The following is a 72,089-nucleotide window of genomic DNA, read 5'->3' as shown; positions in this document are numbered from 1 at the left end:
GTGATAAATTGCAGGCTATCTTCCAATCTTCCACAAAAGCTATTGCTGCTACTTTTATTTTGTCTGTTTAAACGCCCACAATTTTATATCATCTTTGTAGATTATTTTTTTAATCTACTTTTTTTTATTATATTATCATGTTATTACTCATGTGACATATATATGTACATATGATGCGCTAGACTGGTGTTTCATTATTCTAATAAAATAAAAAAACAAGCGTATGTGTTTTATTCACAAATATTAATTAACTAAGAACCAACTAATAAAAACGTTGTTATGTTCGGCCGAGACGAACTTAACTGCAATCTTCAATACTGGCGGGTATCTGGAGAAATTTGTGTGAGTCCCTGACATTTGGCCTACCTCACAGTGGCTGAGCCACAGGCGGAATAACGCCCACCAGCGCACCTGCACCGAAATGCTGTACCAATTGGAGAGCACGCAAAAGGCACACTCTCCCCCTTGATGAGGGGCGAAACTGGCGGATAGGAAGATCTGACACACAATGAGAACTCCGATAATTTTTGGTATGGAGATTTGTTACTAATCGAATTTTATTCCGATCGTGAATATATTCTTTATGGGATATGCGGTGAATATTTCGAGGTATTGCAAACGGAAATCTTGAAAATTATGTGGAGCTTTAGAAAAATAGTTTTCTTTAATTTGTCAATCGCCATGTGTAACATTTTATGGAATTTATTTTTAATTTTATCTGAAATTGATATATGAATTCCAAGGTGTATTTAATAAGGTGTAAGTGACAATTATAAACTTCAAACTTTTTCTTTATTGTTTGTAATGTAAATTGTCAAAAACATTTTCAATATTACATTTCGATTTCAAAAATGGTCTTTAAATTTAGGCTTTTTTTCATTCCTCAAAGAATAGTTCTTGACAAAAATAAATTAATAATTGTTTTTGTTTATTTTTGTCAAAAACTTATTGTCGGCATGACAGTTTAATTTCTATAACAACAATGTTGTTTTTGTAAAATATTTGTTGTTGTATCTGATGCATACACCTTATTAAATACACCTTGATGAATTCCATATTAAGAAGGGTTGCCATTATCGATTTCTCAAATGAGAATACCTTGCATAGTTATGCCATGCTTCTGTATCATAGATATGCGTCGAGCATATAAATACTACTCAAAAAGAGGGTAACCTGTAAACACAACTGTCATTTTTTGAGAGTCCTCTTCATGTATCGAAATATATACCTAAATCAAATTAAGAAAAAATCAACATTTTACGACATTCTTCAATGGGATCCACTGAAAAATGCATGCAACTTCCTTTCTAAATTATACATGTGTACGTACTCATATGTGTATACATACTCTCGCTTTTTGAAACATGGTCAAGGTTGACTGTGAAAAGAACCGGCTTTTTTGTCACATTTTTTGCAAACGATACACAGCCAAGCACTGCAATTCAATGATACATAACGAGACTACACGAAAGATAACTAAAGCGAAGACCACTTGATTTTTATATCGAATGAAAAGTAAGCCATTCGCGTCTGTGAAGGCGCCGGGTACACGCCTCCAAACATGTTTATATCTATATGTTCTGTTTTACGTCATTTATGCTATTCTCATTAGAAGATTTATCAGAGTTGCCACATTGAACAAATTGAAAATATTAAAAAATACTTTTAGATACATATTTTATTGGTTATTAATTTTGTGTGGTTTGAAAATCCATTTGTGTTTTATGGGTTTATTTACATATTATTTATATTAAACTACCAGCCACATACAAAATATTTGCGGTGTCACAGATTATTCTTGATGGGATTATTTGACAGACGACGTGTTAATACATTTTTCGTGGCAACCCTAACTAATACGATTCGCTTCAGACATAAAAATTGTGCTATGACTTCATCAGTATCCAAAATGATCAACATATTTGTGACGGTAATGAACATGAAAAAATGTAGACACAGCTACTTGCATGCTCAGAATTAAGACACAATACAAACATCCCAAAAATTTTATTAAATAAATGGCAAAAAAAAAATCTTGATATTATGTTCGCGGTTTGGCAAGAATCGACTTTCATACATCACTGGATACCCTACGCAAATAAAATTTGTGAAACTGGCTAAACCGAATTTCGATGTCAAAAATACAAAAGTACTTATTTTATAAAAAAAACATCTTCTAGGTTTTAAATTCCTTTAAGATGTGTCAATATTCTTATCAAATGATATTGTATATTGTCTGGTTACATCAAAGTCCAGTAAAAATGGCTAGGGAATAGGATAAACATAGAGAATAGGTGAACATGAAAAGTAAAAAATCAAACTATTGTACAAATTTTCAATTTTGTTGAAAAATACTTGAGTTCACATTCATATTCATTGTTTTTTGCTTGTACACAACATTACTGAGTACATTTTCCAGTACTGAGTACATACTCAGTAATAAGAAATTCAAAATGACTCCCAATAGCTCAAGTCATACTCTTTTACTAGAGTTTTGTGTGAAAAGTCAACATTTAGTAATATTTTGTACAAATTAAAACTTACTGGAACGAAATTTCGATTTCCATACTGGCTACTAACCACAACATTAACGACCATTACTTATCACAGTGTGTACGACACTCCCAATAATGATGACGCTTATTTTGGATATGGCATGTTCGTTGGTAGTATGGATATATGTTTGTATGTTTGCAGCAGAACGAGTGGAATGTTAATAGAATTAAATAAAAAGAAACAATGACCAAAAAGGGATACATATTATGAAATCCGCTGTATAACAGATGTACATACGTACATACTTCAAAAATTCAACTGATATATGACAAACATACGTACGTATGTATGGGCGTGCTACTGTCCAGGGGAAGTGCGTGTTCTTGAGAAGTTTACTTGTAATTGGGTTTTAAACTTTTTATTGCTATCATTCAAATGTGTTGGTTAAGTAACTAACTAAATACATGTGTGCTAGTTAGAAGTTTTATACGTGTTTGAACAAAATAATGGTGTACTTCACGCATTTCTGGTTGGTTTAATGAACACAATTGTACGACTGGAACTGCCGTCACCTTCCTCTATGGCTAAACAAAAACCCCACTCAGAATTATATACATTGTTGCTGTTTGTCAAATTAAGAAGGCTTCCGACTCGTAGCCCACCGTTTTGTCTTCACTGGTGTTACTGAAACAAACTGTCGCATTTAATTATTCCTTCGTTGTTTTAACGGCTATTCGAGTTTAACGTATTTACTTCCGGAATAAGGTATGTTTTATAGGTACATAATTATCTGACGAAGGTGTAGGAATGTTATCGCTATATAATGCAGGCACATTTTTAATTATATTAGCTATGAATAATTATTGCCTTTTTCCTTCGATATAAATAATGCCTCAATGTTATTCAGAGATATACGATGTTAACAATCCGATTATAAGTCAAGAGTTTTGAAAACAAATATCACTATAAAAATTGTGACATATTGTGGTTGCAATTTTTTTATTGAAATATTTTCAATTTAAATCATATGTTACTGAGTATCGAGGCAATCTGGTTTCACGCCACAAAGAATTGAATGTTATATTATTTCTTTGTGCACTCACATGTTCAAAAATTTGTCATTGCTGTACCATTATTGTCAAAAATTATAATTGTATTTCCTCCTTAGCTAGATACGTACTGGTGATGGCAGAATAAAAAACTTCTCATACTTTGAAAATTTTCAAATAATCGAAAACCCGAAAATTAATTTTGGGCTTTGCACATAGACCTAAGCCAAATTAGTCTTGGAAGCATGTATGAATAAATCAGGAGGGACAGCCGACCATGACTAAATCGTAGTTGTGGTTTATGCTAATATTAAATAAATGTTGGACATAAAAACGGAATGGCACGATTTACATATCTGAAAATATATTGCTGGCTTAACACGAAAAAGCAATAAGTCCACGTTTTGAGATTTTGATACAGAATATATTCAATAAGTAAAAAATACATCGATTTAATAACAAATGTACAATTATCTCATTTGATGCTGTTGTTTTGTAGCGATGACTAAAGGCGCTAAGTGGAATTTATCAGGTGTCGCTGGCTTTTTTCTTTGTCTCTCACGTAAAATTGTAAAATATGGACTTATTGCCTTTTCATGTTAAGCCAGCGATATAGGTTCATACCCAAAATTATTGCTTTATACAACAACAGATGCCTGCCTTGAGATTTACTCATTCAAAACTTCAAAAAGTACCAACATTAAACGAATATAAAGAAACGGACTATATAGAATAAGATTTTGAATATGTTTTGAAATAAATTATTATATATTACAATTTATAGCTATATTTTCAAATGGCGAATGACATTGTCGTTACGGTTTCAAGTACAATTTTTTTATTTTATTTATTATTATTATTATTTTTTTTTATGGAAATGTACCACGGTTATTGATCTATGTTGGTAATAAATTTAATAATTCGTAATGAATTCAAGCTTTGGCAGATTATTATAGATTATTGAAATTCTATCTCACATTCGAACATCGGCCTACTGTTAACACGTCTGCAAACAGATTGATTTACTATTCGCAAGGTCGTTGAATAATATAAACGTCAAGTCTGGGCGCAAAACCCCAATTTCATTCTTGAAATTCAATCTAGTTGTTACATTGTTTTCGTTGCCTCTCGCCAAGAACAACAACCACACCGACAACAATATTTACCGTTGTAATTTTACTGTATTACATCATCACGTCTTAATGGCAAGCCAATCAAACACTACCCTAGTCACCTAGATATTCGACGGAGGATGATGCCCACATTTCCTTGAAATAATGAAAACAAACAGTAAACAGGACGTCAAATGGATGTTCCAGTGTGTGTGTGTGTATGTGTTTTGTGAATCCATGAGGATGTCGTGTTTTTGTTAGGAATTCCCTAGCACAAACCAACCAACCTCAAAGTAAACCGTGTTATCTAGTCGTTATATTTATCGAGAGTTGGCGTAAAGATGTATATATTTGAGAGTATATGTGTGTGCGTCTATGTAGGTAAACTACATTCTATCGACGGTAAACGAAGCTGCAACAAGTCTCTGTATCAACACATTGTACAAACATACAGATAGAATATAGATATCTATGTACGTATGTACATATTGTGTGTACAATGTATGTACATGCCCACAGTGGTGGGTTTTGAATGTTCCGTTTCAGTAATCTTTTGCGGAGAGAATTCGTATGTGCCTGGACAGACACACGTATGTATGTATGTTATTATGTACATATCCAATATAGATACACAAAATCATGCAGAAATAAAATGGCCAAAAAGTATTCAACGTAAACACATGATGTGCCAGGTTTGAGCGTACAAATATGTAGGTGCGTCGCTGTGTGAGTGTGCACTAATGTTTATGTTCACTCGTCTTTTTACGATTATGGAGGCAGATCTGTTGTTTTCAATGCCTCCGTTTTTTGTTCGTTCTTCGTTCCAAAATATGAATATTCTGTTGGGAATAACAAACAACAACCATATATGTCATATGGCCGAAGTAACCAAACAACCAAAAGAACAATTCGCTACTATTTTGAGATGAAGATAATATGTGCGGGTTTTTCTTGTTTTTTCATGCCGTTTGCGAAAAGACTTTTTATGAAAATACTCTCACGGTTTATGTCTGCATACGTCACTTGTGGAGTTAAAAACGTGTCTATGACGAATCGTTTCCTCGCACGTAAAGGCATTCACAACTATTCACCAATTCACGACGTTCATTGTTCACTAAATATTAATAATTTGTAATTGTATTACAGCGAGAATTTCAGAGGAAACGCTTCATTAAGGGCGTAACAAGTAAAAGAAAACAACGAAATAGATGACACACAAATTAGTTTAATTCACTTTTTTCTTCAAGAAAAAAAAAAACCAAAATAATCACATCACTCACTTTTTTCGTAGACAATTTTATTGGCTATACTTGAAAAGACCAGATTCGAGCTGTGTGCACTTTTACGATTTTACTATTTTTTTTTTTCATTCACCCGCACTCTGAAATAATGAATTATTTAGAATTTTATGTTCTCTCTCTTTTGTATTTTCGGATAAAACGACCGGCATATGCCTCCAACATCTGGGATGTGTTTGAGACTACTGAAGTTTAACGATATGAAAACAAACTTAGATGAATACAAAACACTAACGCCTTTCGTTGGAACGTTCCACACCAACTACACTACACATTCACCACTACCGCGAAAAATGTTTCAATGCCAATCAACCATCCGTACATTATACACAGATACTCTCTCACTCACACACACACACACTCAAGTACAGTGGGTCAATTTAAACATTCTTAGTAAGTGTATTGTGCGTAACATGCCTCAAAAAGTCGAAGGCTATATTTTATTGTTTTTGTTGGACAATGTAGAATTACTTACCTGTCGGCAATATGTAGGCATAATTATACAAGGCATAATTATACATGGCATAATTATACAAGTTAGTGTCATGCAGTCATATTTTTTTCAAATTTTTTCATATATTTACTTTTGACAAAGTTCAGTTTTCAAAATTTAATGAATTTATCTTCCTTCAAAATGTACGCACAGCATATCTTGAAGTTTCATGCCTCTAAAACATTTACATTTATTTGAAGTTGATGTATGGGTTACAGAATAAAAAGGGTTTTAAAAATGTGCAATCAATTAAATGTGTGATATTCCACATTACCAAATTTGACGCCGCCGACCCTATGAAATAAAACCAAAAACTATGAAATCATCACAAATCATTGTTATGACCCACTGTGCGTATAGATTTATTCACCGGTAACAAAGAGAAAATAAATTAACTAAACCATCTACCCAACTACCGGCTTCAAAAGAATCGGAAACTGGTTGTTGTAGTTGTGAGATAGATGTATCCATATGTTAACGGGAGAAACACACAGCCTGAATTAAATCATAATATTTTGTCTCTGTGAGAAATAAAACACAGCGGATACATTGCGTGCACAAACATTTGTTCGAAGAAAAATGCCGGTATGTGACGATTGGAAATGAAACATGGACCACTTGAATTAAAACGATTTGAAATAAGAACGGCCATTAATTCCACCTGTTCCGTTTTAAATAATTGGCAGTTGTCATTGAAATGATTGGCAACGTGAATGGACAAATAATTCTCGGTTTTACCGTTAAATTTAAAATATGGTCAATCTTCAAATGCGGTGATATGTTATGAAACATAAGTCCCTGAGTTGGTGTATTTGGGAAAAAGTACACACCAATTTTTGTACTTTTAAAGTCTTATTAATAACATATTTAAGTTTTAATGTTAAATATTATATATTGAAGAAAAATGCTGGACAATTCTAAACACAAATATTAAGTAAATGCACATATATAATTTCTGGATATTGATAGTAATTTCAAGTTATATTTCAAATTTATTTCTTTGATTGGAATCAGTAGTGGAATTCTGTGATTTTTTTCGATGTTGCCGACAAATATCAGTAAACTTAAAACCAATATTTTTCATATAAAAACAAAAATTTAGGTAATCTTTTCATATAAGTCGGATTGCCTAAGTACTACTTTATTTTTGCCGAAAGTTTTCGTTAATTAACTAAATTATAAACAAATGAAAATTTACAGTTATTTACAGACAATCGTCGGTAAATCTGTTACAGAGTAACACTACAGGAGACCATTTCCTTGGATCAAGAGTTCAAGAAATTCAAATAGAGATTCTCTATATGGTGATTTAGATACAGAACCTATTTTAAAGGTAAACACAAATGTTAGTGAAAACAAACTTTAATTCAGTACACTCTGCAAGATCAGACAAACCTTGTGTGTGTTCGTGCACCATTTACGTAATATCGAATGAATATATTTATGGATGCTATATCTAAATCTGAACCGATTTCATTAAAGCTTAACATACTTCTATTTGTATTTAATTCAGTATGATCTGCAAAATTTTGCCTCAATAGGATAGACGAAACAACAAAACTTAATCTGTATTTAATTCAGTATGCAAAATGTTGTCTCAATAGGACAATGTTTGAGTCTTTGTTGCATCATTTTCATCAAATCGGATGAAAATATGTATGGTGGACAGGGACGCAGGGGGACAGGGGCGTTCTCTAAATAAATTTAGTTTTGCAACAGAAATTTGTTAATTTCTCTAGAGTTCTCCAAATTTCTACATACACAATAGGAATGTAACAAACTCCCAGATGAAATCATAAAAAATTGGTGGAGAATATGCCAAATCACATTAAAAGTGTAAAGAAGATCATATATTGCGGATAAAATATTAAAAATTGCCTTTGTAAAGTCGGCATATTATTTTAAAATAAACTTAGAAAATGTTTGGAGTGCACAATCATAAAGAATGAATCCAGAAGGCTATTGTTGGGGATGTGAAAAGAGTTGTATTTTTGACAAGGTATCCAAAAAAGTCAAAGAATGTTTCCTTTGCTACGTGGAATTAGAAGGAATACCAGGAAAAGAATATTCGACCGTCATAATAAACACAGTAATAAGGTTGGGTATGGATCCAACATTTTTGAGAGGTCAAGGATATGACGGCGCGTCTAACATGTCAGGCAATTATAATGGGGTGCAGACCATTATTAAATCAGAACTCATTTCTGCGATATATTCATTGTTCTTTTCACATTTTAAAATTAAGTTTAAATGCTGATTCGAAGATTCGAGAAATTCGAAGTATATTTTCTACAATTTGGACATTTGCTCATTCTTTAGAAAATACAAAAAGGTCTGCTACTTTATGTTGAATATATCGAGAAGCAAATAAATCTTTCAAACGACTACATTCATATTGTGAAACACGATGAAAGAAATAGTGTAATCGTTGGAAATGGAGGAAATAGTACGATTTAATTTGGATTTATTTCTAAGAAGTAGCAGTTTCAGTGTCAAGAAGGGTTGGTACGCAAAGGTAGAGGACAAATTAAATGAGTACGAACTCCGAGTATTTTTATAGAACTACATTATTTGTCCCATGTTTGGACGAATTAATTGTACATATGACAACAAAATTTGTGGAAGATTGAAAAAGAATTTTAAAATTTCAATGTAAAGATTTTAAAGAAATCATACAATTTTATGAAAAATAAATGAAATATCTGTGGATCAGTATGTCGAAAGTGAAATCCACTTGATGCGATTGTAGTATGTGGCGAAAATATATTTCCAAATATGTTACAAACTTTATAACGTCAGCTGGAAGAAATTTTTCTACCTTACGTCAAGCAAAAAAGTAGCTGAAATACCAAATGCAAAGTCCATGCTCTTATGTCTATGCATAAATCTGAAGTAAATACTGATGACATAAAAAATTTTCCAATATTTCGACTGTCTTCGACAGTCATCTTCAGGGAAATACTAAAAGATACAATTATTTAATAAGGTTTTCACAGAATAATATAACACAAATATTACGTTTTGAGAGAAGCTACAGTTTTGTTACACCGTCTATGCTAAACTAAACTCTAATTCGTCTGTGCTTATGAACTAAATTTCTATACATATGTGCACAGTGGTCCGTGTCAGTCTTGTAATTCATTCTCTTCTCTTGTGGTACATGTATTATATTAAGCATTTCTAAAGTAAATCGTCGTTTGTAATTGTTTTCTTGTGTCAAAATATCAACGTCTTTGAAATTTGGCGTATGCCCCGTGATTGTGCAATGTGCTGCAAGAGCCGTCTTTTGTTCTAATGGCTTGTCTGAATTTTGATCTGACTTATGACCAGAAAGTCTTGTCTTTAGTTTGGTTTTTGTTGTACCAACATATACCTTTTGGCATAAGTTGGTTTTGTCCCCGTTACATTTTATCTTATATACTACATTGGACTTGTCTTCTTTTTTTATTTTCGATTTTGTCTTGCTAAATAGGCTATTGATATTATTTTTAGATTTTAGGGCTAGTTGATAATTGGTTTTGTCATAGATATTTGAATTGCTCAATCTCTCGGAAAGTCCTGGTATATATGTCATTGGCTTGTACGATTTTTCTTCTTTTTCAATTTTAGCTTTATTTTTCGACTTGCAGGATTGTAGTAGTTCGTCAATTGTTTTTAATGGGAAATCATTTTTCATTAATATGTATCGTATCTTTTCTTCATTTGCTTGGTGAAATTGTCCGTCGCTTATGTTTAATACCCTGTTTATAAAGTTTGTGGCCGTATTTATTTTTATGCGTCTGGGGTGTTTAGAATAGAAATTTATTAATCGTCCAGATGCAGTGGGTTTATATGGTACCAATCTATTGTTAATTTTTGGCCTTGTCGAATTATCATTGCGTCAAGATAAGGTAATTTTTTGTTTTCTTCTATTTCGTGTGTAAATTGTACATGTTTATCAAATGAGTTGAGGATGTTTAAAGTGTTGTCTATTTCCGTTCTTTTTACAATGCAGAAAATATCGTCCACGTATTTCGTAAGAACTTTTGGTTTGTGTGTCAATTTCTTCATTGTAGCGTCCAATAACTCCTCCATTACTATGTCTGCAATAATCGGTGACGCTGGAGATCCCATCGGTAGTCCTTTTCTCTGTTCATACACCTTGTCATCATAAACGAAATATCTTGAATCTTTTATACAAAGAGTTAGTATTTCTATGAAGACGTCCTTTTGTATATTTGTATATTCTTTTATTAAGTCCCATTTTTCGGTAATAGTCTTCAATGCTAAATTTATGGGTATGCTGGGGAATAGTGAAATAACGTCAAATGATAGTAAAATCTCGTCTTCTTCTATTGATATATCCTTAATTCTTCTTTTCATCTCCATGGCGTCTTTGATGTTGTAACATGAATTCTTGGTCAAGTTCTTTAAGATGTGTACAATGTATTTGGAAAGTTCATACGTTGGGGAATTAACAGATGAACATATGGGCCTGAGGGGCATTCATTCTTTATGTATTTTTGGTAAGCCGTATATTCTTGGCGCAATTGATGTGTAAGTCGTCATTTTATACTTTTCTTGCAAATTTATGATGTTCATATTGTACAATTTTTCGGCAAATTTGTTGTTTTTGTTTTGTAGGTTAGATGTTGGGTCCCATTTTAATCTTCTATATATGCACATATCCCGTAAAATATTTTTCATTTTTGTTTCGTAGTCATTTTTGTACATAGCAACCGTCTTTCCCCCTTTATCCGCGTTTAATATTAAAATGTCTTTATTTTGATTCAAAAATTGTTTTGTTTTACCCACTGTGTCAATAATAATTTTATCTCTTATACTTAGTTTTGTCTGTTGTAAGTGGTCGTCAATGAGAGAGACTAGTTTTATTCTCGCGTTTTCTTGTTCATCTGTTAATTCCCCAACGTATGAACTTTCCAAATACATTGTACACATCTTAAAGAACTTGACCAAGAATTCATGTTACAACATCAAAGACGCCATGGAGATAAAAGAAAAATTAAGGATATATCAATAGAAGAAGACGAGATTTTACTATCATTTGACGTTATTTCTACTATTCCCCAGCATACCCATAAATTTAGCATTGAACACTATTACCGAAAAATGGGACTTAATAAAAGAATATACAAAAGGACGTCTTCATAGAAATACTAACTCTTTGTATAAAAGATTCAAGATATTTCGTTTATGATGACAAGGTGTATGAACAGAGAAAAGGACTACCGATGGGATCTCCAGCGTCACCGATTATTGCAGACATAGTAATGGAGGAGTTATTGGACGCTACAATGAAGAAATTGACACACAAACCAAAAGTTCTTACGAAATACGTGGACGATATTTTCTGCATTGTAAAATAATGTAAATAGACAACACTTTAAACATCCTCAACTCATTTGATAAACATGTACAATTTACACACGAAATAGAAGAAAACAAAAAATTACCTTATCTTGACGCAATGATAATTCGACAAGGCCAAAAATTAACAATAGATTGGTACCATAAAAACCCACTGCATCTGGACGATTAATAAATTTCTATTCTAAACACCCCAGACGCATAAAAATAAATACGGCCACAAACTTTATAAACAGGGTATTAAACATAAGCGACGGACAATTTCACCAAGCAAATGAAGAAAAGATACGATACATATTAATGAAAAATGATTTCCCATTAAAAACAATTGACGAACTACTACAATCCTGCAAGTCGAAAAATAAAGCTAAAATTGAAAAAGAAGAAAAATCGTACAAGCCAATGACATATATACCAGGACTTTCCGAGAGATTGAGCAATTCAAATATCTATGACAAAACCAATTATCAACTAGCCCTAAAACCTAAAAATAATATCAATAGCCTATTTAGCAAGACAAAATCGAAAATAAAAAAAGAAGACAAGTGCAATGTAGTATATAAGATAAAATGTTGGTACAACAAAAACCAAACTAAAGACAAGACTTTCTGGTCATAAGTCAGATCAAAATACAGACAAGCCATTAGAACAAAAGTCGGCTCTTGCAGCACATTGCACAATCACGGGGGATACGCCAAATTTCAAAGACGTTGATATTTTGACACAAGAAAACAATTACAAACGACGATTTACTTTAGAAATGCTTAATATAATACATGTACCACAAGAGAAGAGAATGAATTACAAGACTGACACGGACCACTGTGCACATATGTATAGAAATTTAGTTCATAAGCACAGACGAATTAGAGTTTAGTTTAGCATAGACGGTGTAACAAACCTGTAGCTTCTCTCAAAACGTAATATTTGTGTTATATTATTCTGTGAAAACCTTATTAAATAATTGTATCTTTTAGTATTTCCCTGAAGATGACTGTCGAAGACAGTCGAAATATTGGAAAATAAAAATAAAAAATCAGAAATCATAATACAGAATTTTATTTAACCTTGAGCCGAACCAAATCCAAACAAGAAAAATAATACATCACAGGTTAACAAAAACAACAAAACAATATATTTTTTTTCTAAAAATAGAAAAATTCGTACTAAAAGTACAAAAAAGTTTTAGAAACTGTATTACGCGGACGAACGAAGTTGAATGTGTTAAAACAATTTTGAAATTTAGTACTATGTACTAAAAAGTACTAAATATAATAAGGTACTAAAAAGTACTAAATACCTGAAATTTTATATGTAGCATAAGCTATCTTAATATATAAAAGAGACCATCGCCCAGACGAAACGGGTAAAGCTAGAAACTTGAAATTCTGAGTGTGGGTTGTTGTTGATGTGTAGGCGTGTGATAAGACTGGGTTTTCGGAAATTCGAACTAGAAGGGTACGAAAAGTACTAAAATGTACCAAATACGGGAAGAACTAGAATTCTGAAATTTGGAATGTGGATCGCTGATGGAAAATTCGACCTATAAGTGTACTAAAATTTACTAAATTTAGTTCTAATTGTATATACTGAACATGTAAAACTAGAATCTTGAAATTTTATAAGGAATACAAGTTGGGAAGTGGTGTTGATGGTACAATTTTCAGAGAGCTGGAAATCTAAAATTTGGAATAATGGTTGCTGTTGGAATACAGAATTGAAATTTGGAAGCATAGTACTTATGTGTACTAAACGGTACTATATTTGGTACAACTTGATTATGTGTGAACGTATAGAGCTGGACTCCAGAATTTTGGAATTAAAATTACTGTTGTAGTGTAGGAAATTCTTAAATATAGAAACAAAAAATAATAAATTTGTGACCAGTTTACAAATTGCTTTTGTGTGAACGGATAGGGCTGAGATTCTGAAATTTTGAATTAATATTACAGTTGGAATGCAGGATTGAGATATATCGGTAGTTTTGAAAATTCGTCATTATGTGTACTAAATGGTACAATTTAGATTTTTGTTAACGTATAGAGATGGAAAACTTGAATTTGGAATGAAAATTACAGAATTAAGGTAGTATTTTCACTCGCACCAAATGGTACTAAATATGGTATGGTTCATTTTGTGTGAGTTAAAATTAAGGTTGGAGTGTGGGATGAAACATGGAGGTAGTTTTAAAAATGCGTAATTATGTGCACTAATTGATACTAAGTTTAGTACAATTTATATTTGAATAAAATGATAGAGATGGAAAATTTATATTTCAAAATAAAATTACTGTTATAGCACATGATTGAGATAGTGTTGGAAATTCAAACTCATAAGTACGAAAAGTACTAGATGGTACTAAATATGATACAATTTGGATCTATGTGAACGGATAGGGCTGGAATTCTGCAATTTATGATTAAAATTACTGTTGGAGTGTGGAATTGAGGAAGTTTTAGAAACTCGTGCTTACATCTACGAAAAGTAATAAACGGTACTAAATTTGGTACAATTTGGATGTTGGTGAACGAATAGGACTGGAATCTTTAAATGTGGACTTAAGATTATTATTGGAGTGCATGACTGAAGTAGTTTTGGAAATTCGTACTTATGGGTAAGAAAAGCACAAAATTTGGTCCAATTTGGACTTTGATGAACGGGTAGAACTCGAATCCTGAAAGTTGTAACTTAGGTTACCGTGGGAGTGTAGGAAAAGTGGAGAATGGTACCACATCTGGTACATTGAATTGGTGAATAGGCAGAGCTGGAATAGTTCAAGTAGGTATGGACTATTGAGATAGGTTTGGAATATGGGTACAAAAAGTACAGGATGGTATCAAATCTAATATAATTTTGGTACAAAAAGTACTAAAATTGGTACAAGTTGGACTTTGGTGGAAATAAGATTACTGTTAGAGTGTAGAATTGATGTAGTTTTAGAAATTCTTACTTATGAGTATGAAAAGTTCTAATTGATACTAAATTTGGAACAATTTGCATTTCGTTGAATCCTTAGATTTGGCATTTAGATTATTTTTGAAGTGTAGTATTGAGCTATGGAAACAACTTAGTAAACTCGAATTTGGAACAATTTGGATTTTGATAACGGAAAGCTGGAAACCTAAAATTTAACCTGACCTATTTCTTTGTAATGGAAATAAGAAAGATATTTCGAAAAATAGTGTTTATGTGTATGAAGAGTACTAAATAGTAATAAACTTTTTATTAGATGTAGGAATAGAGGAGGGATTCAGAACTATAGTGCAACAAATTATAAAGTATTCACGATTTCCACATAAAATATTATTTTTTGTATTCCCTTTCCGCATACGAAGTACCGGGCACTTTGCTATTTACAAATAATACTAAAAACTGTATTATGCCGGAACGGTTGGAAGTACAACTCTGAAATTTGGTATGCAGCTTTGTCAATGATAATTAAAAAATTTAAAAATTAGTACCAAAGGTACTAAAATGTACTAAATATTATATTATGATGGATCAGGTAGGGACAGATTTTTGAAATTTGGTTTGGTGGATAATTCTTTTGAAATTGGTACCTAATACTGTAGTATAATGGAACCGGGAGAAATAGAAATCTGAAAAGAGGTACATAGATTTTACTATTACAAATACTACTAAAATGGTACAGAATATTAAATTAAAATGGTAAAGTTAGAGATTGAAATTTAGTATGTAGCTTAACTATTACAAATAGATCGATATTTTGAGTACAAAAATGTCCAACTCCTAGTATAAATACTAAATGGCACCAAAAATATAAAATATTGCACTGTGTGGGAAAACGTATAATTCTGAAATTCGATATGTAGTTTTGTATATTATAAACAAATAGAATACGAATGGAATAGAAGTACTAAATATTGTGAATACGGTGGTACTGGCGGATATAGAATTTGGGTACAAGACTTTTTCAATGAAAAACAATGATTTTCGGATTTTGTTTGACATTATATTGTACTAAATTTGTATACGACAGAACGAGTAGAGGTAGAATCTTGAAACTTTGTATGTATATTTGCTATAAGAAAATTAAAAGGTTTTTTTTAATTTGTAGCAAAAAGTACTAAACAGGAAAGGTTAGAGACATATATCAGCATTTTAGTATTTATCTTTGGCTATGGCAAATAAAATATGTTTCGAACATTTTTACTAAAAATTACTGACAGTTATATGAAATATAGTTTCCAGTCCCACAAGTATCTATACTACAGCCAATGATTATGTGAATTTTAGTTGAAACTTTTTGCTATTTTATTGGAAATCTTCCCTATAAAGGCAGGTCTCTGCATAATAAATGATGCGTTGTTCAAAATATTAGGTTGGGAAAAAAATCAATTTTCATGTTTTTGTTTTTGTGATTTTCAGCTCCTGGGCGATGCACAGTGGGTTAGAATAGCCTGTTTTCTTGGATTAATTAAAAAATAAAATTTTAAGTATCGTAAAAATTTTTGCACACGGTTAAAGTATATAAAATTATACATCACTTGTCGTTAAAATAAATGTCAAAAGTGGACTGGTGTTTTTGTAGTGAAACTTCAAAGTCAAACTTCATAGAAATTTTTGTGCCAAAAAAGGCCGAAAAAAGTGAAAACGTTCCCGTTGAAAATTATATTTATTTTAAAAAGTATTGTAAAAGTTAAACATTTTTCAATGGAACCATGAAGTTTAGGTTATTTTGCAAATACTTCGTTAACATTTGAGTATCAAATTGTGTTTGGAAGTGATTTAGATGTAGTTATTTATATCGAAAATGCTAAAAAATTAATATTTTATATTTTAAATGGATAAATAGTTATTATTCGTCCACATTCGTGCCATAATTTTTGGTTTATATTAAAGAGAACATAAATCTGTGTTATATTGCAAAATTTTACGCCGCCCTTTTGTGCCTTTTAGAAGCTATGCATTGTTTAATACAAGTGTTGTAGCAGTCAAATTAGCTAAAAGTCACATTGATCGCGTGACTGGTGCTGTTGTTGATTGTTGTGCGACAAGATGACATTTTTAGCTAAAGAAATAAAAAATAAGAAAAAAAACGAATCAAAACGCTAAAAAAATCTGCAGAAATAACAAAAATAGATTTTAATTTAATAAAAAATACACGTGTCGGTTATAGCTGTATCCAGTGGCCATGAGCTTAATAATGAAAAATTTCAAATATATGCACACAATACAGGACGACTTTTTGTTGAAACGTATCCTTGGTATAATATGCCTATCACTTTGCACAAGTTTTTTATTCACGGACCCGAAATTGCGTCAAATGCCCTTTTACATATTGAGCAGTTATCAGAAGTTGGTGATGCTGCGGACAGAGATGGCCTGTCAGAAACAGTGACGTAAATGACATACATTTCCGACGTATAGTATTAGGTTTTTGATAAAATAGCTATTTACATTATCGATTTGGAAATAACGTATGTTTTACTCAAATCCATATCGAATTTCAAAATTTTTTTCTCAAAAAAAAAAAAAGTTCAGAATTTTTTATAAGTTCTAGTAAAGAATAGCCAGAAATACAGTAAAAATAATATATGTTCTTGAAAATTACTGTATATGGTGATCATATTGAAATAAATGACGTTTACTACATTTTATACAGGTATATGACGTTTTCGACGTTTACACCTTTTTGACAGTCGAAAACCTGAAAATTCGTCATACGGACCATCCCTGGCTGCGGATGATGATAAACTTTAAGATGTATAAAATTCAATGTTTAAGTTATCATATTGTACTCCTTGCACTATATACCTACACTGATATTTCGCATTACTTAATAAAATTATACTCAAATATACTTAGAAAAAAATTTTTAACTTATTTTAATGGTATTAACTGAAAAATAAAGAAAAAATATTCTAACATAGCTTCCCTGATTTGATCCAAGAAAACATGGTACTCTAACCCACTGTGTGATGTTACGATTGCTAACATGCCGGTCAACTTCGATCATTTATCCGATTTTATAGACATTTTCGAACATAAACAAAATTGAACATAATTGGCTGTTATAGTATCGGAACCATAAACACCATTCACAATTTTAGCCGCTTGGCTTGCATTTTCGCCTTTGTCAAAGAAAAACTGTAAAATATACAGAATTTTCTCTTTGTTCATTATGGTACTATTTGCGTTGGTCCATCGAGAGCATCGAGTAAATAGTACACTTTCAGAAAATATAAAGATTTTCTTAAAAAATTGAACTATAATTAAAATGTTTCAAATTTATATTTAATTCAAAAGTATATTGTGTAGCTAACTTAAGGTTTATTTATTTTAAATAAACAAGGGGAAAATCGTTAATTTCGGCTGGGCCGAATTTTGGATATCCTCCACCATAGATAGGGAACATACCAAAAAGTGCACCTATACCGACATTTCTACAACCCGATTATGGTTCTAAATATTGGACCAAATTTATTTCACAAAATCTTATTAATTCTTCCAAAATTAGTTCAAGTTCGAACATTCGTATCTTCCGCAGATGAAATTATTACAACAGAGTCTTAGAACCAAACCCAAACAAACGGAAAAAAATCATACAACTATTTTAATATAAAAAAAGGGGTCCTATGGGGTCGACCCCAAAAATGGGTAATTTTTGGTGGGGAAATTTGTTACCATATACGACTACAAAATACCAAATTTCAGCGAATTCGGTTGAAAAACGCGCTCAAGAACTCCAAAATACCGAAATTGGGTTTAACCTTATATGGGGGCTATCCCAAAAAATGGATCTATATTTATTTATTATTAATTTTTTGTGGAGAGATTTGGTACCTATTAAGAACTCAAAATACTAAATTACAGCCAATTCGATATAAAAATACGACCAAACCCCTAAAAATACTGAAAATTAGGAGGTACCGTTATATGGGGCTACCAGAAAAAGTGGACCTATATTTATAATTTTTTGTTGATACTTTTAGTACACAATAAGAACCCAATGTGCCAAATTTCAGCGTATTCGGTTGAAAAACGCGCTCAAGAACCCCAAAATACCGAAAATTGGGGGGTACTGTTATATTGGAGCTATTCCTAAACGTGGACCTATATATCCCATCTTCGAACTTGACCTGCTTGTCGACAAAAGAAAAACCTTTGCAAAATGTCAGCACCTTATCTCAATTCCTTCAGAAGATAGCGTGATTACAACAGACAGACGGACATGGCTAGATCGTCTTAGAATTTTACCCTGATCAAGAATATATATACTTTATAGTCGTAAATATCTGGGCGGTCTTAATTGCTAAAATATAAAATGTATCCTGCAAATATTTTTGATAAAGGTATTCCTGTTAAAAGTGCATTTTCTATATTGTTTGATAGTAAATATTTGCCCACAAACACCTGTCCAAAAGATCAAATCAATCTGAACCGGTTTAAAACAAATTTTAAAAGCACCATTCCGGTACACTTCGCAAAATTTCGTCGTCAATCGAACAAACTTTGGATATTAGGTCCATAATTTCATCTGCAGGCTTAAACCGACAACAACAATCGACTGTCCCAGTGTTGCTCTACCTAAAAAGACCCCTTAGATTTATCTCTGCTAATTTCTGTCAGCATAGGAAATGTTAGGGTCATCATCCAATATTTCATGCAGAAAAACACATTGAACAACTCTGGACCAAAGAATATGTTTTTATATCGATTTTTCATAAGAACATATGTCAAGGTTTGTTTCCAGGGCAATAGAATGAAATTGTCTCCAATAGGAAGTAATGGGACTTAAATCGAACAGAAAACTTCTGCGGGCACCTACAACAGCGTATTCGTAAAGAATAATTCAAAAATAAAGGCAAAATATGGTATTAAATTACTTTTGAAAATCACAGGAAAATTCTGAGAAATATGCCAAAAGGTCATTTAAGGGGACCCCCCATTCTCGGGGTCAAAAATTTTGTTGATATAATTCGAATCTACACTAATTAAAGAATGTCCCTACAAATTTTCAAATGAAAATCTCAAGAACTTTTGAAGATATAGCCGATTTATTGTGTCAGCATCAAGTGACGGCTAAAGGGCTTCTCAAATTTAAAGGTATATCCTTATTCGTATATTATTTAGTAACCCATTATCAATCTAGAAAGCGGAATTAAACGCGTTTTTCTCTAAACATTTTTTTGCGAATGGCGGGCACGATAACTCAAAAACTAATAACCCAATCGAATTCAAAATTTTACACATTTCTCTGTGAGTGTATAGCTATCGTATGAACTAGGATAAAGCCAATCGGTGAAGATCTTCCTTATTTTGTAACTTTGGTTTTGGTAAAAAATTGGCGATTTTCCAAAAATATTTTTTCAAAGGTCCGCCATTTTGTTAATTTTAGAGCGAAGTCAATAATCCTAGTTTATACGAGAGCCAGACATGTACTCTTTCCAACACCTTTGGAATTTTCGGATTCCGATGTTCCAGTGAGGAGTTATTATGCCCGCCAACAAAAATAAGGACTTTTCTTTAATTACAAAAAACAACAACAAAATTTTTTTGTAAATTATTTTTCTTCTATTTTGAATCTTCAATTATATATGTGTAAAGTTACAAACCTTAACAAGCATTGATATTGATTTACCAGCCCATTGAAAATCTTGAAAAATTAAAATCGCGAATGTTAAAATAAAGGTGCAAACGAATAATACTAATATTATAAACATCTTAGATTACAATCTATGCTAAAACAATTGAATTTACTAATGCACATTTCCAAAATGGGTAATGCAACTAGATCAATTCTACACAGTGATCTACGAACAGTCCAATCACTAACGTGTTTAGGTGTCATAGTGTCTAGCGTTAGTTACCAATCTTGAGCGACCAGATGTATATATATTTAGTATTTTACAAACGATTTGGACAATACTATGACCTATTATTAACAATTTAATTATTTGTCTGCATGATTGTCCAATTTCCCTCAGAATTATTTTTCTACTTTTGGTCATAGTGCACCATTTAGATGAAATCGAACGAAAATATATATGGCAGCTGTATACAAATCTGAAACTATGAGAAATTTCGTATAATTAAAAAAATACAAAGGGTATTTGATGCACCATTTGCATAAAATCTTCCAAAAATATATATGGGAGATATATCTGCCCCCAGGAGGCCAGCAATGCCGATCAAAAATGACAAGCCTTGTTCAAAGGCTTGTCATTTTTGAACGGCATTGCTTTTTACAGTGATTATACTTAAGTATTTATAGATAAATATATATAACAGAAATGCATTTATTTATTAAAATCATTAACAAAAATTTTTGAAAATTACAAAATTCAGATCAAAATTTATATTTTATGTCAAAAAGGAATAAAAATAAAAATCAATATAGTGAAAATTACAGTTAATTTCGTAGTCTATTAACTCATTTGAAATTTACAGAAATCGAAGCCAAAATTTAACAAATCCATTTTTTACTGTTGCTTTTTACGGAAATTTATAATATATAGGAAATATATATGAAAGGAAATACATTAGTTGAGTTTGAAATGATTGTCGGAATGCAAAAAAAATTGTTTAACGAAAGAACACGATCACTGAATTCATTCTGCGCCCTTACTAAAAAATGTTCACTCATCTACATTTTGTCGACTAAAAAATAAGATTACCATATAAAAATATGTTGCGGGTCGGAAAAATTTTAAACAGACATTTTATAAGCTCTGTTCAAAGGTGCCTATATATATCTGAACCGATTTCCTAAATATTCAAATGGGTTCGTCCTTCGGCCAAATAAATGAGTTGTACAAAATAGCATCCAAAATGCAACCTGTACTTTCTTTACAACAATGAATTGAGAGACAGACGGACATAACGGTTAGTGTAGTAAAAATGTACCTGAAATCTCAACACAAAAAGTTTTAAAATACCATAATTTTCTTAATAAGTTCGAAATTCAAGATCTATTGATTTATGTTATAACCGCTTAAATCGTTTAATGTTTTGTATTAACCAAGATTTTTCTAAATTTTATGCCTCTTGGTTCAATCAATTTTGTAGCAAGTTACAAGATTTCGAATGTACTAGCATTCGTAACATTTATAATATTTCGTACACTTTAAGTACGAATTTCCGAAAGCGCTTTCTTAAACCAACTCTCATAAGATTATAGCAATATTAATTCACTCCATGCCAAACGTATTTAGTAGTATCTGATAATATTTGTACATTTAATAGGAATTTCCGAAATTATCGAAATCCATAGTTTTAGGATTCTACTCGTATTCATTCAACCACTATATGTTGCAAAAAAATTAGTACAACTTAGTAGTTTTCGTACACTTATTTAAATCACACATAACAAATTTCTACTATATTTGCACCAATCAAATTCGGAACATTTTAGTTTTAATCGAAATGATTTTAAAAGTAACACGTCAATACATTTTTGATTTAATTACATTTTTCATATGGTACGACTTGTAAGGTAGGTACATAAGCAATATATAACAACAAATAAACTGTTGCTGAATGTTGTTATTTAAATCAAATGTCCCCGTTTATTAAATGTTTACACAATTTAATTAATAGTATAACTACTTTGCATTTTAAGTACCTTTCACATTTTGCTTTTAATCTGTTTCAAAACCTTCCAAAATGTTCAAATTTTGTCTTTAACAAAAATATTAAAAAATTGTAGATTCTTGCAGTTGTGGAATCGAAAAGTTGCACAATCCATAAATTGTCTTTAATTTTATTAAAAAGTTCATTTTCAATTTCCATTAAACATTACTAAAAAAATTAAGAAAGAGATTGACAGATACCATTGATGTGTAATTGGCTACTAAAATTAGCAATTGTTTTTCGTTCTAGTCGCACATGTACAACTAACGCTGAGTAAAGCTTCAATAATTATTTAACACATATGAATTAGTACATCATTCGTAAAGATGTAATGAATTGGTTTAAACATTTTATTTTTTTTTAAATATTGAAATAAATCATATATTTAAAGAAATTAAAATTAAATTAATAAGTTTGTACCCACCTAAGGGCAGAGAAAGTCTATTTTCTATTAATAACTGAAATAATTCGATGTATCTAAAATTTATTATTAATAAAAAATGCATTGCTTCTGCGGTTTTCCATCGTTATGAATTTATTTATTCGTTATTAGTTCAATTATCGTGTTTATTTTGAATACATATTTTTAATTATACATATGAAAATTTTATTTACTCAAATTTAAAAATATATAATTCATTTATAAACAAAATGTGTTATTGCATAAAATGCAGTGTGAAAAAGCACATACAAACTACCATATAATGTATGGTTTAGAATTTTTAATTGCAAACATATATATATAAAAAAGAACTGTATACAAAATTGTTATTAGCTGACATACAGGACAAACGACTCAGACTAACTTTCGCAAAATTGGCACAAAAATGGAATTGAGAAGCTGAGACGAAAACTTAACCTTATATAAACAAAAATAGTTATTTTAAAAGATATACATAAAACATATAGAAAAAACAGATACACATAGAGAATATAAATAAAAAAAAAATAATTATTGTCGCAGAAGTAAAAATTTACCAAAAATAGGATATTCTAATGTAGTTGCTATTGACATATCGATAGCAGCACACATACGCACAACATTATTCCGACAAACGTTCAAAAGAAATTGCACATTATCAAAAATAAATTAGAGATTTGTGCAGTTTGTTTAAAACAAATTTCTGTATATTTCAACTGATGTTTATGTCTTTACTTTGTTGTATGTATGAGTGCTGGAACTGTACGAACTAAAATAAGTAAATTAAAATAATTATACACATGTTAGAGTGTATGGGTTTATGTTTATTATTGGATGCGGTTGTTTATTGCAGTTGTTGTTTTGTATAGATCAAGGTTAAATAGTATGTCTGTATGAACGTGTGTAACTATATTCAATGTGATTTTCGTAAATACCATTAGGATACGTCTGGTATTAAAACTAATGAATTTATGAATCCCTTCTTCTCGCAGTTTTTGTTTCAACCGAAAATCTTCTCGAAGCAAGTGTGGCAGTAGGGTTTGTCATTTTGTTCTTTAAATGTACCCTTATTTAGTTGTTTCAAGCAGAAGGCACATACAAAATGTTCCGGATGGAATTTCTTGAACATGGCTGTTATACAGCGACCAGTAATGGGCTTCGAACAACCAGCACACAAAGATCCACGTTTAGCATGGTAGTGAGTTTCACAATAGGGCAAACCTTCATGATCGAAGAATGAGCCACCCTGGAAAGGTTGTCGGCAATCCTGAAATGAAAAAAAAAACAAAAAAAATATATTTTAAGTAAATGTGTGCCATAAATGATTAAATAAATACATTTTAATTAGCATATCTATATATATGCTAATATATATATATATATATTGCCGAATGTCAATCAAAAACATCAATTAAACAAAATAATTTGGTAATATAGTCGAATTACTCGTTGCAAACATCAATTGATGCAATATTTATTTCAACATCCTTCAATCTGTTTACAGTAACAGTTTAATTACATATGCGCAACAAGTAGGTGTGTACAAATAATGTTTTAAATATTTTCCAGATGCATTCATATCGTAACAATATAGTATAGAAGTGAATAATGTGATTGCCAGAAAAATGTCCGAGGCAAGGTAAATAAAAGCACTTTTGGTCCATTAATTAATTAAATTTGTACAAAAAGCAACCATCAATTCTGATAAAAAGCCAGTCGACCGCGCACAAAAAAATTCGTGGGGCGACGTTGACATTTATGTTTGCGATTTATTTGTATTACTGAGATTTGTATTTTAAACATATATTATGCACATTGCTTTCTTTTTTAATGGATCAATATTTTATAAAGCAATTCTGGAATAGAATCAAATTGTCATCTTTCAAATATTTGAAAATTTATAATGGACAACAAAACAATGTCCACTCGAATTATAAAATATGCAGATTAATATTATTAATAAAGTAATCATCGATAAATATTGGTTTGAGAATTTAGGTGCATGATGAACTAAAGAAGATGGTTACTGTTAACGAAATTTGCTTAGGAATAACATATTTATTTCAACGGAATAAATACAATAAATTGATTTTTTTAGAAATAATATTGATCATTGTTTTATTTTAGGGAATGAGAGTAAAACAGTAGAGTACAGTTTGATTACATTGTACATAAAAGACAATTGATCATTATAACATGAATTATGAATTTTCCGAGAAAAATACACTGCCACTTGCGGTGGTGGTGGTTATGGCAGTTGTAAGCAATATATCACAATCATCTGAAAGCAACAAGATTCATCCAAGACAATATAAGAAAACACAAACAAATGGAAACAACGACAGATTGATGACCACCAGAAAAAAAACTCACGATTCATATGTGAAAAATCTCTACATAAAGAGGAGGGGGGGTTAGATAATAAAAACTAAACAAATATTGGGAAGGGGTGCAACATTGCCTCAATGGACTTGTGGTCTGTGACGTCAGCTCCAAAAAAAAAAAAAAAAACAGCTTTCTTCGCAAATTAATACTAGTAATTAATAAACAACACATACACTAGGAACAACAAAACGAAATACATACATATACACATACGGGAGAAGAATAATTAAATCAAAACAATATTGAAATTAACAAAATATTCTGACAGAAAATCACATCAAATATAAATATGATGTAAGTTTCTGTTTTAAAAAGAAAACCAAAACATCCACCCACACGCGACCGCAAGCATACAACAGTAGCGAACGGCTCTGGTTGGAAACATCAACACAGGGTCTTTAGAAAAGCCAAGTGCAAGGACGCACCTTTAAAAACACCTGGCAATACATGACCATGTAAAAAGTCATGTTTTCCTGTCATAAGATTGATAAGACGAAGGCCTTCGTCATAGTCAAGGCCTTAATCATTATCTTAGACCCGTGTATCTGTTTGCATTTGTGTGTTTGGTGTTTTGTTTGTTATTTTTTTTGTATTTTTTGTTTTGTTTTTTTTTATAATATTTTATTTACAAATAAATAAAATTACAATATTGTTTATAATTTAATTATTAAAGAAAGGAAAATAATAATGATTATGTACCTATACTTAAATCTATTTTATAAAACTGTTCAATGTGTTGTTAGCTAAGATAAATCTTCAAATTCTATATAAAAGATGGGGAAACAATGATATTTTTTGGGGGAAACTGATGGGGGTCATTGAAAGTGTGTGGTTTTTGAACACTTTCAAAGGCATAATGAGATACATAGACATCATCATTATCATGATCATAACCCCATGCCATACAAGAGGTCAATTCTCCACGCATGGAGGAATCGGCACAAAAGTATTGGCGGGGTGAGAAGACGTGGGAGACCTTGTTATTATAAATTGCCTCATGCTGGAACTTGGTACACGATGAGGATTTGTCCAGAAAATAGAATTTCATGTTGTTCTCTTCTCGCTTCCACCGTTTCATTTACAACATTGAAGATTTGCGTAGGCGCAGGTGTATGGTGTAATTCTTGCCACTGATGGTGTTGTGGACGTTCTTGTTATGTTTTCGAATTTATTTCTTAGGAGAAATATATGAAAATGCCAACCAGACAGATGTTGTTGAATTTGACGACAAGATTTTTTAAAAATCTCGCCTTCATTTCTTTCTTATCGAACAAAAACAAATACATTAAAAGTTAAAATAAAAATATTTAATAGCGACAAAGAAAAACAATGAAATTCTATTTTGGAATTTATTCCTCTTCATCGACGCCCACACAGGTTGGACAGACGGGTTTGCCTTCCATGGCATAGAAAGATTTACCCCTGACGGGTTTTTTGCAATCCTATAAGAGAATTGAATCGAAATTGAAAATAAAAATTGAAATCAATGCAATCCACAGCTCAATCGGAAGCAGTCATAGCGAAAAAAATAGCATTACATCAATTTTCCAATTGAAACTTACCCTGCAGACAAAGCAGTCGGGATGCCATTGAGAGTTCAAGGCGGAGATGTAGTTCTCCATGATGGCACGGTTGCAGCCATTGCACTTTGGAGCGAACATATCGAAATAATCGTTGCGGCAATAGGGTTTACCATCACGTTCATGGAAACCATCTTCGCCGAATTGCTGACCGCATTGGGCACAGAAGAAATGTTCTGTGTGCCAGGTCTTGTCCAAGGCAGTTACGCATTTCTGAAATGAACAAATAGATCACGTATTAATGTATTCCAATCCTGGTAGGGTATGTCTTTCTCAGTTTAATTACATCTAAAATGGCGCCGTTGCAATAGGCACAACGGGGGCTGAACAAGTTATGGTAGTCCTTTTCACAGTAGGGGAAACCGTCGCGTTCGAAGAAATTACGTGTGCCCAATTCTTCGTTGCAGTGATTGCAGGTGAAGTGCTCTGGATGCCAGGTCTTGCCCAGGGCAGTAATAACTTGGCCTACAATGGGTTTTTCACAGGCATTGCAGCAGCCCTTTTGTACAGTATTGACACCTTGACGATTCATATTGGCCTGAAGGCTTCCTAGCATAGAATCCAACTGATCCGGTTGATTGTCTTCTACAACGGTAGAAGTAGTGGTTTCAGTAATAGTCTGCGTTAAATGTGACGTGCCCTTATTGGGTTTGGCGTAGTCCGTTATTGTTTGGTGATAGTGGTTGGAACCGTTGTTCACCTAAAAAAATCCAAATGTGAGATTACAATTATTAATAATTGAATATTAAAACTTATTGCTTTATTATATTTTTTATAAAATATTAAAATTCAATTCTCGACGAAAGATCGATGAAAAACTATTTGAATATCCTAATGGCTCTTACGTTGTTGTTCTGAGCGATCTGCTACGTTTGACGAAAATTCTCAAACTGAAAATACTTTTATGTAGTTCTGGTCTCAAAAACTTTTCAATATTCTTTCGATTCTTCGTGGTGGTGGTTCGTCATCTTCGTGGACGCGGTCGTCGTGAACGCAAGATCCGTTTCGGCTACTTTCAAAAAGAATCATTTTCACACACATTTTCAAATATTCAAAAGCTAAAGAATCCAATAGGCGCTGTGCTCTTTGCACACGACGTTTGTCTATGTTTGCGCCAGAAGACACGGTCCATTCCCATGTTTGTTTGTCCGTCCATCCGTCCATTGATTTGCTTTTGGACGCCGTATCTAGCGTTGCCAAAAATATATGAAAATTCGTTTTCTACGTGTGTACATGTGGATGTGTGTGTAGTGAGATTTGTGCTTTTGAAACATCTACATACACACAAACTCATAGTAACTAGAAACATACACAGCAGTTCGTGGGCAAATGTATGGACATACGCACTTCAGTTTTTCCTTTTCTTTACTGTGTGTAGGTGAAAAAATTTTCTTTTTTTGCGGAAAATTCGCCAAATATATGTGACGGGTGTGTGTGTGTGTGTATGTTGTTCATCGTCGTCGCAGTCGTTTAGTCGAACTAGATTACTATGTCTGTGTCTGTGTATTTACCCTAATTAGATGAAATGAGGTTTCTGGTAGCAAAAGAAATTTTTGTATAAATTTGGCAAATATACATATATCAATAGGGGGCTTGTTGTCCGAGAAATTAACAGACTGTTTTGGATGAAAATAATCGTAAAGAACTCTATTACCAAGTTGAAGTACACAAACCAAATACATAATTTCAAACAATGTCAATATTTTAAAGAATTGACTTCATTTGTGTGTAAATAGTTCTCATAGAGTAATGTATCCGTTTGAGATGTAGGGAGTATAGTGAACTTTTTTATATAACGCAGCAGTAGCATTTGGGAACTTCTATTTGTGTTTTGACAAAAAAAAAAAAATAGTTATTGAAACGGTTGATGTAATGATGAAGGTCCCCCAAATCCACTTACAACATTTTAAATTCAAATTATTTACAAATCAATTTTAATATTATTTTTAATAGGCTAAGGATACAAATTTGATTACAGAAAAAAATCTAAATTAATTTTGTGTACTTAAAACAAATTTAAATAAGATATTTAATAATTTTAACGTGATATTCAAAACACTTTATAAATAAGGATGCATGGAATTCTATTGTAATTCTAATAAAATATTTATCATTTGGTAATTGTTGAACTAAGGCCCCACCTCTTCTTCAAAATACATTTTTTATGGATTAGAAACAAAAAAGTCTGCGAATATACAATAGTCTGTGGATTCAAATAGTTACGGAATTCGTGAAACTTTCATTTTCAACTTATTTTTCGATTCTTGGTTATAGTCCTAGAGAACAAATTTCAAGGATTGTTGAAACATGAATTTGCATTGGGTTATTCTTTTCTAAGATTATTTACATTATCTCCCGAAGAAATTAAACATAACATCGTAAATTTTAATTTAGTAGAAATTTGTGCGTTAATAATTATGCGAGAAAGGAAATCCTCCGCCAATGAATTTGTATACGAGATTATTTAAAAAAGTATCGTTAATTATAAATTTTCCCGAGTACGTTTGTCCGCATTACCATGCTAAGTACATTTTTGCTTATAACTTTGGTTTGGATTGGAGGATGATTACCAAAATTTCAGAGAATATAAATTAAGGACCGTAGTATCTAAAAACGAAAAGAACTTTAAAACATGCTAAGTCGATTTAGCATACTATGGTTCGGAGGCGTCGATATGGCTCAAATTCGAACAATATCAATATGATATTGATTTACAATAAGTTAGACTCAGTGTGGCGACGCAGATATTTTATTCGTAAGTTGTGCTAAAAATTGGTGCCCAATACAACGAATGATGAAACCTGGTCATGCGACTTTTTTATTTTTAAAATTGAACGGACGATTGAGGACATAAAGACTATATCCATAGAGATGCTGTATAAGATAGCAAAAATTAAACGTTCCTCGGTAGTGTTTAGATTTTAATTCCATTTCTGTACAAATATGGCTCAAATTCGAACAATATCAATATGATATTGATTTACAAGAAGTTAGACTCCGTGTGACGACGCAGATATCCTGTTCCATTTAGTCATGGAGATGTTTCTAGATTTTGGCAAAAAAAAGAAAAAAAAAAAAACAAGCAAGTCATAAATATCTATCTATAACATTTAGTTCATATAAAATCCAATGATTTATTATTGTTCTTCTTACTTTGCGGACGAAGGTCATGGACAAACATTCAACATTTCCGTAGTACAATAACGAACAATATGTTTGTTTTTCGGCTGGTCAGGATGTATTTGAAAATAAAACACTCGATGAAAGCTGTAAGATTTGCGATTAGTGACGTTATAAACAATAAATTTATTTTTAAACGAAATGTATAATCCCTGAGAACGCCTACTATATAGGTATATACATATATATATGACCCTCATCCATCGTTCATCAATAAACCCATTGAATTGAATATGTTGAGATTTGCACACCACCATGTCGGCATACGAGTATGTACACTTGATAATTCAATTAAGCGAATTATTTGTGTTATTAATAGTTGAAATAACAAGAATTCCCAAAATTAAAAAAACATGACAAGGTATGAACACCAAGCATTCAAGGTATTTAATAATCGATAGTGTTAATTTTATGATGACAGCAGTAGTAGCATCTTGTCAACAACACTAAAAAAACTGATCATGGCAGCAGAAATCGAGATATTTGCCAAATTACGAGTATATATTCTTATAAATTATTTATTCTCGAATTCTGAATTTTAAAATCGTCAAATGTTTCCCGAGTTCCCCATTCAGCATCCCGAGTCAAGTTGAAAATGTAATATAGAAGAAAAAAACATTTAAAATCAATTATAATTAAAATATAGCCAAGGTATTCCCCATGAAATGAAAAAAAAAACAAAAACATTTTTTAAAAGACATGCCAAAAACAACTGCTGTTGTTGCTGCGGCACCAATAATATTGGAAACGCTGACGACAAAGTCACATTTGCCGGTGGCACACGTTACTCTACAAAATTTCAAAAATATGTTTATTGCCTTTTTTAAATGTTTTGTGTTTTGGAAATCATATGGAAAACAAAAAACACGTCAATATTGGCGTGCCTGCGTAGCTGTGTGTGTGTTTGTGATCCTCAGCAGAGAGATGCAGGGAAACGGAAGTCATTGCGCTCATCGAACGAACGAACAAACAAAAAAGTAGATGTTTCGAGACATCGACAATGAACCGACAGACGACCGAACGGCTGGTCAATGCCGAAAAGTGCCAACATTTTTGTTTTCATGGAATCGTACAAGTTTCTACAATATCTTGACAAACGCCTGATATTAAACAGATTTTTTTGTTTGGGGTTCTTCAACGTATGAAGGTTATAAATCTGGCTGACAAAAAACTAAATCGGTTGGATAACTGAAGGAGGATTAATTTTAGCAGTCGAAAATATTCAATCTCCGGAACTGTAATACTTTCGTTTGGACCAAACATGGGGTTTCATCAAAAGAGAACTGCTAATGCTTGCAGATTTGTCCGCCTTTGTTCACGGTCAACGAGCGCGCTTTTTTGGTTTTTGATACTGAAACGACCACCGAGACAGAAAATCAACCACATTTTTACATCGCATTTCAATGCCAATGAAACGCAATTATAGTAAACTAATAAAATGAAATATTAATATGAACGCTAGTAATATCCGAATCGGAAGTCATTACAAATTTAGAAAAAAAATATCCTGTCACTTGAATCGATTAATACCCCATTTATTGAACGGCGTGTGTTGATATTTGAAAGTAGAACTATTCGCTGAATTGATGGCTATTACATGAAGAATTGGAGTAGTGCATTCCTTCATGGATTGAAATACTTACATTGAATGTGTTATCAATTATTTGAATATTACTAAAAACCGCCTTATGTTCCTAAAAACACTACTTGAAATGTACTTTACATTCAATTTAATTCTACTTAAAGTGCTTTGACGTTATAAGTTATAGTGTAAACTTATAACATCATAATATGCATTATTTCGATGTATGTCATAATAATAATATATTATTATTAATGAAATGCAACCCTGTATTTGTAAATAAATGCATCTCTTTGGCGAAAGTACGCAAAAGTTGCAAGTGTGAAGAGCCACCAACCAACGCAAATAAAAGATCCTACTTTATAAATTAAAATATACAAGTCTGGATAAACATATTTATATTAAAATGTTGTTGTACGATCAGCTGACTTGCATTTAAATTAGCTCTGTCTGTTTACTCGATATTTGGTAACAATTGTTACCAAATGTTACTAAATGTTGTCTGTTTACCCAAAAATCCAGGAAAAGGGAGTCAAGTGAGAGAGCAAGTTTGACAGTTCAACAACAACAAACTTACTGGAGTTTACTGAAAGAATTTTATGCAGTAAGATTTTGCAAACTCAGCCATTTTTGGATCAGCTGTTTTATGACCAAACACAAAATTATTCAAAACATTTTTTAATTTGCAAAGTTAAATTTGAAGTTATGTTGTATAAAAATTACAGAAAATAGAAGAAAATTCGTATGTAATGCAAAGTTTCCTCAAATTAGAAACTAATTCCAGAAAGAGGGCAATGTATTGATGCAGGAAGCTTAAATGTTCCCGGGGATCATACCAAATAAATTTTTCTTTTATTGTTCATTTTATTTTTAATATTAAATGCAATACAAATTTTTTGGGGCGCAAATAACATTTTTTCTTGAATCAGCTGTTTATTTGCTAAATCTTACTAAATTTTGTCTGTTTACTTTTCTCAGTATTATCGCGTAAGAGATAAATGTAAGTTCTCTCCGAGCTAGAACTTACTGAGTAAAGGTTACTGGAAAAGTAACCAGACACACCTATTATCTCAAGGCATGTCCAAACGTTTAGGTTTTATTTCTGCATTTTGTTAATTCAGTCGATTGTAATCGTGTATGTACTATTAGTTACAAAAAATCGGTTTTATAAGATACACTGTAGGTCACCAAAATTTTGGGTTCTTCTTCTGAGCTTTGATAAGCTAAAAAGTTAATCCCAGGCATGGCGCTACACGAATTAAATCCATATGATTTTTAGTTAGTTCAAACTTACAGTAGACGAGTGTTTATATTGGACAGGTGTCGGAGGGAGGAAACCTAAAGTGAGTGAAACCAACATTTATTATTGTTGTCAATGCAAAATTAGCGGACTTTAAGGGTAAAAATACACTTAAAGTTGAAATGACCACATACGCCTTGTATCAGGTACGGTCTCAAATGTAAAAGAAGTTAGAGTTTCGCTGAAGACAAGTTTTTGTGTAGGGTGTGTAGAATTGTTATTTGCACTTATTTTGTATCAGACAGTTGGATCGTATCATAAAGAAAAAATGAAAAAAATAAAATACAACAACATATACAAAAAATATGCTAAAAATATAGCAGCGTTTTTAATGAAAAACTATATTTAAAAAAGCACGAGCGGCAATATTTTTATTTTTTTTACTCTTCACTTTCTTAATATACTCCTCATTGGTGGTGGAGGAGGAGGGGTGATATAGGCGGTGTCGGTGATGATGACGCTGCTGCTGTCCGCGTATTTGTATTCATGTTAATGATGGTGGCCGTGTGCAATATTGTTTATATTTCTATCGTTCATTATTTATTGCCAAAATTTGTATCATTGGCTAATAACGAGCGGTCGGTTGCTGTCTCTTGTTAAAACAGAAAAATAAAAACAACAACAAAATGAGGAGGGTGGGTGGACTGCTTGGATGGTTTTGCTAGCTGAAATGATATTGCCTTCGCCTATTCATTTGGGACAAACACGAGGAACGGGCCAGACATTTGTTTATTTGCAGCATTTACCGCGTGCTCCTAACCCATTACATTCATTCATCTGTACAGTATATTTAGAGGTCATAAATATATTCTCACATTTACAATGTTCTTTTTGGAATATTAGCAAAAAAAATCAACGTCGAAGTCGCAAAATATTTTGTGGGCTGCACACATCATCATGCCAAATATGGACTAACAATATTACATCTCTTGCGAAATAATATAAAAAGCAAAAAAAAAAAAAAAACTTTGAACGTTGTGGTAAATTACATTTTGAGAATTCATTGTCAAGGACAACTGTAAGCCCGTCAAACATAACTGCCAAATAAGCAAACTGAATTATGAGTGTGAGAGATTTTAAATTTTACATATTTTAAGTTAAGGGTCTGGCTCTCGTATGAACCAAGATTATTGACTTTGCTCAAAAATTAATAAAATGGCGGACTTTTGAAACAAAAATTTGAAAAATCGCCTAAGGAAGATATTCAACGATTGGATTTATCCTAGTTCATACGAAAGTTATATACTCACAGTTATCTTGCCCGCCATTCGTAAAATCACCTTTTCAAAAAAAAAACGCGTTAAAAGTTACAGAATCACTCTTGCCGTCACTTGATGCTAACATGCTAAATCGGCAAAAATTTCAAGAGTTGTTGAGATTTTCACTCGAAATTTAATAGGGACATTTTTGAAATAGTGTAGGTTCGAATCAAATATTAATGTATGTATTAATGTTTCCTTATAATAATCTAGTTGGATATAAAATTGTACTAGTGCTTATCGTTGGCCCAAAAATATTTCAAATTTGTTGTAGGTTGACGTTTCAAACGGCACAAAAAAGTAACTTATTACGTTATATTTAATTAATCTTTTTTGTTACTTTTTATTAATAACAAAAACTTAATATATCTTATTTTCAGTACTTAAGTACTGATATAGTACTAATTATATTTTCAAAATATTTAAATTATTCTCTTCATTCAAATAAGATTCAATGTATACCATGTTATAATTTCGGGTCAATACTTTATGAAATTATTTGACTTGGCTCTACCACATTATGTTTCAACCGGTAACTCCTAATTATTTTGTGGCATGACTCCATAGCTTCTTGTGAAAGCCAACCCAAAGGGCATGTCATGAACAAAAATGTGATTTGGTTCTGCATGAATATTCCTCAAGTAATACATGGACGCCCTTTAAATTTATAGTTATAATTTCTTCAAATTTACCGAATCTAATTCAAATGCATTCATAAAAAATCAATCTATCCTATTTCTGATCTGATAACATTTTTTCCATGTAGTTGAAAATGGTATGGAAATAATTTTAATTTACAATAAATTTATTAAGAATAGACTTAACATATGGCACACTTCAATCCTTCACTTCTAATCATTCCATGAATATACCCTATAATTAATAAGGCGGTCACGACAAATATTGATAACAATAAATTTTTATACAATTTCACTACTGAAAAAATAGGCACAACCTTGATCACATTTCTTCTCACCCACTAATCCATGAAATCCCTAATCTACAACTTTCAAAATAAATATTTCATGCGCTTCTACTTGTAAAATGTGTCTTATTAAGAATTGATATAACACATATCTCAACCATAACGATTAATTTCCAAATATTTTATTTTTAAAATTAGATTTATATATTTTTTTCAACATACAAAAATTTGCTGAGCCTTTTGTATGAATGAAACTTGAAATGTATATATGAAAAATTATTCATGGCTATATGAATTAATTGGGCGCGTAATTGATTCGATGATAACATATGTTATGTTGATATATCTTAGATTATATATATATCAACATATGAATATGTATTATGGATAGCAACATAGAAATCATTTGAATAAATCAGCCAGTAGATGTAGCTATTGGATAAGCAAACAATATCCAAGAACGATGACTGACATTAATCGGCTATTAAATTAACCATTGTCAATATGATGCCAATGACAAAAACGAATAAAAATCTTGATAATTAAAAAAATTGAAGGATTTGTATAAAACAAAAATAAGATTGTATTAAAGTGACCAGCGCTGGAAGTAACCACAATGATCATGAGTTTCGATATATTACATACATTGGAAATTATACAAATTTTGCCAACACGTATTGCTAGAGAATGAGGGGAATCCAATGTGCAGAAATGCTACATTAAACAAAAACATCATTCGAATACATAAACAAATACATTTTTCACAAATTGAAAATTACTACGACTTATAAAAAAATTGCATAGACCACCATATGAAATATTTATTTTCTAAACGTTTCATAATCATGTCACTGTGAAATGATTATTTTGTATATATATAAACATTATATAAATTGTTATTAAGGTTTGAATAAAATACATATGTATGTATATATTCATATTTCATACTCATATTTTTGTATATTTTATCATTGTCTGAAGGTGAAATGAAATGTTTGAATACATATATGTACATATGACACGATTAATAATAAACAAATTTTGTCCATTAATATTTTAATAAAATCCAAATGTATATATCAGCATAGGAAATTTTTATTTTTTGGGCCTGAGTCTTATTTAGCAAAACACAAATAAAAACAACTTCTTTCTTTCAATGACATTAATATTCAAGAGTTTAACCGAAAATAAAATATAACAAAAATATTGGGAAATTTAGAACATTGTAAGAAATTCGACGAATTGAGGTCAATCACATACATATTTATAAGTTGCTCGGACCCCCATCCTAAAAAACGAAATAAAGTGCTTGGTTTATTTGACATTTATTCATTATCCTCCTAGAGAAATATTTACATAATTTGTCCACCTAAGTGTGAAAATTATTTCTAAGCTTTGTAGGAATTCAAATTTGTCTTCATTAACATTATTACCAATTATGGTAAATCGTCTCATTATTTTCCAAACTCTGTCAAAAAATGTCCTCCATTATACAACAGATGTCGAATTCATGGTCAGCTTATACGAGTTTCAAAATATCACTTTCCCTAATGTTAGATACAATGTTGTTCTGTAGTGCAATTCTTTAACTTTGTTTTGTGTTACAGACAAATATCGTTAATTTTTATTGTCATTAAAGAGCATCCGAATTAAAAAAATACAATGTGCACGAAAGAGTACATATCTGGCTCTGGTATGAACTATTAATATCGCACAAATTTAACGAAATTTTTGGATAATTCCCTATTCCCTATTTTCGACCATAACCAAGTTAGAAAATAAGCAATATCTCAAACAATTACATTTATCGTTTTCATATTAGTTTTTGCGTTGTCGTGCCCGACATTCGTAAAAACACTGTTTCGAGAAGTACTCTGGCCGTCTCTTGATGCTGGCACAATTAATCGCCTATATCATCCAAAGGTTTTTCTTTTATGTTCGAATGAAAAAAAAAAAATTTCAATTAGTTGAAAGCGAGTACCCGTGTGTACACTACATCTTTTTTAATAAAAAAAATATTATGGCAATATTTATGCCCATTTAAGGTCAATTGTGGACCATGGAGAATTGGCTTTTAAAAATAAACCTTGAAATTATTTTTAATAAAAATGTTGTCATTTGTATTTTTAGTCTCTTGTTATATTTGCATTACACTACTTATTATAATAATTTGGTCAAAGTCGCAAAGAAATTACTCGTGTAACAAGTTGGATGGCCCATTAAAATATTCAATATAAAATAAGACAATAATCATGTGTTTGCGTTAACACAAATTATACATATAATGTATACGAAAAATGTGGTGAATATTGTTGTCTTTTAAAATGCGCATTTTAGTGAAAAATTAATTATTGTTCAACAGGTGACAGTGAAAACATATCTCAAATAAATGAACATTTATTTTGGCCTCCTGATATAGCAACGAATCCTATGTAACATTTTTAGGGTCATTATTATAAGCTATCGCTATTGGGCATATCTCAAACAACAAATAAGCATTTTTATAGCCTTCTAATTCTATGTAATTTTTTAATCAATTGCATTAAATTCATTAGGGGAGGACATAATCTTATTCTTTGATTTTGCTAACGTTAGTTTAAATAAAAAAAGAATCCTTTACAGAATGCTTCTAGCGACTTAGTGTAACAAACACGTATTGTAATACAGCCAATTGTATTTTACGGCATTTTTTGAACTTTGATAATAAATTCCATCGAGCAGTAGTAATTAAATATTCATGATTACCAACATGGCAAAATCTACATGTCCTTTTCTTCTTTTTCATTGGTGGTGAAAATACAGCAAAATTGATAATTTCAGAATTCTGGCGGACATATGAAATTTGTATTTTTTTTTTTTTTTGACCACAAAGATAGAAAATAATACAGATCTTGACCGATTGTATTAATCCAAAAATTAGAATCGATTTCATTATTAGTTTCTGAGTTATATAAGGTCCAGAGTTGAGCATCAAAAGAATTATTTATTTTTTTCTGCTAATTCTAGCAATTTTTGGTACATTCTGATCTTTATTTTCTATAATAAGGATGATTTTCCGAATGTTAGGTGTACTGTTCAAATTGTTGCCTATTTTGATAGATTTTACAGATTTTTTTTTAATTTTTTATCTGTAAATGATTTTATAGGTTCGTAGTGTACCTAATTAAATAAATTTAATGAACATTTTAAAATATTTTCAAAAAAAAAAAAAATATATATATGTATATAAAGTAGAAATTTACATAATGTTTTAATTATGTGGTCACTTCAAAGTATGTTTGTTAGAAAAACCGTTATTTATGGAAAAATTGCATGCAAACATTTTTTTTACACTAAATCTGTTCTGGTATCTGAATTAAAAAAAAAGTTTAAAGTACTTTAAACGAATCTGGGGCTGATCAAGAAATTTTTACCACAGTTAATATTTTAATTACATGTATATACGCACTTACTCATTGAGGACCAAAAAACAATACCATTACAAACAATTTCCTAGAGAACATTAGAAACAATTTCCTATTTAACCATAGAAACTATGGATATAGGATGTGGTACTGTGACAGGAGTTGAAACACTTGCTTTTTATTGTGCCACTCTTGCCTGTACAGACAGAACAGGAGCAGTGACAGTAGGAGTCATATGTGAAATTGCCAAAGAATACATATAAATGCTAACGATGCATCGCTTTTGGGAGCTGGTTGTCTGGAAATGACAACGGTGGTCGGCAAAACTGATATATCATCATTTTGAACGGTGCATGTTAAAGAGTTCACAAGAATAAGAGCAGATCAAGAAATTTTTACATTAGAAACAATTTCCTATTTAACCATAGAAACTATGGATATAGGATGTGGTACTGTGACAGGAGTTGAAACACTTGCTTTTTATTGTGCCACTCTTGCCTGTACAGACAGAACAGGAGCAGTGACAGTTGGAGTCATATGTGAAATTGCCACAGAATACATATAAATGCTAACGATGCATCGCTTTTGGGAGCTGGTTGTCTGGAAATGACAACGTTGGTCGGGAAAACTGATATATCAACATTTTGAACGGTACATGTTAAAGAGTTCACAAGAATAAGAGCAGATTGTCACAAATCGATCTGACAACCCTTGATTTCTCTTATCTCAGACCACCTTCCCACTATGGACTCCGTTAATTGACCACATACGTCATCCGAACTTCTTTCCTTTCTGAATCATAGTAAAGCTTGTAAACAATGTTTCCCAGAACTTATTAATCACCACTTCAAATAGCTTCCCAACGTCCTGCAGTTGGACGAATTCCCGGAGTAAGCTCAAACCCAGTAGAGGATCCGGTATTGGCATATGGGAGTGATGAGCTCTGCCATACGGCTCTTGAAGACCCAAGAAAAATATCTTTCTTTTGAAGACAACAGAATCGTATTCGAACATAAACAAATAACGATACGATATTCCACAAACCCCTCGGGTGGCATATATCGAACTTTTTTATAGGGAACACATTTTCTAGTCCCGAGGGATTAAGACATATTTTTCATAAAGCGAACTACGGATATAACGAACTTTTTTTATAACAAAGCATATTTTCGATACCAATATTCAGTTTTCATTAATTTTAATTTGGTTATACGAACTTCTTATAAACATTTTTAATACTTTACGTTGTAAATCCTCACAAAAGCTAATTTTTACAACAAAAAAACAGTTTTATGCCATTTTTTCATAAATGAGTGGAGTTATGGCACATGTTTACATTTCGGCACAACATTTTCTTAGTCTTTTAGATAATTCTCAAACAGAGCTTTTCTCTAGAAGTACTTAGGCTTGGCGTTGTGGACGTAACATTGGGGAAGAAGGGTTTTTTGTTTAGTGGAGTGATACATGACTCCCTGGGACAATATCCGAAGCAAAAAAAAAACTAAGAGAACTGATGAGGATTTATGGCGAAATCCGAAACTATAGTCTTCTCTGCCTTTCCCGAAAGTAATCAATGTGACCACAGCCCACTCTAAAAATAAAAATCTTCTTGCTCTTATTTTTTAAAACAACAAGAAAGGGATTAAGCTGGCTTACCAAAAAAGTAATGATGTATATTTATTAAATTTTAATTTTTAATATAACTAAATATAAATTTCTCACTAAGCATTTGCATTTGCTTTACCTTGGTTATAACAAACTTCATCTATAAAGAACAACTTTGTCCCTACAAGTTTTCTATAACCGTACTTGACTATTTAGTACAGTCAAGCATGATATCGAATTCCACTAGAGTTTTCCCACTTCGTCCCCTCAAGCACGTGCAATTTATATTTTATAGAAAAATGTCGGTCCGAAAAGTCATAGTTTAGCATGCTGTAACGATTGATGAAATGTTTGACTCATTCTCCCTAATAAAGTCAAAAACTGTGGGGCATGATGGCTTGACTCTTAAATTTCTAAAAATGATGTTACCTCTTGTGGGTAGCCATATTCTTAATGTTGTTAATACTGTGATTATGACCTCTTGTTTTCCATCCCAGTGGAAAATAGGCAAAATAATTCCAATTCGGAAATCTGATGCACCTAATGATTTCAGGCCAATATCAATTATGCCAATTCTTTCCAAAATGGCTGAACACATAATGAAAAGGCAGATCATGGAGCATATATCATATCCCCTTTTGCTACATGATGCCCAATATGGGTTTAGGCGTGAAAGAAATGCGACATCGCTCCTGGTAGGTCTTAAAGATAGCATTCGACAAGTTGTCAGCAACAAGGGATATTGTATGCTTCTTTGAATTGATTTAGAAAAAGCTTTTGATAGGCTTGATCATGAATTGTTGATTGTTAAGTCATGTATCCACTTCGGATTTTCTAAAACAGCATGTTTGTTAATAAAATCCTACCTAGAGGAAAGATTTCAATATGTGGTCGCTAGTGGCAAACAATCTAATATTTTAACTGTTACTAGTGGTGTTCCTCAGGGGTCAGTGCTAGCCCACTTCTATTTATATTGTTTGTAAATGATTTTTTTGATTTAGTCGTTTCCAACAATTGTCAGCCCTTTTCATTTGCTGATGATATTCAACTACTGTTTAAGTGTGATGGTACATTCCCTGATGTTATGCAAAGTGCTATATCGTTTGCTATCTCTACAATGAATAATTGGATGTCTCTCAATAAATTATCGGTAAATCCGAATAAAGCGAAAGTATTAAAGTTTGGTCCCCGTGATGGGGTTGAAGTAATAGTCAAGTTCGATAACATTGAAATTGAATTTGTGGAGAGCATTAGATGTCTTGGTGTTGTACTGAACAGGGAATTGTTGTTTGAGTCTCATGTTAACTTGTTGGTTTCTAAGATAAATTACATGTTGAGGAAGCTTTATAGTTCTAAGCTTTGTCTTGTTGTTGAAATGAGGAAATACATTGCAAACATGTATTTCCTCATTTCAAATTTATATTTTTAATATTTTTTACATTAATTTACATTTATAATTCTACTTGTTTTATTGCACATAGTAATTGCCACTTTGAGTAGTTTGCCATAAATATATAAATTGTGGACTGTACTTACCTTAAAGTCCGAAAGTGAAGCCATTAAATCATCCAATTCTTTTGTGGCAGATGATGCGTATGCCTGATGAGTTGCATTGTTGGGTGTGAATGAGTCCTTTTGTCTTACAACTTTCTCCTCAACTTGTCTCACTACAATAAATGTAATACAATAAGAATTTAAGCACCGTAATACTTTCAAATATATATTTACCTGGCCCTTCTGGTCCAGCAAGATTTTCTGTTTTTGTTTCTCGTACAGTAATCGTAACATGACGACCGGGCGTTGGAGATTTACCACGTACACTGTGACAGTACAATAATGGATTTATTACAAATACATTTTTAAAAAATTAATACACTTACCCATTTGGAACAGCATATAGGGAGGCGTTGTCCATTTCATTCAAGAGACTATCTACCGTGGGTCGTTCTTCTACAGATGCGTAACTATTGTAAGTATTGTATTTGGAAGAAGGTGTACTATGGAATCCAGGGGGTCCAGCATTATCTACAATTATTCAACAACATTCAATTAAGAGTAATTCTAAAAAAAATAACTATTTTACTATTGACTTAATTGAAAAGAGAAACGTGACAAGACACGCTTATTTAGGGCGTTAATTAAATTTGATTGAGAACGGATGGAGTAAAGGCAATGGAAATCCATGGGAGTAGTGGTTATCAATATCGGACTTTGTCGTAGAATAGTAAGGAAATAAAATACCTCAAGCGGATTAACTAGTAATTTTAAGATCAATGTGGTGTAGGAATTGTATCCCTTACTATATACCAAAAACATCGAACAAATTTACCAAAAACCGAACTCTTAGTCTCTAGTCAGAAACTGGAAGCTAGGTAGCAAACACTAGATTGCCCTTATAAAATACGGCTATCTCCTACTATCGCGACAGATTGGGGCATTTTGGAATATAATTTGTATGTATTTGTTATGGAACACGTGCTTGCCAACATCTCCAAATTTATGGACGAGTTTTCCAAAGAATTTCTAAAAAAAATCTTTGAAAAAAAAAACATTTATTGGAGCAAAATTTTTCTGGGTAGATATCGACATTTGGTACTGAATATGATTTTTTATTAAAAATTATGATCCCTAAGATTGAAGTCTGTATAAATTCAATGTGAAGAATTTGAAGAAAATCGTTAACTGCAAAAACCACATTCTGCAAACTCACTTAGCTAAATGGAATAAATTTTGTCTGAAATAGATTAAGATTGCAGTCGATCTAAGTTCAATGTGAAAAGTTTGGTGAAAATCGCTAACGGCGAAACCCGCATTCTATAAACGCACTTTGCTAGATAGAATAAAATTAGTCTGAAACCATCCAAAGATCGTTGGTGTCTAAAATTGTTTTGTCAATGGTTTTCATGTATTCCAGCACAGTTTGGATTTAACTTATGTTGGATATTTGCCACGTACAATGTGTCAGTATACGAAGACACTTGGTAGGATAGTTGTTGCAGTTAGTCTATAAACAATTTCTCGCGGGTCACACCGGAATTATATACAGTATTTTTCGGTTAATTGCACATCAAAATTTGCACAAATTTTTGTTCAATTAACCGAGGAACCAATTATCCGAACCCGCTTAATTGAATAGTTTGTTCAATTACAGTAATCACGTATAATTGGAACTACAAATGATTTTAAAAAATCCAATGTCAAATTCAACTTACGCTTTCTCGCAGTTTTTCCTTAGCAATAAACATATGTTTTGAATTAAATTATGTCAAATATGTATGTAAAAAATTACAGATTATTTGTCAATTATTATTATGCAATTAACCGGTGAAAAGTAAAAGGAAATTTATTTTTGATGACATGAATTTTGAACCATGTGGTTCAATTAAGCGTGAAACCAATTAACCGTAGGGTCAATTAACCGAAAAATACTGTACAACATACTTGCCAGAAACGCTACCGGCCTACACACTATAAATGTGAACAACTCGAAAGCTTTTAGCACAACACGTCTAGAAGAGAGGTCATGGGCGAAAGAAAGAACACAAACATATTATTGGGAAACCCAAATGAAGATAAGACTAAGCTAATTTTAATGCTTAAAAAAGGAATATCAGCAGACTGACAAGTACTCTCATAGGATATCTATATCTGCAGGCACATTTACCAAATTGGATGAGTTGGAAGCAGCAGGTGTAGAGCATGTGTAGAAGACAACGAAACATTCGAACATTTCCTATTCCACTGCCCAGAATTTGCAATCCTTCGAAATCAGTTCATGGGAGTGGGCGTGAATGGAAAATATTTCATTTTACATTTCATTGTTTTGGAATAAAATTAATTTGAAACCAGATGGACAAATATAGGGACATTATCTATAATTAAGTTATATTCAAATTATATAAGTAAAAATACGTCCTTATCAAAATAAGGCAATGTACGTGTCACCAGCAACCTAATTTCCAGGATACACCGATATTGTAATTTTCACTACATACAAATTTCCCTTTAGAATATATATTAAGAACCCAGAATTCGTTTTTGAGCTATGGCGTGATGAATTTTTGTGGCTATTGCAGGTTATTTTGAGATGACATGTATTCAGTCAACTCGACTGACAAATATTTTTGAAAAACATATCCTCATTCTATGTTGAGTCCCTTTGTGTCTTTTTTGTCCTTAATTTCCAAGTATGCAATACATTACAACAACAATTTTTTATCGTAAATTACATCCACAAAATTCGTTTAATTTTCCCAGTGTACTTTTCGAATTAATGAAATTACTAACCTTTTCTGTCATAGCCATTGCCGTTGTAACGGGCACTGCTCAAATCTTGCAACAATGAATCCAATTCGGATAAATTACTCGCCGTATTCAATTGTTGTGAAGGGCCGCCTCCATTGATGCCATTGTATTGCTGGCGGGGTATGGCTCCTTGATTTTGATACTGACTAGATGTGGAGTTTAGTGGTCCATTGTAGCCGCCAGATGGCGATACAGATGTACGTGTCTCCGAATAATGCTCTTGATAGATTGGCTGAAGATGATTACGCCGATGATGATGATGATGGTAACGGCGACAGCAAAAAACAACAATTTAAATAAACAAAAGATTAAATTATTTTATAAGTTATTCAATGTATTAAAACAGACACACACATACCTGCGTTGGAGGAGCTTTACCCCGAAGACTGCCATAGCCGGATGATGATTCGATGTAATTGTGCTGCGGTGGAGGTACTTGACGTTGTTGCTGTACTGTCGTTACTGTTTGAGTTGTCGTACCATATTGTTGCGGTTGATGACCGGGAACACTATTCTGCAAATCGGCAAGTAATGCATCTGCAACAAAGAAGAAAACACAAGCAATTATTAATCATTTCAATTACTAGTAGTGGACGACAATTTAAGTCTATTAATAGAGTAATTATGGTGGAAATACCGAGATTGTCATAATCGCCTGGTTTACTCATTATTTAATTCCAAATGGAAATCGAGTCTTGTTATTTTCACAAAGTTGTTATTCTTAGTTCTGTAAAAAATAAATCATTCCACAATGACCAACTAAGCGTTACTACTATACCAAACCAACTGACGACTCTTATCAGTACATAGTATAGAAGAAAACCTGACAATAAAGCTCTTACGCCAGTTAGAATTTTATCTTTGACTCTCTTATAGTGAAGCGTAACGTAGCATTTCTTATCGAAAGATGGGACGAATATTCACACTGTATGCACATAATGTGTTGAACTGTATAAAAAAATATATATATTTAAAATTACAGTCGTGTCTGTATATCGTGAACTAATTTTGTCAAGAAATTTGTAGTTGAAAATTTAAAAAGTTCATTGAAAAAATCCCGAACAGATGCTTTCTTCTTAGGCTCAGAAATCACTTTTACGTAGACTTCGCAATACAAATATTCCAGAGTAATCGGAAGTGTTAGTCTCAGCCTAAGGGATAGTTTTGTCAAAATATGCAATAACTTCAATTTGAAACGTATCATTTCTTTTTTGAATTATTTTTATCTGAATTCTTATTATGTACATTATTTTTTAGTGTAAACACGTCAATCTAATTCCAATAAAGTCAGATTTCATCGCCCTTTTTTAATAAATCTATCGGGGCATAATTTTAAGGATGATTTTATATGTATATTTAAGTAAGGAGTTGTGTACACAGCACACTGTTGCACTATTACGTTAAGATTTAAAGTAGGCTAGTCCACATAAGACATATGTATTTATAGATTAATATAAGGTTTAGCTATTTATCCTAACATGTAAGCGATGTATTTGATTAAATAAAATGACATAGCCAATAAAATCAGCTACTCTCCGAGTCCGGACCATCCGACTATAATTCGTTTAGCGAACACTGAAGGCTTAAGATCATTATCTACGCTTGCCCAAGTTGATGGACTCAGATCATAAACTGAAAGCAATTCCTAAACAAGGAGTAAAAAGTTAATCTTGTAAATCTCGTTGTTTCGGATGAAGCCATACCAACTCCGCTAACGAGCTTCTTCAAATTATTTTAACAGGTAATTCGGACCTCGCCAAATTTTATTTTTCAATAAAAACATAAAATTATTTTAATTAATAAAAATTTAAATCAAATTAAGAACCTTGAAAATCCGAAAAATTTGGCAATCCAGATTGTGGTCTGCAATCACCACTGCACTGTTGGCCAAAACTAAAGCAACTGAATAAATGACCTACAACATTTTAAAAATAAAATTATAGTGAATACTTTTTTTTCCTGAAATAAGCAGATAATTTATTCATTTTTTGGAAAACAAAGTATAAACGCAAAATTATTCTATGGAAAACTAAATTGATCCAATTTAAAGCAACTTTTTGATTTTTTTCTAATAAATAAGCAAATTTTGCTAGTAATCGACAGCATAACCAATTTCATACTTGGGTATACTAATCTTCGCATCCTGCACCTTTGGGAAGAGGTTATGTCAGTTTATTTATGAAACTCTTTTGATTTTGCAATCGATGATACTTCAAAGATTTTCTATATGGTAAAGATATGATGGGTATGTTGACCATTATTAAAACCTGCTTTTTGACTCCCGCAACCAATCTTTGCCATGTTTTGGTGTATGTCATCAATAATAACCGAAATAGGAGATTATTGTCAAGCTGAAACAACCAAACAAGCGGTATATTTTTTTCAGCGAAGGAAACCATAGCGTATTCCAACACATCTGTATAAACAATCCGATCAATCAGTTCATAAAGTCATAAATAGATCGAACACCAAAAAAGGAAAATGCTGCGTTCCTCCTTGATGATCTGTCACTACTGACCTTCTTGCATAAAACACATGTTTTTGTAATAAAGTCCCATAGTAATTATAACCATTAAAAATAATTAAAATTTCAGTACTCATCTGTTTGTACAGCACAGTTGCTGTAGTTTCGTCCAAACTAAAATTGAGGCAATTTGCTTTTCCATACATTATTATTTATTTCAAATAGATTTTTTTAAGTTAATAAAGTACCCGATTTAAAACTAATACAATATGTTTATTTTTGACAAAGTTATGTGACATTTTTTATCTTTGCAATTTTAGTTGCTTTAGTGTTGCCTACTAGTGTATATTGAATAGCACATAACTATACCATGGTGCTACATCTTTGCATTCGGTAGATACAGTACATTCTTTCCAAAAAAATAAACGTCCAATACCAAGATAATAATTTTTTAGTTACAGGGTGTATGCTTATTTCACGACCAACACTGTATATGACTATTATTATCAGCATGCATTTGATTTATTTGATTTCATTCACATGTTTCTATGTATGCATTTTATCACTGGAATAGAATTTTTATCAGTCGCACAGCTCTATGATTAACGATTTTTTTCACCGAACATCACTTACCTAAACGTCTTTCGAACTCGCCCACCTTAAAGCTGTCGTTCGGTGTGCTATGAAATGATGATGACAATAGTTTTGCAGACATTCCTTTAAAATGGCTTTAAACGTTCGATGTTTTTATTTTATTTTTTCGAAAGTAATTAGTTCAATTTATTTTTATAAAAAATTCTCACACTTTGAGCTCGGTATTTAAAAACTTTTTTTCAATGAAATGGTAACCAAAATATCAATAATAAAACAAACGAATAAAACGGCACATAGTAAGCAATCAATCGAAGATAAGAAAACGTTGGTGTGAACGATTCAATAATCCACACATAAATGGCAATGTTGAAAATGGCAGAGGCGACTTCATACACACATGTACATAGATGGACAAACGGACAAGCAAATCATACCAATTTTGGGAAATTGGTACGAATCGTTTTTTCCATTTTTCCCAACTTTTTTGTTGTCGATGGCGAAAATGAAATTGAAATTAAGTTGTGATGTGTATGCTGTTTGTATAAATACCAACAACAACAACAATAAAACAATCATAGAATTTTGTTGGAGTGGCCCATCAAGAGGCAATATATGGACGCAAAAAAAAAAAACAACAACAAACCTAAATTAGATAATCGATGAAATGTCTGTAGATGCATAAATCGTGTGGGGGGTCATATGGTCTATATATTATGCCCAAAGATGATTCGATGAATGGATGAATGACTGAATAAAAACGTTAATTTTTAAGAATGGTCTAAAACCCATCCACCCACCGCATTCTTAGCGAAAAGCCTCTGTCGTTCAAATGGCAAATAGCTTGATTCGACCTGATCGCGCCATTCTTGGCGTTTCTGTTGTGGGCTGATACAATGCTTTCAAAAGTAGCTTTGACCTAATAATGTTAAAAAGCTTTTACACTTTATTCTGTTTGATGTTGTTGTTGTTTTTATTTTTTGGCGTTTACGTTCACCATGATTTTTGAGTTTTATCAATTTTATCAATGACCAGAAACAATAAAACGGGATCGACATATATTCACAAAATTAAAAGCAAAACAACAATTTCGAAAGACATCGATATCACGAATTTGCATGTCGGGGCCCAATTAAGGACAATATGATTTGGAATAACAATGATTATTGGTAAATATGTTAACTAAAATATGAATAAGTCAAGCGAAATAAGAAATAAGTTAATAATGATATTTCGAACATACAGTATGTCAAGAATGAGTTTACACATGAATAGTTATTAAGCATTTTCAAATATAGAGCTCAAAATAACGCTAATATTATAATATTTGGTATTTTTTTAAATTATTTTAATATAATACAGTTTGAGTCATTTGTGTCATTTAGTACAAACTAAAAGAAGAGAACAATTTTCTGTATCCAAATTAAATCTACTAAAAGAATCACATCATTGTTTTTTTTTTTTAATTATCATAAAATTATGCAATGTGTAAACTCATTCTTGACACACTGTCTGCATGTTATTCATCCTTTGACCATACAGCTATTTTCTATAACCTGAACGATCTGTTTATCGCGCAATTATGGCAGAAATTTTTAAGACATACGGAAACTAATAATAACTAAACTATGATAACGGTTAAATGGCATTTTTATGTTCTCCCACATTCGACTTTTCATTACACATAGTTCAAACACTACAATGTAAATATTGCTCTTTTGGGACTAGTGCATACTTTTAGGCGCCATAAAAAGTTTGTAACATATATAAAATTCAAATAGTACGTTTACACTGTACTGGATTTAGACAGGTTATAATGATCGATCAATATCTTATCGTGAAGGGTATGTCCAACTTATTTCTATTTTTATTATTATATAACAGTTCAAATTTACTTGACATGAAAAAAGTAGGAATGTATAAGTATAATAATCTTCAATTTTATTTTTAATTAGAATATATATAGTCAACGCTCGGAAAAATAAATAATCAATTTAACGAGCAAAATATTTTTTTAGTGACTACCGCATATAAAGATTGTTGTGCAAAATATAATGCGTTTGCTTTATAAAAAAAGTAGATATGTTATTATTTTATTTGTTACAAATGATATGAAACGTGAACTAGCTTTTTTGATTTTTAATACAATTACAATATAAAATAACCTTTTTTTATATAACTATCGCTATATGGAATGAATCATTCGTTATTCCGAGCGTTGACTGTATATATAATTCACTAGACAAAAATATATATTTACAAATATTGTTTGTTTTTAGTTTCATCATATTTTTGCATTGGCAATGGCTGACGATATATGTATTAATGTATTTAAATTTTTGTATTTTTATAGAACATTTTTTCTCATTTGTGAAACTATCTCTATGTGTGTGTACCTATATATATATATAATATAATATGAAACACCTGTGTTCATTATGAGAGAAGGTGGCCAATGCCAAATGTCTAATAAAAATGAACCATAACAACGCCAAAACAACAAAAAAACAGTATAGATATTAAATAATTCCGCTATTCCTATAGACGACCCACGTTTGCATTTCATTACCACACAATCGGTATCGTAACGCACACTGTTTACATTATTTTGCGAATCCAAAATGACACCACGCGGAAGCCTGGAAATTTTTTTCGGTTTAGAACAAAATTAAAAACATAGTAGACGTTTTTGGTGGCTATTTTTTTTACTAAAATAGTTTTAAATCCAAATTTTTTCATTTAATTTTGAGATGACTGTGAGCATTATTTCATATGTTATTTTTATTCGATCGACGATAGTAAAAATAGATGATTTATGAATGATTGTAAAATAGTGGGACTGCCGTCATAGATTTCTCAATGAAATATGTGTACACTCAAAAAAAAACTAAACTGACTGTGAACAAAGTAATAATCACAAACACCCAAATAATTTCAAAATTCTTAACTCTTAAAAACCATTAACCCTTTATAGACCGCCTTTTTTTGATTATGAAATTATTATTCATGCAAGGATTTATGTAAATATCCAATAAAAAATATTAAAATTTTGAGCCCGAAATATTTTCCTTGCCCATAGAACAATTTTCGGCGCTCAAAGGGTTAAAACAACCAAAAAACAAATATTTTCTGAGCATTGTAAATTAAAGTTGATTAAAACAGCTTTTCTAAGGAAGGACAACACCTCGCATGTTCGAGTTATGCATTCAACTTCCGCCAGTGTCATGGAGGATATGCATTGAAATGATTTTCACAAAATTAGCATTACTAATGACTATTAATAACTCAAAATCTTAACTATGGCACACACTCGTTTCGGCGGCTACATGAACTTTGACATTAATGCATTGCATGTCGATAATTTATTTATTGGAGTGCCATAATTATAAAATTATTGTATGAATGCTAAGAACGAGAGGGGAATGAAGAGTGGGAAGACCCACATTACAAACAAAAAATATGACTGACATATGGCAATTAATCAATGATGCCTGCATAACACCACCAGCATCTGTACAACAGGGGCATAGCCAAAAACGTTCGTGGCCGGCAATCAGCTTGAGATAAACAACGTCTACATAAATTGACAATTACGTAGACAATTAACTCCGACAATGGAATTGCGCTGAAGTATGGAAGTTGGTTGTTAATAATGGTGTTATTAGTTTGAAGTGGCCGAGATAAACAGAAGACATTTATCCCAGGCAACTGTCATATTTTCATTGAGCATATTAACTTCAATTAACAGCAAAGGCGACGAGGGAGTCGTGTAAAAAGGAGTTTCAATGGGGGGAGGGGAATTTTGAGAATTAATTTAAAAGATATGTTGTCTTTAATAAATTAGGAAAACTTGAAAAACTAAATTGAATTGAAAACTTGTGCATGAAGATTTTGAGGGTACTATAACAATTTTTGGCTGGTAACTCTAAAGTTCACGACGAAACTGTTTTTTATTTTTGTTTGTGGCCATATCAGGTTATTTTAGTGATGACATGTCTTCAGTCTTTTCGATCTATCAGCAAAATTCTAGCTGTGTGATATAGACTTATATTATATCCACGATCATTTAGTTTCGACTGATATTTTTTTCGATAAAAATCTTTTTTTTTACCCAAATAACTGATTTGATATATCAAATGTCATTGCATATTGATATTTCCTTACATACTGCGAAAATATACTGGGTTTCTTCCACGACGCCTTTCGAAGTCAAAGGTGTCCTTTAAGTGAATTTCTAACTTTTGAGTTTTTATTTTGATTTTTTTTTATTTTTATAAATATTTATCGATCTCAAGTTATTCCAGCAGTATCTGGGCCATTCGCATCTTTGTTTTTTATACAAAGGCAGACTTTCCCAATTTTAGGTTTACAGTACGACATGTTGCCAATTTAAATAGATTTTGCAGATTTTTTTTTCAACTTTTTCTTTTGAAAATGAAATATCAACGGCATTTAATTTAAGAATTCCAAGATGTGCTAATTACATGTCCTCCTCAAATTTGACATGTTTCATAAATACCGTTCTCACACTTAATCGATCTAGTACAGTACACATAAGCGATTTTAATAAAAAAAAATATTTAAAAATATTCCAAACGATTCGAGGGTTAATCAAAACACTTTTCTCTTCAGGTGTGTGCTAATAACGTGACCGGCACTATAGATATAGTTACCGGTTCGTTTTTTTATTACACCACAAGCGTTATATTTTTATCTTTATGATTTTTCAAATTGTGGAGTTAATCGATGTGTGTACAGAACGGCTCATACAGGGCTCCTAACGATATATGGATAATAACGACGGTATCCCGAAAAAGTTATGTTATTCGTACAAACATTGGGCATTTCGAATATATTATTCGAGTCACAATTTAACCGAAATGTCGACAATTACGGATAACCGAGTCGTATTATATTCAATAATCGCCAAAGATTTCTATACAACTTAGTTGTGTGAAAACATTTTCTAAATACCCTTTACAAATACGTAACATTTTCGACGCTTCATATTTAAAGGTAAATAACAAAAATTTGACTTGTCACTGCACGGCCCAGACACATTGTAAACAATCATCGAAATGCTGTGTATCATGTGCCCCCTTCCTTTTCAATATTCCATTCGCTAACAATTACTCTTTGGCCAATCATTCGTCGTTGTCATAGTCGATCCAAGTGTAATAGACAAAGCAAAGTGCAATATTTAATTGGTTATTATAAAACAAACTATCGATCTGTCGTGGTTAGTCGACCAATTACGGGAGTTGTAATTTTGTAAACGAACATTTTTAGCAATACAAGAAATTGGTTGCTCATTTTTTAAATAAAATTATGTTTTACTTCGCTTTTTTACAATCCATTAAACGGTATTCATTTATATATAATTTTTATTTTTAAATTCAATTTCATTTTCGCCATATCTCCCATTTGTTTTTCAATATTTATTTATTAATTTTGTACTCGTTTTGTTGTAATATTTTCTATTTACAAATTATTTTAAAACACGCACGCTAGTCTAATAAGCACATACAATATTTGATTTTTCACGCGCCGAAATAACGTTAATGCGACAAAAGTCGCTCGCAAAATCTTTAAGACTAACTGACAATGAAAACAAACGATGCTGCAAGAGCTCTCATCAAGATCTGGTCCACACACTCACAACAGTTAGCGGCGGCGGCGACCAGCAGATCGAGGCAACATTGAACAATCACTCACTGTTGGCGATTGGTTCGTTGTTGGCGGGTATTTATGTTTCTTCTCTTCATTATGTTTCCCACAACACAACTCAATTGTTGTTGTCAACATTGTGCTCAATATTGGTTTCCAATTGAGAATATATCATGACTTGTGTTTTAAGTAGTGCTACTGGCGGGTTTTCAAAAGAAAAACGTCAATGTTCGGACATTCGAATAAATCGCCAAAATATATTACTTTTCTGAAAATACAGTAGTGTGTGTGTGTGTGTAAAGTGAATTTCCGATTTTATTTTATTTCATTAAAATGTCGATCCCGAAATGCTATCAAATTTTTGAATTTCTTAATTTCCAGTATTTTGGTCAATTATATTTTATTGTTCAAATACCGTTATTAATTTTATGAATTTGCATAAATTTAATACTTCAGAAGAAATAATATATTGTCCTCATTTTAAAAAGAGCGGCTTGTTTCGTCCACCAAAAGTTCGCACAGAAGCAACGATAAGCATTGGCGTTATGAACTATAATTAATTTTGAAATTTACGCGCGGTGTGTTTTTATACTTCGCATATGCATTTCCCCTGTGCTCTTTGGAAGGGTGACATTTCACAGTAAAAAAATATATTGCTGTTTTTTTTTTTTTTTGGTGCTTTCAATTATGTGCAATTTTGTTTTCGTAGATTTCGTTCAGGAATTTTTGATGTTAAAGATGCACCTCGCACAGGTAGGCCGGTCGTCGAAAATGTCGATAAAATCGGAGAAATGTTCAAAGTTGACCGGCATGTTAGCAGCCGTAACACCGCCCAGGAGCTACATATCAAACATAAATGTTTTAAACAATTTACAAAAAAAAATACTAATAATAATGGATTTCTTTTTCCGCAACTTAATATTTTATGGATTTTCAAAAAATACACGCATGTGAGAGTAACTGTGAAACCACAATATAAAATGATTAAAAAACGAGCTTATAAACAAGGGCACCTTGAAATCATATTAAAATATGTATACAGCTGGATCAATATTCCGCGAATAAATTTTATTAACATGTTTGCCATGTTTTTATGGCAAATATTTCAGATGAATCCTCGTAAGGAGCTTATCTAAACTCTTAGAAGCGAAATTTTTATAAAATATTTGGATGTCAAAAATGTCTTCTTATTGTCTTTAGTTTACTGTTTAAGAAAACTAAACCTAAAAAATTAAAATTGTTCACAGTAAATTTATGTTTGTAATAGCCAATTTCTTCATTTCATCTAAGAAATCGTTTATAATTTTATTATTTTTTATTTGCTGTAGCGCAATGGATATAATGGCTTATCCATTTTGGCTACTATTGAGGAATACGACTTGAGGAATATGTGGTTTCAATAAGACGGTGTCACATGCCACACAACTGAAGCGAATATGGATATAAAGGGCCTATTCATTTTGCCTACAATTGAGGAATACGACTTGGAGAATATGTGGTTTCAATAAGACGCTGTCACATGCCACACAACTGAAGCGAATATGGCTTTATTGCAGGAGACAATTCGTGACCGCGTAATTTCTCGTGGTGGCGATATCAACTGGTATCCAAGAACATGCGGTTAATTGGGCTGCTCGAAAGATGCGTTTTAATGAGATAAACCTTCAACTCTTTAGTACTTAAAACCAACATTCGTCAAGTTATAGTTGAGATAAAGCCCAATATGTGTCAAAAAGTGGTCGAAAATTACCTCAAAAGAATCAAGCCTTGCTATAGTTCGTGTGGAGCTCATTTAAATTATGTAAAGTTTTACACATAATATCAATGTTTAAACTTTATAATGATAATAATATATTATGAACAATATAATTTATATGTGTTTCATTTACGTTTACTTTTGAAACTACGAAATGGATACCGTGTACATTACAAGACGTTTGAGTAGAAACGTGATAAATCAGCTTTTCAGCATAATATTCTATGCATATGAAGTATCTTAAAATTGAGTATAATTGGTGTGACATACATTTAAGATTCTCATTGTTTAGTGAGCGTCACAAAACCGCTTTCATTTGAAGAGAGTGCAAGAGCGAGCCAACTTTCAACACATATGTTTTTTGTTTTTGGCAATCTCTACAAAAAGGGAATTTTCTGTACGTTGACAGTGACATTTTAAATATGGGGGTGTTGTTGTACCGCTATTTGAGGAAAACAAACGTTTCAGCTTATGATCATCGTCCTCAGCAACGTATTTTCCCTCTGTTTTGCTCTTTGTATGTTTTTCTTATGTGTGCTTGGAGTATCGTCTGCCTGTGTCAATGATTGTCAGTGGGTTAGCTGGCTGACTGCCTAGCTACCACACTGCCTGCCTGCCTCTGTGACTTCTCGGATGATGAATCATTTGACTTTGACTAAATATAGAATGCAACAACCATTCATACATTGCGATACATATGCTGTAGAATAAACAATATGACAAATTTCAGCGAATAGATAGGGTGGTGAGAAAAAAAATAGTGCAACAACAACAACAACCAGAGAAATTTGTATTTCGCCACAGTCACATATAGTAGCACTTATATTAATGGTGTCGTCGTCGTTATTATTTTAACATGCGTCCTTTATTAAGTTTACATCATATTTTATGTGACGCCACAGAAGTTTGGACGATAGCTGCGCCCCAAATAACTAAAACATCCTGTGGGTAAATAAAAAACAACCTGAATAATGTTCAGCAAGATTGTCAGATATATCTGTGTAAAATTTAATCAAGTTCAATTATTAAACAGACTTTAAGGTTTTTGTGATTTAGATTTATGGCTAATGTTGAGAAAATTCTTGTATCATAAACAAAACATTTGTAATTACATTAAATTGTATATTTTAAGAAGAAAGCAATATACATATGGATGTAACTCCTTAAAACAAATAGTTGAACAAATCAGTGATAAAGGATTCCTTATTTCATTTAATTTGAAAAATTTAGTCAAATATTACACATTGGGTGTAAAATAAAATAAATGTACTGTATGAGCTCGAAATATAGTTTTGCACTTGTATGCCTAAAATCAGTAACAGTAACTATTAAGGTTTAGAAAAATCCGTTAATTGTTAAATTAGTTTCGATTCAAATTTGGGGGATCTGGGTACAAAACATCAAATAACTAAAATAATTCACTTTTGCCGCACAGAACACTTAGATATACTGTACTTAAGATATTTAGTGTGAAAATAGAAAATTGTAGCATGTCATTTTTCCATAAATAACGGTTTTATGAAAAAACATCGACCTTGAAATGGCCACATAATAAATACATTGTGAGATTTTTTATTTTACTGCAGTTTTTTTTTTTTTTTGAAAATATTTTTTAAGATCTTATTAAATTTGTTAAATTGAGTAAACTAAGAAGTGATACAATCATTTACAGATAAAAAGTTTTAAAAAATCGGTAAAATCTATCAAAATTGGCAACAATTTGTAGGGGAGAGGGGGGGCACCTTTGAACGTGGGGCACCTTTGAACTGCGCTCATAAAATCTTGGTTTAACACTTTTCCGACCCGCAACCAAATTTTTGTATATGGCAATCTTGTTCTCTATCTGCGTAAACCACTTTGGCTTGCTTTTTCCGTTGTCGACAAATTGTGCATGGGTGACCATGTTTTCGCAGTGTCATTGTAAACTTTTATTCATTTGGTTGTAAGGGCGCAGGAAGAATTCTGTGATAGTTTTCTTTCGTCAAACAAATTTTTTGCATTCCAACAATCATTTCAAACATAATTAATCTACATAATTTCATTCATATATATTTATTACAAAAAAGGTTATTATAAATTTCCGTAAAATGCCATGGTGGGGCACCTTTGAACATCCCCATTAAACTCGAGTAAAAAACGGAGTTTTGAAATTTTGGCTTCGATTTCTAAAAATTTCAAATGGGCTTATAAGATTACGAAATTAACTGTATTTTTCACCATATTAATTATTTTAATAAATTTTGATCTAATTTTTGTAAATTTTGAACATTTTTTTATATTTTTTAATGAATAAATGCATTTTTGATATGTTTGAATAAAATACATTTATATTTTAACATAAACATTGTAAAAAACCAAGCCATTCAAAAATGACAAGCCATGTTCAAAGGTGGCCCCCTGGGGGGCAGTTTTGAAACTGCCTTAAAACAGCAATAAAATATTTATATCAAGCTTAAAGTATGTCATATGTATATTCATTTTTAATGTTACATATGTACCTATTATTTAAAATTTATAAGAAACCAAAAATTATAAAATAAAAAAATTTATAAGGCTTGAAAGCAAAAAGTGTTCAAAGGTGCCCCCTCTCCCCTACAGTACACCTAACTTTCGGAAAATCACTCTTAATATAGAAAATAAAGGTTCGAATGTACCACAAATTGCTAGAATTAATAGAATATACAATAAATACATCTTAAAATAAATAAACATTTGAAATAAAAACTTTAAAGAAAAAGGGAATAAACCTAAATGAACCATTCGATTTCGGAAGCATTTATTGAAGAAGGCTGGAATATGTTTGCAGTATGTGAAGAAATGTCGATTAATAAAGACATTTATTATATAAACTCGATTGTTCGAGTAGTACGGAATGCAATTTTTAAAAATACTTCAAACGAATCGAGGACTGGTCAAAAAAATTTTATATATAATGTTTATGTGTTATCTATAATGTATTCAAAAAAAAGGAAATGGTAGCTCACAATACCCCAAGTTCCTCTATCACATACACACGCACTTAATAATACATGTATTCGGTTTTTATTATTAAAATCAAATTAAAAGTGAATCTCCGCTGAGGTGATATGATTACTTTCGATGATATAGCTCTGCATTAACGCGGAATTTAAGAAGTCTACCTAACCTATGTTCCTTCCACGAGATGACAAAGCGTACTGTAAAAATCTCTGTAAACTCTTTTTAGCGCTTTTTGAGTCTACAAACAATATATTTTGTATTTTCCATTTAAATATTTTTTAATGAAGTTGTAGGTACATTTTATAGATTATTTATAGATATTTTTTCCGAAATCAAGGATGTGGTGACGTAAAATTTTAGCCATTTCCTACTTAGGATAGGTTACAATAGCACATCAACACATGATTATTGATGATTACAACACGTCACATTTGATGTAATGATGAGAGAAATTGAATAATTCGGAGTTTTCGACAAGCCATGATTATTCGGAACGATTTATTACTATTATATATCCAGTAGGAACATATGTTGGTATTCGTACAATGTGTGAAACGCTTGGGCTGATTTTCGAAATGAACTTGCAATTGGATTTTACATCGATGGAAAAGAATTTTGTCAATTCTTATAAACTCGTTTTTAGGAACTTTCCAAATAGACGAAGGTAGCATAACAACAACATTTTTATGTTCACAATGTTTATTAATGAAATTAGTAAAGAGATTTAAAATATTTTGAGTCCAGTTCCCTTATAAGTAGAGCTCAATGATCTAATTTCAACATAGTTTCATACATTTGTCATACACATCACAAAAATAAATAAATTTGGGCTCACAGTAAAATAAAAAACATTGTGTAGGTGGTTGTTTTGTGTTTTTATGCAAAATGTCTAAAAAAATTGAATGAAATTTATTTACAATCATTCTAGTTTAACAGAACATTTTCCATTGATTGTTAGAACAAAACTAAAAAACAACACCAATGACATAACTAAACAAGGTAGTCTTGTTTTCAAGAGAGTTGCGTATTTCAAATACAGTATACTCGTATACTATGTAGTAACCTTTGATATAACGATTCTGTGTGTTCACACATAAATGTACTCAATATCCACTACTAATGAAAGCAAAAGTCCCACGCAGCTATTAATTAATACCAACAATACAAAATACATTAATTGGTCGAAAATTCTATTACTTTCTCACCAGTTATCATGTTATTTTCTATTTTATTTTTTTTAACTTGCGAAATAAAACGACGTCCTGAATTTTTGCACTCAAGCGGTTTCAATAAAAGCTACTATCAAACTAAAGAATATCTTTGATGTGAATGTAAGTAAATGCAAATGACTTTTTTAGTAGTTGCAAACATACTACTCGTCTGCCAGTAAACCAGTCATCATAGAGAATTTTTAATTACCTTCAACGAAAAAAAAAAAAAATAAAAAAATAAATGGATGAGGAGGCATAATCAAACATTTTAAAACATATTAAATAACTCATTAATACATTTTTAAGTTTTCCAAAAGCTATAACCTTAATAAATAAATCTCCAATCAATGTTTTTATACATTCCCTTCCAATTTTATAAAATAAAATGTGAAAAATTATAACAATACTACGTACTTCAAACTATGCATGATATTCAAACAATAGAAAATCTCAATCTCTCGCTAACCACTTGTTTTATTTAAAAAATAAAATATTGACTTGCTCTAAAGCACTGTTCACCAAACAGGCGCCCGTGGGCGCTTTGGGTGAGTACCAATACAATCACAGTTCTGTGTTCGAACTCAACATTATTCTCGACATCGAACATGTCGAATGCTTTGCAATGCTTTAACATAGACGATCTGTACCGAGAGAGCGAAAATTACTCTCCCAACGGATCTATGCGTGTGTACAACACAATCATAGCACTTTGCATATGTATTGTTGGCTAACCCTGCTCTAAAGCGCCATAAAATCACATACATAATACTCATACAATGAAAATGACATCACTGCTGTTACTCTCTTTGGCAGGTACACGCTTCACTTGCTGTTGTTCGTATGACGTCGAACAATCGCATTGTTATTTTTTCTCATTGTTTGAGTTTTGTTTTTTAGCCGAAGATCACGAGCAGCAAATTTATTTAAAGATTTTGGAAAATAGAACATTTCAAATTCATGTGGGCGAATGATTGCAATATGTCGGATTTTTATTTGTGATTTACCATCGAATACGTTGTATATTCACAATAATAAATGTAGGAAATAATTAAAGCCTATTTTTAGTCGTTTACAAAATGTTCGCCTAAAAGTATGTGAACTTTTTCATGTTAAACGACTTGAAATAAATTGTTTTTACTCCAGGGATGCGAAATGAAATTATTCAAATTGTACTGGCTTTCAATAAAAAGTGTACTTTTTTCAGTCCGATTGTACTTTTTATATATTTTTTAATAAAATTATTAAAATTTTATTGTTATTAACAATTAATAAAAACATACATAAAAAAATTAATTAAGATTTGAAGCAGTCGAATCATGTATTCTGTTCCTTTCTTTGGTTTTAATTATATTTTGATATGAAAATACTCTTTCCACATCTGTAGATGAATGTGGAACATATAATAACCCTCTAAAAAGTTGTGATATATAAGGAAACATATCTTTGTTTAGTTCATTTTTGACTTCAGCCACCTTTGACCAACAACTGCATGTATTGTCGCTTTTGAAAGACTTAATAATTTCTACATACATTCTGGCATCCTCAGACTGCATTTCTAATTTGATATTATTTATAATTTTTGTACATATTGCAAGAACAAAACCAGTAAGGAAAGTAGTAATGTCGGACGGGGCCGACTATATGATGCCCTTCACCACTTTCAACAGATGAATCCTAACAGACGTCGCATTTTTGAAGGATCTGTAAAATGAAATTGGATCCATAAACATGTCATTCTGCAACCTATACTAAATTTTTCATTTGGTCAGATATAGAGTTGCTTCTTACAATGGGATAAAATTATGTAAATCAATTTAAAGCAAATATCAATCGGACACCCTTTGATTATTTGAATAAATATCTGATAAACCTGAGGAGTTTGGTGTACCATTTACTTAAAATCGGACGAAAATATATATAAAAGCTATATCGAAATCCAAACCGATTTCATCGAAACTTGTCTCAGGTATTGAGTTCTTGATGCATCATTTACTTAAAATCGGGAGGAAATATATATGGTAGCTCTATCCAAATTTGAACTGATTTTAACAACAACTTCCACATGCTAGGTTATATTAACTTCAGTACGTTGCGCAAAATTTTGTGTCAATCGGCCTAATGTTGGTCTTTGGTGTACCATCTAATTAAAATCGGACTAAAATATATATGGGAGCTATATTTAAATTGGAACAGATTCCTACAAAACTTGGCAGACGTTATGCAATATTAATTTCAGTACGTTGTGCAAAATTTTGTAGCAAACGGCCTAACTTTGTGTCTTTTGTGCACCTTTAACACACATCATTTTAGACTTTTTTCAGTACGCTATGCCAAATTTCGTGCAAATCGAAAGATATATGGGACTTTGGTACACCATTTACATAAAATCGGACGAATATATACAGGGATGGTCCGTGCGACGAGTTTTTAGGTTTTCGACTGTCAAAAAGGTGTAAACGTCGAAAACGTCATATACCTGTATAAATGTTGTAAACGTCATTTATTTGAATATTATTACCATACACAGTTATTTTCATAAATATACATTATTTTTACATATATCTGAATATTCTTTACTAGAACTGATAAAAAATTCTAAACTTTTTGGAGAAGAAAATTTTGAAATTTTATAAGGATTTGATTAAAACATAAGTAATTTGCAAATTGTTTAATGGGAATGGTAATTTTGTCAAAAACCTAATGGTTTTGGGTGAGTTTCCGACGTTTTTGACGTATGTATTATACGTCGGAAATGTATGTCATTTACGCCACTGTTTCTGACGGTCCATCTCTGAATATATACATGAGAGCTATATCTAAATCTGGACCGATTTTCAGGAAACTTAACACACATCATTCTAGACCCGATTTACCGGACCGTTTACATTAAATCGGACGAAACTATATATGTGAGCTATATCTAAATCTGAACCGATTTTTCCTATTTTCAAATAAGTGACCTGTGCCAAATTTCATCCAATTCGGATCATAAATGCGACCTGTACTTTGTTTACAATTTAACATGGACAGACAGACGGACGGACATGCATAAATCGACTTAGAAAGTGATTCTATGCATATTCTCAAAAGGAACCATGTGTCCATCTCGTTTCCTTTTGCCTGTTACAAACATACACACAAAGACATAATACCCTGTACCACAGTGTGGTTAGAAAATTCTGAAATAATAGAATTGAGCCTTAACTTTTGGGAATCAGCTTCGAAATCATTGAGTGTAAAATAATATTGAAGTTATTTCCACTGCGCCAAAATTGTTTCAATAACTTCTTGACGTGAAAGCCATCGAGTTGTTGAGTATTTAAAAACAACATGAATATCTGTACCGATATATTCCTGAAACAATGAAAAATCATCTCTCTCATAGAACTGTTACAAAAATAATAATTAATATCTTTACTGAATTTGTCAATCTGATCGGGAATACTGAATTCTGAATTGGCATAGGACACTACGTTTGAACTATGGGAAATTCATCCATTCGTAACGACAACGGGGGATGGCAATCCATTTCATATTGTATGCTTAAGCACTTATAATACTTTTAAGTGAGAATAGTTTGATACAATTTAGAAATAGTGCTAAATATGTCATTGGGGTGCTATTGTATTTTTTACTTCCAAATAGTGCTAAAATTAGTACAATGGTACCAACTTTTGCATCCCAGTTTTACTCACTTAGCGCCACGGTACTTTTAAAAGAACACAAAAAATGCCAACTTTACTGTTAGAGAAAACAACCGTTAATACGGAAAATTTCTATAAAGTCTTTAGGTTTTCAAATTATATATTAAACTTTGAAATAATAATCTGTGGCGTCATTTGGGTTAAGGGGACCCCCCCCCCATTCTCGGGGTCAAAATTTTTGTTGATATAATTCGAATCTACACTGATTAAAGAATGTCTCTACAAAATTTCAAGTGAAAATCTCAAGAACTCTTGAAGATATAGCCGATTTATTGTGTCAGCATCAAGTGGGCTTCTCAAACTTTAAACGCGTTTTTCTCTAAACATTTTTTTGCGAATGGTTCCAATCGGTTCCAAATTTTGCAACGTTTCTCTGGGAGTGTATAGCTCTCGTATGAACTAGGATAAAGCCAATCGGTGAAGATCTTCCTTTTTTTTAACTTGGTTTTTGGTAAAAAATCGGCGATTTTCCAAAAATATTTTTTCAAAGGTCCACCATTTTGTTAATTTTAGAGCGAAGTCAATAATCCTAGTTCATACGAGAGCCAGACATGTACTCTTTCTAACACCGTTGGAATTTTCGGATTCCGATGTTCCAATGAGGAGTTATCATGCCCGCCAACAAAAATAAGGACTTTTCTTTAATTACAAAAAACAACAACAAAACAATAACAAAATTTTTTTGTAAATTATTTTTCTTCTCTTTTAAATCTTCATATATATATATATATATATATATATACAGTGGCTCCATCGCATAATCGGACAAAAGTTTTTCTAATATAAATGTATTCTGAACATTAAAAAAGAGTTAAACATATATTTTTTTATATTGGTAGTTTTCATTATATTAAGGTTCTGTTTACTGACGAAAGCAAATTTAATTTGCACGGATCAGATGGAAAGATGTATGTGTGGCGTAAGCCAAATGCTGAATTTAATCATAAGAATACAAAAGCCACTGTTAATCACGGAGGAGGTTCTGTTATGGTTTGGGGCTGTATGTCGAGTGCGGGATTAGGCAATTTGCATTTTATTGATGGTAAAATGGACAAATTTGTCTACCTCAAAATTTTAAAACAAAATGTAAAGCAAAGTGCAGACAAATTGGGTATCGCGAACAACTTTGCCTTTTATCAAGACAACGATCCCAAGCACACATCAGGTGTTGCAAAGCTTTGGTTGATCCATAACTGCCCCAAACTTATACAAACACCTGCACAGAGCCCAGACCTTAACGTAATTGAGCATATTTGGGAAGAATTAACTAGGAGAGTGTATGAGAAAAAATTTAACTCCTTAGTACAGCTTAAGGATGGCTTTACTGAAATCGTGGAACTCTATAGAGCAGGAGGTATGCCAGAATTTGGTCAAATCAATACCGAAACGTTTACAGGCCGTTCTGGACAACAAAGGATATGCAACTAAATATTAATTTCTCGATTTTTTGCATTTTTTAACATTGATACTTTGCTTTGTCCGATTTTGCGTTGAACACAATAAATTGAGTTAATTTTGTTTTTCTGGCGAAGTTTACAGTTATCACTAGGAAAGTTGTTGTTTTTTGTATTGTTCAGAAATAAAAGTAAGTAATGTGTAAATAAAAGTGAAAAAAACTACACATTTAGACAATTTCTTTGAAATGTATAGCATTATTATATCTGACAACCACATGTCCGATTATTCGATGGAGCCACTGTATATATGTGCAAAGTTACAAACCTTAACAAGCATTGGTATTGATTTACCAACCCATTGAAAATCTTGAAAAATTAAAATCGAGAATGGGTGGGGTTCCCTTAATGCATTCGTCAGTACTTAGTTCCATTGCGTATAAAATCTAATAATGTTATCCGTCAAATTTTTCAACAAATTAGGCAAAAAATATATGGTAAGTAATAGCCATTGATTGGTGTAACAATTGTTGTGTAAATTTCAGTTTTTTGCTATTCAATGTTTTTGGTCAATGTTATTAAAACAGATAGCTGATTCTGATATTTTGAATTTTTATCAGTTTATTTTTTGGTTTTATATTTATAATGTTTTGTGAATTACATACAAAAAGGTTTTTATTGTTTTAATCCTACATACAAACAACAGCTGCAATAAACATACCATAATTACATAAAATATTACTGTATTCCAATACTTACATCCTGGCTGTATTCCTTTGGAACGTATTGTGCGATATGGTTGACGAGCACCAGGATCAATTTTACCATACATTGTCCGATCCATGTTTTATTATTATTTATTTTTTTTTTAATTTATTATTATTTTGAATATGCAAATATTTTAGTTTATTTTTTTTCAAATCATATAAATTACAAATATTTACTGAAATTAGAGATTTATTTGACAACTTATTTATGCAGATAAGATAGAATCTTATAATCTCAGGTATTAAAATTGCCGCAATGTGTCGTCGTTTATGTGACATGATTTGATGTATCACACGTGTGCGTGTGAATGCTATGCCTCCATTATGCGAAGATATGCCACCGGTTGTCAATGAACACGTTCGTTGGAAATGATAAATTACGATTGTGTCAGTCTCTGGTACAATTTTATATAATATATATATATATATGGGAATATAGTGTACTATATAGCATTTGGTTCTCAAAATTTTTGCAAGACAAATTTAGCAGAGTAAAAATTGTAATCAGGAATAATTGGCTGTAATATTGATTCTAATAGATGTTCATCTATTTTTAACAAGTTTTTAGTTCTATTCGTACATATTTATTTTTTTAATTTTTTTCGGACCTATATGGGTCAATGTTTTGGCCAAAATGTTGTATATCTGATTCTCAAGAAAATAAAAATACAAAAATATCAACATTGTTCTACATTTTTATACATTTGAAACAAAAATATTTACGCAGACTATTTGAATTGTGGTCCCAATTCAAATAATAAATAAATGATATAAACATCAATAATATCGTAATCATCAGCATGGGATTAAGCAAGCAGACACTTTCTTATGTTGGCATCTTCTAGTTGATACATTCAAAAAATGGGGCGGACAGAGAACAAGAAAAATATTAGTTTTGCTACGTTTCGGAATTATGATGATTAACATCCAAATCACATCGAATCATGTCATGTGTCATGTTAACCTTTACTTTTTGTCTCACTTTTTTCTGGTCACATGAAAAATCCACAATAGTATTTTCCATTCGATGAATAACGGTGTTAAATGTGTCATCTAATATGATTTCAGAATATCAACAAAAATCTTTTTTATAAGTAATATTAATATACAAATAAAAAAAAACAGCAATAATCATACAGTAAGCACCAAAATAAAGTTTTCAGTTTCCAATTTATTTTATTTACTATGAATTGAATTTTATTTTATATAAATATTTCATTAATGATGTTGGACACATCAGATTTAAACAAATAAAAAAGAATTAAGATTGACAAAGACGAATTCAAGATTTGTATGCACAGCCTCCCGCCAATGCTGCTTATTTAAAGCATCCTCCTTGAGTATTGAAAATAAAATAAAGAATTTCAGGAATTTGTTTCAAAGCGTCGTCATTTTTTACAACTTTGAGAAAATTCTCAGTTTACCTTTAGCAAATTACAGATACCTATTTCAGAATTTCAGAAATGCTCGAACACACGCATTTCTGAAATTGTAACGGTATCTGTTATTCGTGTCTTTGAATCCCTAAATTTTAACTGATAATCATCAAATCATTCATAGCCAATGTACGTTTCAATTACACTAAGACGGGGAGAAGTAATTTTCATACATTTGACCCAAAGTTTTTTTTCCGAACGTTCCCATGATGAAATATGAGAAGAGATAAAACCCAGCTACATTTGACCCAAAGTTCATGTAGAATTTTAACATGATCTATACATGACCAATGATCAAAATTTATTGTGGACACACACTTTTGACGGTGGTGGACCTGGTATTTCTAACTCTAGTGCGTATATATAGCATTGGCGTATGCTATATTTTTGCACATTGCTATAATCATAAATAAATAACAAATAAATCACGTACTCTGCTGCTATGCTTATCACAAAACATTCCAAGCATTTGCATCATCTGCCGAAGAAGAGACACATGTTAATTAGCAACCAGTTATTTATCTCCAACAATAGGCAACACAGTAGCAGCAACAACAATTGTTTATTCGAATATTTAGTATCAAAAAAATATACACACCTTGAACTCACTCGAGCAAGGCACAAGAAAATAAAATGATTTGCCGGCAGTGACGTTATGTTTACAAATCAAACATTGTTCGATTTTATTTTAAAGTTCAGCGGAAAGAAAAAGTAATGTTGTTGCCAACAATTTTCCACTGCCGCAGCAGTGGCAAGCAAGCAATGAATGGCGTTCGCTTTTCAGCATATTTCGTAAATAAGCAATCTATTCTGACATAGACATTTGTTTGGGTCTGAACGCCCGCCCGCCCCGGAATATTGGCATAGAATTTTCCTCTGACGTCATTTCTTAGCAAAAGAAAAACAAAATAAAAGTAGTTCAGTGAATACGTTTGTGAACTAAATTAACATATCGACACGCTTCATTCATATTAAACAGTAAAAATGCCATAAATTCTAATAATTTCATTTGTTTACAAGTTAATGAAATAAAAACAACAACCACAACTGCCATAAGAAACCACGGTGACTAATTTTGTTTAGACTGAAAACAAATTTTGTTTGGCGAAAATGCAAAAGAAATTGGCATTATTATTGGGCGATCACAGCTGTCTGTCGATAGTTGTTATCGCACATGCCGATACGCGCACACACACACAAATATATATCAAAAAGTCCCCAACTGAAACGCATTGCTCAGAACATTTGAAGGCAAATCAAATTTGTTTCGATTTCAATTAAAATAAAAGCCAAGCGAAAGGCGAGCATGAAAAAAATTAGAAAACGAAATGAATCTAAAAAAGAAGAAGGGTTATTTATTTGGCAAAACAATCAGGAAGTACTGCAACCGCATCTAATGTCGCAGAAGTTGCACAGTGGATATAAAGGTTAAATACAACGACACACAAACATTGGTCCATTTCATTTAATTCATCCAATGTAATAAAAAATAGTATTTTTTTATTTAACTAGAACTATAAACTAAAATTGTAAATTTTATGTATGCAATCATGGCATAACTATACAAGGTAGTCTTATTTAAGAAATTAATAATGGTAACCCTTCTTAATTTGGAATTCATATATCAATTTCAAATAAAATGAAAAATAAATTTCATAAAATGTTACGCATGGCAATTGGCAAATTTTCAACAAATTAAAAAACTATTTGTTCTAAAGTTCCACATTGTTCTCAATATTTCACTAAGAATGTTTAAATTTATATTTATAGGTTTTATAGGCAGGGAATCTTAAAAATATTAAGAAATATAAGTGATTCAAAAATGTTAGCCACTGGACACAAGATTTGCGTACATTTCGAATGAAGATATTTTCGTTTAAATTTTGAAAGCTGATTGTTGTCAAAAGCAAATTTATGAAAAAATTGGTAACATATGACAGCATGAGACTACCTGTATAGTTATGCCATGTCTGCAATGTATATACATTTATTTAGAGGTATCCCTTATGCCATGTTCTGACGGACATTCGAACAACGTAGTTCGCTCTCAGAATTATGTACATGAATTAACCCGTTCATACAACACTATTCTTAATTCATGTCTTCAGAGTTTTTAATTTCAAACTTTTTGTTTCTTATTTACACCAAAATTGTAACATATTTGCGTGAATCACATATGGATCTAAATAGAAAAAAAAATAATTCTCTTTCTCCTGACTATAATATCAACCCCCATCTCTTTACTTTTAATCAGTGTTCGCAAAAAAACGGTACACTATCGTAGTGTACCGTACCAGGAACACAAACACTAAAAAATTTTTAGCGTTAGTGTTCCGGTACACAAACATTAAAAAATATTTTAGTGTTACTGTTCCGGAGCACAACGAAATTCGTAGTGTACCGCGGTCGGAGCACTAAAAATCGTAGTGTACCGCTGTCGGAACACTAAAAAACCGTAGTGTACCGCGGTCGGAACACTAAAAATCGTAGTGTTCCACTGGCCGGAACACTAAAAATCGTAGTGTTCCATTTGGCGGAACACTAAAAATCGTAGTGTTCCATTTATCGGAACACAAAAAGATGTATTAATTATATTTTATTTTTTGTATGAATACAATTTATATATTTTTTTAATAGATTTAATAAATAGAAAACTTGTTAAATTTGTATTTGTTTATATTTTATTAAAAATTAGTAATATTTTATTAGTTTAAAATAATAAATATTTTATAACTAAAAAAGGTCGTCGAGTGAAAATTCAATCTGATGCCAACTCGCAACTGAAAATACCATTGGATTACATTTTCGCTGATAATCGATTGCGCTGATCGGAAAAATGTATTGCATAAGACTACCTGTGCAAAAATCATAAAGAATATGTGGTTTTGTAAGATTTATCCCAAAATTTAATGAATAAGCAGGTAATAATTATGTTGATTGTGTGACAATCACCAAATTTTGAATATTTTTGCTAAAATTTCCTAAAAGTATGAATCATAGATGGATGCAGGTATAATTGTTTTAAGAAAAAAATTTTCGTACTAGCATTTTACAAGGAGATCTCCCAATATTATGGATAATATGTTCGTTGTGTAAATTAATGAAAATGTTATCCTAAGCTGTATAATTTTGTCACAAAAACTGGCCAAAATACCTATTTCAAATGGACATTTTCACTTTTTTAATTGCAAGTAAACTTATATTCAGTATTATTTTTTTTTATTATTTGATCTCATTTTACCTCAAAAAAAAAAAAAAAAAAACAGACGTGGAACGCTACGATTTGTATTGTTCCGACCAGTGGAACACTAAGATTTATAGTGTTCCGATAAGCGGAACACTAACATTTTTAGTGTTCCGTCCAGAGGAACACAACGATTTTTAATGTACCGCAGTCGGTACACTAAGATTTTTAGTGTACCGCTGTCGGTACACTACGATTTTTTAGTGTACCGCAGCAGGTACGCTAAGATTTTCGTTGTGCTCCGGAACAGTAACGCTAAAAATATTTTTAGTGTTTGTGTACCGGTACAGTACGTTATTTTAGTGTACCTATCCACCTTGGTACGGTACAGAACACTATGGAACGGTACCATAATGTTTATTTTCGAACGCTGCTTTTAATTAATGTTTTCCATTTTTCCTGGAAATATTGTTGTTTTCAATACATTTTTATATTTCCTCACCTCAAATGTCACATTTAAAAAATTGGAGAATTTTTGTTTGGGTTTCCCCACTTTTGTCTCTCGTTTTGTACGCTAATTAGAACAAAGGGGAAAGAAATGCATATTGCATCATGTAGGCAACAAAATTGACATCCTTCTGCATATATAAAAACTAGAATTTTGTTTACTTTTCATTCATAATTGTCAATTTTACTGAAAAAGTTTGAAAATTTAAAAAAATTTGCATGCTGTCAAAATTAATTTATTTTTGATAAATTCTCTCAATTGTTAGAGATGGGACAAAATTCTTGGTGATTCAGAGAGTGATTCGAATTGAACAACGTACAAAAGTAGGTGTTCGCTCAGACAATTTTGTATGGAGAACTAAGTAATTACTTCATAATAAGGGTCGAACAACGAATGAGAGAGCGAACAACGCTCGTCTGTACATGGCATTACTTTAATTTACAATTCAAAAAGATTCTTCAATCACAATAAATCAAATTTAAAATGTAATTTTTTAATTTTTGTGTAAAAATGTATTGCATTTGCCTCACTTGTGACTACTGTGCATCTTCTAAAAGATACATTAATTTATCGTTTTCTATAGTAATGTCCAATGTTACTTTTTTCTTGATATTGTTAAAAATACAAATTAAACGAATTTACGTTATTCTAAAAATACCAAACGGACGACGATCCCCTTCATCTCTTTACGTGAGGTACACATATCGTATAAAAATAAATTTCTAGAAATACATTTAACCAAATGCAATTTGGCAACAACAACAGCAAAAAACAATAGCAAAAAAATCGACAAAAAATGCTTAAATATATAAATCAGAATAACAGAAACGAAAATAATAATCGAGAAAAATACCAAATAAAAGTTAAAATGGTATTTACTGAAAGTAAAAGCAAATGTATTTAGTTCTCGAAGGATAGGACATCATTTGTCACACTAAAATGGGAAGACGATTAATCGAAATTTGTGGACATTTTGTTCCTTCAAAACCTCTATATAAAAATATTTAAATTGCTATTATGATCCACTTATGATCTACTTCAAAATTTAATTCTTTGAATTTATTATTACATTGCATGTACGTACCATTGTATTGTCAATATTTCCAGTTTTTATCAAATACATTTCAATTCACTGTACATTGACCATGACCATAATTGTGCCACTTATTGTTCAAACCAAATAGCAAAGATTTATGGCGCCCAACGAAAGTAAAGTTCAATGATGATCGAATGCAGTCGAAAGAGCAACAAACACCACCAATATCAGACTGACATGCGGCATATTTTGCCTAAATTACGATACAATACAACCTGATGGCCATAAGCATACATAATATGTGGGGTTACGGACAATTCGCAACATCTGGTTTGAAACCACACTGATGCATCACCATTCAATGACTATCAAAATGTCATTGTTTGGAAATTTCTTATATTGGCATTTAAAGTGGGGGCTAACATTTGAGGAATCCCACAATATAGATCAAATCTCAAATTTATGTCACATAAAGAATAAATGCACATCTGTACATATGTGTAGGAAATCCAAATAAGCCAATATTTGTCCATAATTATTAGATATATGGTCATAAATGAAACAACAACATGCATTCTTCAAAAATAACAAACATCAATACAAAATGTGTTCACAATTATGAAATTAAAAAAAAAAAACAACAGCAACAACAACAGATTCGATTTCATTTGAGGAGACATTTTATACAGCTTTGAATGGAAATATAGCACAATTCTTGACTTGAAAGATAGGTAATAACTAGGGTGAATTATTTCAACTGTCACATTACAGTATATGTATGACTCTAGATTTTATATTACCGTTATTGAAATATAATTTATGATTTGCTATTTATTTGCCCGCAGTTGTCTAAATAAACCGCAAAAACGTGGGATTTTCGATACATACATATACAACAGATTTTTAATTACTTTTGTGTCACTATAAGAATTTTTTATATCTTTTCATTTTTGTTTATTTCAAAAAATGGCAAAACCTGTTTTTTTTTTTTGGTGCCGTATTTGTTTCAAATATTATTTATCTATAGAAATTTCT

At 31.5% G+C, this 72,089-nt stretch overlaps 1 protein-coding gene across 4 annotated transcripts; it reads right to left on the bottom strand.

The window, feature by feature from the left end:
- Positions 1-23,832: 23,832 nt before the first annotated feature.
- On the bottom strand, positions 23,833-65,009 carry LOC133336303 (leupaxin). 4 transcript variants are annotated; one of them, XM_061544589.1, is made up of 9 exons: positions 64,883-65,009; positions 44,716-44,894; positions 44,340-44,589; positions 41,933-42,077; positions 41,781-41,872; positions 41,589-41,719; positions 27,084-27,497; positions 26,780-27,010; positions 23,833-24,099 (listed from the first exon to the last, which is right to left on the bottom strand). In XM_061544589.1, the coding sequence occupies exons 1-9, from the start codon at positions 64,965-64,967 to the stop codon at positions 23,833-23,835; spliced, it is 1,794 nt and encodes a 597-aa protein (XP_061400573.1). In that variant the 5' UTR covers positions 64,968-65,009. The 4 variants fall into 4 exon arrangements, with proteins under 4 accessions (XP_061400573.1, XP_061400582.1, XP_061400590.1 ...); XM_061544598.1 differs by lacking the exon at positions 64,883-65,009 and adding an exon at positions 47,455-47,537; XM_061544606.1 differs by lacking the exon at positions 64,883-65,009 and adding an exon at positions 44,995-45,028.
- Between the last annotated feature and the right edge of the window lie 7,080 nt (positions 65,010-72,089).

This window comes from Musca vetustissima, unplaced genomic scaffold, assembly GCF_032173495.1.
Source record: "Musca vetustissima isolate MV318-11 ecotype Yass unplaced genomic scaffold, APGP_CSIRO_Mvet_v1 utg1997, whole genome shotgun sequence".
Classification (NCBI taxonomy): domain Eukaryota; kingdom Metazoa; phylum Arthropoda; class Insecta; order Diptera; family Muscidae; genus Musca; species Musca vetustissima.
This window is presented reverse-complemented; position numbering and strand designations above follow the sequence as displayed.

Excerpts from the sequence above, each read along its gene's own strand:
- LOC133336303 (XM_061544589.1), bottom strand. The coding sequence starts at position 64,967 with ATGGATCGGACAATGTATGGTAAAATTGATCCTGGTGCTCGTCAACCA. Across the intron at positions 42,078-44,339 it reads CAATGGCTATGACAGAAAAG|ATAATGCTGGACCCCCTGGA; the intron begins GTTAGTAATTTC and ends GAATAATTGTAG. Across the intron at positions 27,498-41,588 it reads CTTCACTTTCGGACTTTAAG|GTGAACAACGGTTCCAACCA; the intron begins GTAAGTACAGTC and ends GGATTTTTTTAG.